Source organism: Lotus japonicus, chromosome 3 (assembly GCF_012489685.1).
Source record: "Lotus japonicus ecotype B-129 chromosome 3, LjGifu_v1.2".
Classification (NCBI taxonomy): domain Eukaryota; kingdom Viridiplantae; phylum Streptophyta; class Magnoliopsida; order Fabales; family Fabaceae; genus Lotus; species Lotus japonicus.
The window spans coordinates 37,449,678-37,519,474 of NC_080043.1; the positions used below are offsets into that span (position 1 = coordinate 37,449,678).

At 36.6% G+C, this 69,797-nt stretch overlaps 7 protein-coding genes across 19 annotated transcripts; 4 read left to right on the top strand and 3 right to left on the bottom strand.

Moving 5' to 3' along the window:
- Window positions 1–4,350: 4,350 nt before the first annotated feature.
- Window positions 4,351–14,322, top strand: LOC130709560 (uncharacterized). Of its 3 annotated transcripts, none has more exons than XM_057558948.1 (19): window positions 4,351–4,614; window positions 4,693–4,781; window positions 4,870–4,979; window positions 5,096–5,153; window positions 5,827–5,915; window positions 6,185–6,251; window positions 6,338–6,400; window positions 6,575–6,745; window positions 6,844–6,937; window positions 7,038–7,117; window positions 7,211–7,286; window positions 7,432–7,475; window positions 8,615–8,682; window positions 9,111–9,196; window positions 9,287–9,444; window positions 9,553–11,145; window positions 12,666–12,872; window positions 12,954–13,110; window positions 13,606–13,792. In XM_057558948.1, exons 1-19 carry the CDS (start codon window positions 4,503–4,505, stop codon window positions 13,614–13,616), a joined length of 3,333 nt encoding a protein of 1,110 aa, XP_057414931.1. In that variant the 5' UTR covers window positions 4,351–4,502; the 3' UTR covers window positions 13,617–13,792. The 3 variants fall into 3 exon arrangements, with proteins under 3 accessions (XP_057414931.1, XP_057414930.1, XP_057414932.1); XM_057558947.1 differs by lacking the exon at window positions 13,606–13,792 and adding an exon at window positions 13,810–14,322 and having other exon boundaries at window positions 4,354–4,614; XM_057558949.1 differs by lacking the exons at window positions 4,351–4,614; window positions 4,693–4,781; window positions 4,870–4,979; window positions 5,096–5,153; window positions 13,606–13,792 and adding an exon at window positions 13,810–14,322 and having other exon boundaries at window positions 5,846–5,915; window positions 6,086–6,251.
- Window positions 14,323–15,481: 1,159 nt separating this feature from the next.
- On the top strand, window positions 15,482–17,709 carry LOC130709561 (uncharacterized). Its single transcript, XM_057558950.1, has 3 exons — window positions 15,482–16,290; window positions 16,421–16,494; window positions 17,126–17,709. The coding sequence occupies exons 1-3, from the start codon at window positions 16,231–16,233 to the stop codon at window positions 17,241–17,243; spliced, it is 252 nt and encodes an 83-aa protein (XP_057414933.1). The 5' UTR covers window positions 15,482–16,230; the 3' UTR covers window positions 17,244–17,709.
- Window positions 17,710–21,988: 4,279 nt separating this feature from the next.
- LOC130709562 (polycomb group protein FERTILIZATION-INDEPENDENT ENDOSPERM) lies at window positions 21,989–26,984 on the bottom strand. The gene is made up of 13 exons (XM_057558951.1): window positions 26,728–26,984; window positions 26,570–26,635; window positions 25,832–25,954; window positions 25,520–25,600; window positions 25,347–25,439; window positions 25,156–25,231; window positions 24,218–24,297; window positions 24,079–24,150; window positions 23,652–23,711; window positions 23,379–23,475; window positions 22,795–22,858; window positions 22,656–22,715; window positions 21,989–22,385 (listed from the first exon to the last, which is right to left on the bottom strand). The coding sequence occupies exons 1-13, from the start codon at window positions 26,905–26,907 to the stop codon at window positions 22,316–22,318; spliced, it is 1,122 nt and encodes a 373-aa protein (XP_057414934.1). The 5' UTR covers window positions 26,908–26,984; the 3' UTR covers window positions 21,989–22,315.
- A 2,771-nt stretch (window positions 26,985–29,755) lies between these two features.
- LOC130709564 (protein CHLORORESPIRATORY REDUCTION 41, chloroplastic-like) lies at window positions 29,756–30,601 on the top strand. The gene has a single exon (XM_057558963.1). The coding sequence runs from the start codon at window positions 29,791–29,793 to the stop codon at window positions 30,442–30,444; it is 654 nt and encodes a 217-aa protein (XP_057414946.1). The 5' UTR covers window positions 29,756–29,790; the 3' UTR covers window positions 30,445–30,601.
- A 534-nt stretch (window positions 30,602–31,135) lies between these two features.
- Window positions 31,136–41,731, bottom strand: LOC130709563 (pentatricopeptide repeat-containing protein At4g21880, mitochondrial-like). 11 transcript variants are annotated; one of them, XM_057558960.1, is made up of 16 exons: window positions 41,593–41,731; window positions 41,000–41,213; window positions 40,790–40,837; window positions 39,986–40,597; window positions 39,225–39,404; window positions 38,637–38,701; window positions 37,709–37,816; window positions 35,502–35,615; window positions 34,604–34,699; window positions 34,351–34,449; window positions 33,632–33,751; window positions 33,107–33,211; window positions 32,017–32,181; window positions 31,810–31,937; window positions 31,642–31,720; window positions 31,136–31,524 (listed from the first exon to the last, which is right to left on the bottom strand). In XM_057558960.1, the coding sequence occupies exons 2-16, from the start codon at window positions 41,157–41,159 to the stop codon at window positions 31,372–31,374; spliced, it is 2,232 nt and encodes a 743-aa protein (XP_057414943.1). In that variant the 5' UTR covers window positions 41,160–41,213; window positions 41,593–41,731; the 3' UTR covers window positions 31,136–31,371. The 11 variants fall into 11 exon arrangements, with proteins under 11 accessions (XP_057414943.1, XP_057414938.1, XP_057414941.1 ...); XM_057558955.1 differs by having other exon boundaries at window positions 41,583–41,731; XM_057558958.1 differs by having other exon boundaries at window positions 41,000–41,216; window positions 41,583–41,731.
- A 7,737-nt stretch (window positions 41,732–49,468) lies between these two features.
- On the top strand, window positions 49,469–50,561 carry LOC130748772 (uncharacterized). The gene is made up of 2 exons (XM_057602017.1): window positions 49,469–49,896; window positions 49,985–50,561. The coding sequence occupies exons 1-2, from the start codon at window positions 49,717–49,719 to the stop codon at window positions 50,285–50,287; spliced, it is 483 nt and encodes a 160-aa protein (XP_057458000.1). The 5' UTR covers window positions 49,469–49,716; the 3' UTR covers window positions 50,288–50,561.
- Window positions 50,562–62,490: 11,929 nt separating this feature from the next.
- On the bottom strand, window positions 62,491–63,509 carry LOC130742348 (protein NDR1-like). Its single transcript, XM_057594454.1, has one exon. The coding sequence runs from the start codon at window positions 63,316–63,318 to the stop codon at window positions 62,659–62,661; it is 660 nt and encodes a 219-aa protein (XP_057450437.1). The 5' UTR covers window positions 63,319–63,509; the 3' UTR covers window positions 62,491–62,658.
- Between the last annotated feature and the right edge of the window lie 6,288 nt (window positions 63,510–69,797).

Genomic DNA, 69,797 nt, shown 5'->3' on the forward strand with positions numbered 1-69,797 from the left:
CGTGGCATTGACGAATCATGCACTCTAATTATATTCGTTGGGATTTAGAGGAGTTGAAGTTGATAAACATCGTTATGTGTTTTAATGAGTAGATGTTGATAAATATTGTTATGTGCTTTGATGATTGAATTGTACTAGAGATTTGATAACATGCTATGTTTAAACCTTAGGGTAGACAATGCAGAACTTTTATGTGTATATACAACATATATATATACCCTTTTATACTCTACTTGTTGTATCGTATTCTCTATACTGTCTTTCGTAAGTTGACCCTTGCACGTGCTACCTGTGTTTGGGGGGCTATGTATGCCCTTTTTGTCAGATGCCGTTGACGGACTGTTTCGTGATGCTTCGTCGTACGGGGAAGACCCGGAGCGAAATGACTACTACTGAGCCTTCGACATGGACCCGGACTTCATGCATGACCAGATGAGAGTCGATGATGGAAGTATAGGGGATGGGTGTTTAGAGTCTACTAAGGTTGGGTGTTAGTGTCATAGCTCTGACTTATTCTTACTTTTGAGGGCTTGTGTTGCTGACACTTGACCTATCCTTTTGGGATTGTACATTTTGCCTACGGGCGTTACACTTTTCTACTTTCCGTCACTGGAGGTTACTCGTGACGAGGTTTGCTACTTACAGCGGGGGCTGCATTTATATTATATATTAGTTCTGTTATCTTTCGTTGAGAGTTTATTTCTTTAAGTCTTTGGTTCTGTTATCAAAAAAAAAAATTCACGTTTTCCGCTTTAAGTTTCTTTTTGGTTACTAAAGTGACGCCACCGAAATCGGGGTGTTACATTGCCATGCCCATCTTGGCTCCGTCAACAGTCTGCAGCACACCGAAAATCTTCTCTATTTCCTCGATCCAGAGATCCGCTTTGTCCGGGTCAGTACCACCCGAAAACTTAGGTGGATCCTGTCTCCTGAAATCATTCGGCCATTTGTTATGATCCAGAGTCATTTCCCTCTGACGCTGGTGTTGATCACGTGCTTCCTCTGCAACACGCATCTGAGCGTTGTCGTTCGCTTGATTAGTCATTGCCTGCGCCATAGTGGCCATCATCTCAGCTAGCTGGTTCGTGTTCACCATTGTCTGTTACCCCAAGCAAACAGTTAGTCCTAATCATACGATAGCATTAGACATCTATTCCATATGATCAAGTAACAATGCAAACAATTAGAGCGAAAATCGCTCTGCAGACAATCAAGGTTTTACTATTTGTAGAGTCACACATCTTTGCACAGAAGTCCTATTCCCCAAAGACTCCCGAAAGACTCAGCTAAGCACTGATATTGGGATGAGTGACCTCCTAGGAAGTTTTCTCGGGAAGTGCACAAGTGAGGACAAAGCGCGCTGAAAAGACTCGTGTTGTTACAGTGGGGTCAGTCGCCAAGTCAGGATGTTACAGTGGAGGCGGAGACGGAGGAGGTGATGGAGCTGATTGCTCCTGTTGAGCCTCCTCGCGGCGTGCCCGCACCACTCGCTCCTGACTCGAACGCGACACGGAGGCGATACGCGCCTCCGCTCCGGCGAGTCGCGACGTCGCCGACGACGTGTTTCCATCAAAACCTGCTTAGAGAACGCTGAAATCTAGAAATTCGTCGGAAAGCAAGGAATTCACCAAAAATTGGAGTTTCCTTTCACTGTGCAATCAATCCACGTGATCCGGGAGTAGAAAGTTTACGGTTCCCCATAGACGGCGCCGAATGTTCTTGCCTTGAACATGGAGATAGGGTATAGTACCTACAGTAGAGAGATTGCACTAAGAGAAAGAATCTAGAGAGAGAGTAACCGCTCAAGAAAGAGAAAATAACTGAATCTCAAGTGTATATTGATCAAATGAGCCAAGAGTCCTTTACAAATGGTAACTGCACCCTATTTATAGTGTGGTAGCTGGGCCTAATGAGTGTAACAACCCTTGTTGGGCCGGTTGGGCCTCGTTAGGGGAGGCCCAATTCTCAGGCTGGGCGACCGCCACTTGGCGGGTAACCCCTGGGCGTAGGCCCCTAGGGGGCTCGCCTAGCCCAGTCTCCTTAAATAGTTGTTCTTCTGCAGGCCTTGATCTTCAATGGGATGAACGAACAAAGAGTCCATTAACTAAATCTAGAACAATTCTTGTTGTCAAAGATTTGATCTCAAACATATTTTTTCCACAAAAACAAAAGCAGCAACAAATCTCTCTTCAGAAGATTTGTTCACATAATAAAACAATCACCTCATACTAAATCTGGGACAAATATTTTTAACCAGTAACAAATCTTATCAAATAAGATTTGAACACAAAAAGATATAATCTTCTAAAATTTAAACCAAATCAAATATTCTTCAGCAGTTTAGATTACACTGGATATATTTCCAAATATACACCCGGAAGCCTATTCAACAACCCTAGCTTGTTGATCACCTCAATCAGTCCCAAGCTTCTAGAAAACATGTGCAACACACAACAGCTACGCAAGGACAAATGTTCCACACAGATGCTCCAACATTTGGTCGCACATCTTGACAGATAAAACATCTTAGTTAAAATGTAGACAACTAAGAAAATAGGAACAACACTCATTTTTATATTTTATTATCTTAGCTACCTTTTATGATTGGTGTTTCTTCTCTACTCTAGTTATATTGCGACGTAATTAACCGTCCTGTACATCTTTGTGGTTAATTACATTATTGTAGAGGGGTTAATTTAACTGAACTAAGAAGGAATCAAGTATGAGTATTAAACTGGCCTACGTTTGATCATGAATATCTCTTAGGTAACCTCTCTTGTGTTTCATGTCATTTATTTTATCACGCTTGCAATGATGGCTTGCTTTTGGGTAGTGAATTCAGGAAAGACAAATAACAATAACTTGAGGGTGAGTTCATTTTTTAAGAGGCATAGTTGGCTTTCAGAGGAATTATAAATAGAATATATAAATTGGGGGGAAGAGGATTTAATTCAATTACTATTTGTTCGCATTTTTGGTCGACTCAGACAAATAGAACCTAAGGATTATTCAGGGATTGGATTCTCAGTTCTCTGGTGAAAATCTTTAAGCGTTGTCATGAGTTTTGTTAAGAATGTGAGTACAAACTTAGAAAAGCGTAAAATCAAAGTAAAAATGAAGATGAAAAAGATAAAAATAAGAGCAAAATGAAAACAAATTGAAAGGAAAAAAGGAAGAAAATTGCATGAAAAGTAAATATTACAAATTGAAAAGGAAAATAGGTTTCACAAACATACTCTTTGTGTTCTTGTATCATTGTTTGTCTCGTCATAATTTGAATTGGGAGTTACATACGAGTTCACATTGCTTATTCTCCAGGCTCTGTCTTTGAAATCTTAAGCATCTCATAGAGGATATTGTTTCCTTCCCCCACCTGTATTTTGATTACTCAATCTACCTAGCTGTGATCTATGGAATGGATATTGTGTGCTCAAAGTCAAGTTCATGGATTGAAAATGCACAGGATAAGAAGTTTTCTCGTGGTTCCACTCAACCTTTTTATGAAGTTTGATTAATTTCAGTGTGAAATTGCATCTGCATGAATTACTCTGTCTCTATGAGGTCAAATTTAATTTGTAGCAAATTATGATCATGCAATAGATTTCATCCCCAATTGTTACATGTTTGTCTTTGATGGTTTCTGAATTTCTGTTATCATTTGAATGACTGCCTCTTTTGATTTCTTGCGATGTGTGGTGGGAGAGGGTGTGGGTTAGGTTTAAGGGTTATTGAGTTCGCTAGGTTTTTAGATGAAGATGATGAAGAAGATATTTGAAGAAGATGAATATTCATTATGTTCTTAATTTTTCATTTTCATTCTAATTTTAATTTTAATTTTTTTATTTTACCCAGGAACCGTTAAATACTAGATGGTGGGCGGAAAACCAAACTGCAAACGACACTTACGTGGAGATGAGAAATGCTAATAATTTTTATTAAAAACTAAAATCACACAAATGAAAATAATGAAGGACGAAAAGTGTGGCTTTAAGTCAAATATCTATGTAAAAAGAACATGCTCACACAAGAAGAAGCAACATCATTTCAATGAATTTTCAAAAAAATAAAACATCATTTCAATGAAACATGCAAACCAAAAATAGAAAAACACACTTGGGAAAATGCCTTCCCAACCAAAACAATTACCTGAATATATTTTCATGCCAACCCTTTATGAATGGGAATACTGTTAAAATATAGTTTTGTGTCAGAAGACATTCCAGATCATCATAGGATACCATTATACCATAGAAAATAAAAAGACAAACCTTCACATACTCTAGCACGTGCCGCACGTGCTCTCTCTCTCGCACTCGCCGCAATCGACATGCCATTTTCCCTCTTTACCCCCATCCCTCTCATCACAGCACAATGAGTAGATGGTTGCACTGCACAAGAAGAAACAACAAAGATCTCTATTCTCCACCTTCTTCATCTTCGCCTTCAGCTCAGAGCACAAACCCGACCCGATTCCTTGATCCGAACCCGATCCATTCCGTTAAATGGAGTCCATACTGGGTCGGGCTCTGGAGTACACTCTCAAGTACTGGCTCAAATCCTTCACCCGTGAACAGTTCAAGCTTCAAGGCCACACCGTTCACCTCTCCAATTTAGGTATAAAACCTCCAAATCCAAATTCAAATCCATTTTTCCGAATTCAATTTCCATTTCTCTGACTTCGATGATTCTCAGATATCGACGGCGACGCCTTGCATTCCAGCGTCGGATTGCCGCCGGCGCTCAACGTCGCCTCCGCCAGAGTTGGCAAACTCGAGATAACGGTTGAGTTTCATTCAGTTACTCGCTAACTAACTTGCTTTTTTCATCGAACTGTGTTAGCGATTGTTTGATTTTTGTTGCTTTTTTCAGCTTCCGTCGGTGAGTAATGTGCAAACGGAGCCGATTGTTGTGGAAATTGATAGACTCGATCTGGTTCTGGAGGAGAATTCGGAGTCTGATGAATCTCCAAGTCAAAACAGGTCAACATGGAAATGAAATTTGTGATGCTTGAAATGATGATTACTTACTGCATTTGCTTTAGTTTAAATTTGATGTTGCTGCTTTTTTTGTTGGTTGTGCTGTTATATATGTGCAGTTCTTCTACGCCGTCGGCGGCCGCGGCTAAAGGAAGCGGTTATGGTTTTGCTGATAAGGTTTGAGTTTGAATACTGTGTTTTCTTTCTTAGCCTGAGTTGATGTACTTGAATATGAATGATGATGTTAAAGTGGTCATTTTGTTACACGGTGACTTGAATATCTATAGATTGATTTTGTAGTCAGATTTCATAATGTGAAAGGGGTTACGGTTGGGAGATTTGAATTTGAACAGTTTTCGTCTTGCCAGTGTAGTTGTGGGGAGAATTTTCGGTGACATGAATGAAGTTATAGGCAAACAAACATAATGTGTTGACTATTGGGAGAGGTTATTAAATATTAGACAATTATCGAGGAGAGTAGGATGATAAGGGTTTAGTGGAAGATTATCGGATCACATGTCCCTTTTCTTGTTCTTCCAATTTAAAAGTAAGACCTCAGCCAAAAAGAAAAACTGACGGCTGACGAGAGAATGTTAATATTTCGAATAGAAAGAATTTTGTTCAGTGATTTGTCATTTTTTAATTGGAGGAAATAGGGGACGGTACAAACTAGAGGCAGGTTATTTAAGTCCTAATGAAAGGTTCGTTTACTGCAATGCCTTTCAGTCTACCACATTACTTTCTTTTAGGTTTGGTAGTTCCTACTTCCTAGCAAATGTCAATCACCTGTCTATATAACAAAATATCTTACTTGAATTTTACTGGTTCATACTGACTGGCCAATCAACAGATTGCAGATGGCATGACTATACAAATACATACGGTTAATCTATTACTTGAAACCCGTGGTAGTTCTCGTCGCCAAGGGGGAGCAGCATGGTAAGTTCTTTTCACTAGTGCTCTGAATTAAAAATGTTATTCACTAAAGTTTTGGTCTGCCAGAACTGTCTAGTCTTAAGGATCTCCATAAATTGAAATTAGTATCATGTTCTCTACGGGGGTTGATGCAGTATCTAAAAATAGATTGTGGTTATTTTGGGTATCTTTAGGCATAAACCTGATGGCTGATGAATTTTACATTACTTTCGGCTCAAAGATTTATCTCTAACCGGTACGTAAGCATCTCCATTCACTGTTTCTGGGTGCAGGGCACCACCTATGGCATCTATTACTGTACGCAACCTTTTGCTGTATACCACAAATGAAAACTGGCAGGTGTTACTTTGAAACTCAGATTTACAATATTTTCTAACTATAGATGTTGAGTGTAGCATTATATTGAAGAAAATTTCCCTTATCAGGTTGTTAATCTTAAGGAAGCACGGGAATTCTCCAGTAACAAGAAGTACATATATGTCTTCAAAGTATATCTTCCCCCTTCACTAGCTTAAATATATGTGCTGTATTGGTATCATTATCTTTTCTTCATATTTCTCTTCTATATTATTGCTCTTTTTTTGTAAGAAGATTCTTTCAGAAATTATTTTCTGTTCTCTGTATTACCATCTCATAATTCTCACTTTTCTCGTCCTGTCCAGAAATTGGAATGGCAATCTTTGTCTATTGATCTTTTGCCTCATCCTGACACGTTCACAGATCCCACATTTGACCATTCTCAAGATGGATCAAACCTGAGGGATGATGATGGTGCAAAACGAGTATTCTTTGGAGGAGAACGTTTTATAGAAGGAATATCGGGAGAAGCATATGTAATGAATTCAGTTCCTCCAATTTATTTTATAAATATTGTTTCATTACAGAATATTATAAGTCATGAAATATAGGTTGGATGTATAATTTTTAACAGATAACAATTCAGAGAACTGAGTTGAACAGTCCTCTCGGACTTGAGGTTCAATTGCACATAAATGAAGCTGTTTGCCCTGCATTAAGTGAACCAGGTAAGCAAAAGTGCAAATTTTGTGTTTCTTGTATCCTTATTGAGTTGATAGATAAAATGGTATGGATGTGAAATGAATCTAATGTAACATATATGAGCAGGACTACGTGCATTTCTCCGCTGTATGACAGGAGTATATGTTTGTCTAAACCGAGGTGATGTTGATTTCAAGGCTCAGCAGGTTACATATTGTTCCTTTGAGTTTACCAATGCTTACTAGTTTATCATGTTTTGTTATGAATTTATGTGTCTGTCTGTGATTGAATCTTGACAGCTATCCACTGAAGTGGCTGGGCGCTCTCTTGTCTCAATTGTAGTAGATCATATATTTCTTTGCATTAAAGATACTGGTTAGTCTTTAGCCCCATACATACTTTTATTTTTTAATATATATTGACCTATATCCTCTTTAATTATTAGTAAATATCCTAGGGCTAATAGTTTTGTGTACAAGATTGATTTCAAAATGATCCTACATTTGGCATTAACTTGCAGAGTTCCAGCTTGAGCTTTTGATGCAGTCCCTCTTTTTTTCTCGCGTAAGTTTTTCAATTTTATACTTCTGACATCATCTGAAGTTCTTGCACTCGTTCTTTTTTCTTGGGTGTTTGTCCCTATTGCTCTCTGTATTGGTGTTGGTGACACTACATTAGCCTTATCTAATAGTTAGAATAGGATTCAAAATGAGTACAGAACCTTACATTTTTTAAGTTGGTAGATTCTCGTCTTAGATTGTTTGGGCCTATGTGAAGAAGACCTATAGAAGCACGGATGAGAAAGGGTGATCAAATGGACTCCTATAAGATTTTTTTTCGGGAGAGGGGGGGGGGGGGGGGGGGGCTACGATGCCTTTCACATGTAGTTCTTTTGCCATCGAGTAATATATCATTTAAGGGAAATGATCAAGGGCATGACAAGAAACCTGACGAACCCATAACAACCTTTAGATCATGATCTTATTCTATTTTGTTTTAATTTTTATTTAATTCGAAAGTGTAAAACTGCAACTGCCGTTGAAGTCGTCTATGTCCTGCACAAGGGTAATCGTGCAAAATAGCATAGCTCTTCATTTAAAACCCTACTGCAATACTTGCACTTTTGCCATTAATGAGAACAACCTGTTCTGTGTCTTAACTTGTTTCGAGAACACAAAATGAAAAAAGAAAACAAAAACAGCTCAAAGATGTCACTGTTTTCTTGTTCGAAAAAATAGAAAACAGGAACAAGTTTAAAGAACAAGTAAATAGAAAACATCAATTCAAGCAAGTTGATCTTTTAAAAAAACAAAAAGACCGTTTCTTAAAATTAATGTCAAACAAACCCTTAGTTATCAACTTTTATACAGATTAATCAGAGCAACAAGGATTGAGCTCTGAATCACATGGTTATAAGAGGTTTTGATACTATGCCATGAACGAACCTTTCAAAAAGTTGAAGTCATTGGACGAAGATACCTGAATGGTTTTATATGTAAGATACAATAAAAGCCAAAAGATGGAAAGCTTCTTCTTGTTCCCTTGGATTATTCATGTAATAGGTGTTAGATGTCATTGACTATACACATCTTATCACCTCTCAATTTCATATTACTATGTTGGTAATGGTAATCTTTGGCTGTGCAACGTTATCAGGCTTTCATTGACTGTAGAGCTATACTGTTTGTTGACTGTCCTTACAGGCCAGTCTTTCTGAAGGAGATAATGACAAGAACTTGACCAGGATTACAATTGGTGGATTAATTTTAAGGTTTGTGTGTCTGAACCCAGTTTGAAACCACTATTAATAAAATTTTGTGAGCTGTGTGTGTGTGTATGGTGGTGGTGTTTGGGTCAATTTATTATTTATTATGTTATGTGTTCATAGGATTTGAATGGAAACAGGGAACTAACTGATCTGAATACATTGACAATGGGTTAAGATGGTAGGATGAAGTAGGGCAGCCAATACTTTTGTGGTATCTATCTTGGGTTAGATTTGGAGAAGTTAATGCAAATGAAAATGGGAAAGGAAAACAATAAGAATTTCTTTGTTTTTTCTAGGAATAGAAATAAGACCAGCATCTATGATCATTTTCGTGCTCTTGATAGTTGAAACAACACAAATTATTATTATTATTATTATTATTATTTGACTTGCCCAAAACTAAATTGTATTTTGTGTTTATGGGAATGCAGGGACACCTTTTCTTGCCCTCCATGTGCCTTAGTGCAACCATCATTGCAAGCTGTCACAGGAAATACTTTTCATGTGCCAGAATTTGGTATTAGCACATAATTTTGAAAAGACGTTATCAGTTAGGCAAGGCATATATTGTTTGTTTAATTATGTTATCTATCCTTTCTTTTGGCAGCCAAAAGCTTTTGCCCTCCAATATATCCTTTACAAGAGCAGCAATGGCAGTTGACTGAGGGAACCCCTCTAATATGCCTCCATGCTCTTCAGACCATGCCTTCTCCACTCCCACCATCCTTTGCTTCTCAAACTGTTATTGACTGCCAGCCTCTTATGGTATTTGCAGTTTCTTTCAATAAATGACCTGGCATAGTCTTATAGCGCATCTATTTTTGTTTATATTTTTGGCAATCATATTATTTCATGATCTTTCTATATTTTCAGATTCATCTGCAGGAAGAATCATGTCTGAGGATATCCTCTTTGTTAGCTGATGGAATAGTTGTCAGCCCTGGTGACATTTTACCAGATTTCTCATTGAAATCTTTTATTTTCTCTCTCAAGGGACTGGATGTTACTGTTCCTTTTACTGACATGGACAATACAGCCCAGACCTCCTTTGCTGGAGCAAAGCTTAATATCGAAAACCTGTTCTTTTTAGACTCACCCACATTGAAACTAAGAATGCTGAACCTTGAGAAGGATCCTGCTTGCTTCTGTCTTTGGGAAGGTCAACCGATTGATGCTAGCCAGAAGAAGTGGACTGCCAGAGCATCCCAGCTTACTTTGTCTCTGGAAGCATCTACCGGTATATCCAGACATCAAAATTCCCATGGACAGACTGCACAATTGTGGAGATGTGTTGACCTGAAAGATACTTGCATTGAAGTAGCTATGGCAACTGCAGATGGCAGTCCATTGTTAGAAGTTCCTCCTCCAGGGGGTATTGTCAGGGTTGGAGTTGCTTGCGAACAGTATTTGTCCAACACTTCTGTGGAACAGTTATTTTTTGTCCTAGATCTCTACGCTCATTTTGGGAGAATTAGTGAAAAGATAGCAATGGCTGGAAAAAGGAAACAATTGGAGGACATTAGGGGCAAATCATTTAATGGAAAGCTGGTGGATAAGGTTCCTAGTGACACTGCTGTGAGTTTAGCAGTGAAATACCTCCAACTTCGATTTCTGGAGTCTTCTCCAGTGAATGTTGAGGGTATGCCTTTAGTGCAATTCGTTGGAGATGATCTGTTAACTAGTGTCAAACATAGAACCCTTGGTGGGGCTATTGTTGTTTCATCTACTTTACGTTGGGAGAGTGTTGAGATATGTTGTGTGGATGCTGAGGGGCACTTGTCATATGAAAATGGCTCATTCTTGAGTTCTAGCAAAAATGCTCCCTCTCCAATTGATGATGGATATCCTCAACTAAGAGCTGTTTTCTGGGTGCACAAGAATGAGAAACATATATTGAATGCGAACGCTCATCCAGTCCCGTTTCTGGACATAAACATGGGTCATGTCATACCATTACATGAACAAGACATGGAGTCTCATAGTTTGAATGTCTCAGCTTCTGTATCTGGGGTTCGTCTTGCTGGAGGAATGAACTATGCTGAAGCCCTCCTGCATAAGTTTGGAATACTTGGGCCTGATGGAGCCCCTGGGGCTGGTCTTTGTAAAGGCTTGGAAAATTTACAAAAAGGACCATTATCAAAACTATTTAAGACAACTCCTCTAAGTGGTGATGATTCAGAAGATGGTATGAAAGCAGTGGGAGAAACCAGTTTCCCACACTTGAAGAAGCCAGATGACGTGGATGTAACTATAGAATTGAGAGGCTGGTTGTTTGCTCTTGAAGGTTCGCAAGATATGGCTCAAAGGTGGTGGTTCTCTAGCCTTGAAGATGAAGACAGAGAAGAGAGGTCTTGGCACACATCTTTCTCTGGTTTGCGAGTAAATGCAAAAAGCAACCCAGAAAATGTTTCAGATGGAAAAGCACAATTGCGCAGAATACAGCAGAGTCCAGTAGAGCTGGTTACGGTAAAGAAGCAATTCTTTCTGATTTTTCAAGATTTAATGTTTATTGTATAAAATTTTTACTTTCTGCTTTCAAGAATGAAGTTAAATTTTTTTGTTGAAACTAAAAAATAGAGAAAACAAGTTCAATGCTTACTAAAAAATTAGTTTGGCATTCTCAGACATCATATCCTGCAGGAGTTGCAAAACATGAAATGCCACATTGATACTTCCAAAATTCAATCTATCATCCATGATACGATTTGTGCAGCATGTGTCAGGAAATCTGGCAAACCAATAGAACTAGACTGATTTTTCTTTTTTGGAATTGATCTGTAGACGTGCTACACATTTTTCTGTTGACTAGTAAATATTCACGTGTTTTAACATAAATAACTCATTTGTGGAAATTAACCAAACTTCTGGTTGAAAACATGAGCAGACTCTTGTTTTTGATAAAGGGCAATTTGCACTAACCGCCCCTGAGTTTATCATTATTGTCCTAACCTCCGCTCTATTATTTAAGTAGACACTAACCACCCTTATTTTATTGGGGACATTGCACTGACCTCCCCTGACCTTTATCATTATTGCAATAACCTCCCCTAAGATTTATCACTATAACACTCAGCATCCCTCTATTGTTCTAAATAGTGTATGAAGGAGGAGAGGTCAGTGCAATTTGTCATTTGATAAATCATCGTGTAGAACTTAGTTTTCATGGTTAAAGTTGATCCTTTATCTGTATATAATTTACTTTTTGTTATCTTTTGTGAACTACCTTTCCTAATTCGTTTTTCCTTTCAGCTAATATGGCTTTCATTTTGATTTTGTTATATTTAGAATTTGGTAATTACAATTTGTAAAATATACATAAATGCAGGTTTTCGGTGTTTGATTTGTATTACATGAAAGAACTAAATGGCCATACAATAAAATTTAATGTTTTAAATTGGATCTTTGGGGAATGGTCCTAAGATGTACAGTGCCTTCAATTAGCTAAATTAGCATCTGCATAATGATTTATCTAATAGCTTACCCTTGGACAACCTTTGACTGATGGAATCTGCCGTTTGCTGCTGGTTATTCATTATTGTAAAAGTTAGAAGGAAGATTTTCTTACTCGGATTAAAAGGACAAACATGAGGGTAGAAGGCTTTCTTATCATATTTGTTATAATGATTATGTGTGTAAACCACGCATAATATTAATGATCAAAGCACAGCAAGTATATACTTACCCTGGAAATGTTATAACCTATCTTGCCTTGGAAATGTTATAACCTGTTAGTGGTTTTTTGAACACCTAGGTCAAGAGTTCAATTCCTAGGAAACGCGCACTTGGGAACACCTTTTGCCTTCACCACACCCGGGTCGAAATTGCAAGAGCAATTCAACACCTAAAAAAGTTTAAACTTTAAAAATGATAGTTAAACTAATTATCATTATTAATTGGTTTTATTTGTGTGTTTTATTCTTGTTCTTATCGTTAAATATGTGTAACTCTCCTATCATACACCTTGCCTGATGCGCCTGTGCATGCAGGTTGGAGTTCAAGGGCTACAAATCATGAAGCCTCATACCCAAAAAGACACACCTTCAGCAATGCCAATTGCAAATGGGGTTAAAGAATTTACTGACACAGTTGGAGGAATTGGTCTTGAAGCTCGCTTGATATTATGTGAGGAGAACTTTGATGATGAAATGACTAATTGGGAAGTGGAAAACCTAAAATTCTCTGTTAAACAGCCGGTAATGAGAATTTTATATTTAAGTATGGAGCATTGTCTCTTTGATAAGAAGGTTTCATGATATGATGATTTTACCATGCAGATTGAGGCTGTTGTAACCAGGGATGAGCTTCAGCACCTCACTTCTTTGTGCAAATCTGAACTCGATTCAATTGGCCGGATAACTGCTGGAATTATACGATTGTTGAAGCTTGAAGGTTCTGTTGGTCAGTCTGTAATAGATCAACTCGGCAACCTAGGTATGTTCTCAAAGTTTCTTATGCATTGATTTAATTTTCATTAGACAAAAAATCTTATTCTTCTAGGTTCTATACTTCTATTTATGGAAACCTTGAATCTTACCTGTAGTTAGGATGTGGAATTGCTTTTATCTTTAGAAGGTCAGAAGGTGTAGGGCAGAAAATGGATTTGAGATTTGAGGTCTTAGCATTCTTAACTAGTGTGGCATATAGATTAAAGAGAGGCAGTGCACAAGACTAGTAGCCACAAGGGTCCTACCTATTAGTCTTAGTTTTCAAAAAACAATTTTTAGGAAAAGTATAATGCTTCAAAACAAGGTGTCTTGACTCCAAGTGGCTGCTAATTTGATGACTACCTCAGCTGGATCCCACATATGACACTGCTTAAAAATAGCCTGTATTAACCCTGAAAGATGAGAACTTAATTCCAAAAGTATTGTTGAATACTATCTTGATTGTTCCACTTGAACTAATTTATGAAAATGGTGAATTCAGACTTCAATTAACAGACAAGCAAGCACCATATATGGAGTAATGGAGATAAGTAAATTCTAATTTTCTGCAGATTCTCATGAACTCTAATTTTGAGCTCATCAGAACACCTACCAATCTTCCTACAAGTTTGCTATTTCTAGCAGTTTTATTTTCTTGTTCTCTGAACAGTTATCATCTTCTAATAATGGTAATGATAACTTGCAGGAAGCGAAGGCATTGACAGGATTTTCTCTTCTGAAAAGGTTAGTAGAGACGGTAGTGTGGGTAGTAGAGGACTTTCTCCATTCGCATACCAGATAAACGAAGAACCGAACAAAACTACAGAACAAACTTTCACTTTGCTTGAGGAAGCAGTTTCAGATTCACAGGCTAAACTTAATGATTTAATCAATGATATCGGTACTTCAGCAGAGTCTTCTTCATCTCAACGCCTTACCCTCATCACCCTGAGTCAAAAGATAGGGACTATGCAGGACTTATTGACGCAATTACGGAATCAACTTTAACGTCCTTCCGTCATTTTTGCTGTATAAATATAATCAAATGATTTTTGAACACAGGTTTCAAATTTTGTGCATATATATATATATAGCATACAAGTCCTTGTTGAGTATTGTACAAGTTAGGCAAATCAAGCCTCCTATTTGGTGTAACAGAAAATTTTGATCCCTTGAGCAAAAATTGCAATAGAGTTGTGAAGTCTCATATTCTTTGGCAGTTTAATGACGCAAAAAGAAGAAAATCCAGATTCCTTCCTGCCATATAATTAGACGCCGAAGGGGATATAATCTATACTAGATACAAAACAGAAGCCGGTTTGGAAGACAAAAATCCAACGTGTCTTGCTTAGACCAACTCTCCACGTGTCAAGGTTTCAGGCAACTATCTTGGGCAGACGTTATAGGTAGTAAGTTTAAAAGATCAAATAGCTGGACCCGTTATCTCTTAAGTAGGGTAGATAGGTCGGTATCGTTTTCTCTTGGGGAGGGCACATAGTTGCTTCTGTCACTCTATAAGCATTGCTCCAGTGTCAATTTTTAACGCAATGTGTTATCAGCCCATGTTTCTGATAATTTTGCACTGGCTGAACCACATAATTGATGGCTGTCCATCCCCGTATTCGCTGGATCCTTTGGCGGGATGAATGTTCGAATTTCCGGTCTATAAATTGAACACCAAACATGCATATCAACCACAACCATCCACAAACAACCCATTTCCGGTTTATAAAGTCCTTCCCCGTTTTCTCCGATTCAGTGTGGCAAAAATCACAGAACTGCTAACAATAATCTGTTGTAATTGGGAATTCTGAGTCTATAAATCGAGCAGAAAAATGGATAGTTGCCACACTGAATCGCGTTTCCGATCTCCGTTTGATGGTCATGGGTATCGTCTTCTCTCGCCGCCACGCACACCAAGTCTCGCCGTCATTTGGTGAATTGCCGGGGAGCTGCGTCGCTTTGATCCTCCTCAGATCTGCCAGCTAGCGACCTTGAATCACTGCTTCCTCCGCCGATTTTGTCTGGGAATCCAAGCTCCCCGCCAATTACCGTGCGATTGTCAGGGAAATCTTCACCGATTTTCCCTCCGATTCGAGCAAAAGAGCCACTTACGCCGCTCTTAATCCAAGGTAATTAGTTAATGGTTTGGTTGATTAATTATTTGATTAAATCATTTTTTAGAGGAAGAATTAATGTTTGAATATATGGGTTTTTTTTATTGCAGAAAGTTTGGTTGGATAAAAGCACGGGAAAAATTTGTATGTGCTTATCATTCAAGGGACTATCCATAACCGGGATTGATGATCGGAGATATTGGAAGGATATCCACACTGAAGAATCCAGGTGGGTGACCTTCTTCACATCCATTTTCTCATCACTTATCTTGAAGATGATTATTTTTTGGTAGGATTAGATAAGATTTTGTTCCAAAAAGAGTCACTCATGACGTATATCTTGAGATTTAAGACATTTTAGTTAGGATCATGAGCAAATCCATTTGGTGTCAGATGAAAAAGATCTATTAAAAGATCTTGCTCCGCATAAAATGCAGGAATCAAAAAGTATATATGTATGTATCAAGATAAAACAGGTTGAGAATTTTGCATAGATATTGGAAAGATTTCAAGTTGACAATGCATTACAAGTAGTTTAGGACCTGAGCATTTAATGATCTAAGAGGACCTTGGAAGATTTATTTGAGGTCAGACAGATTCTTTTGAACCTCATCTAACTCATCAAATCTAGGCAAATACCCGCAAAATTTCCTAAAATACTGCCTCGTGCTTCTTCAGTTTGGTATTGTGTTGACTTTTTACCTCAATCAGGATAATGAAGAAGAAATTTTTTTTATAGTTTCCTTCAAGAAGACGTGGGAAGAGGAAGCATACAATGAGATTCATATCAAGCAAAGCTCTTGAACTACACATCATGCATGACAAATTGACAATAATAAGTGGTTTGTAGACAGACAGATATAATTCCAATTATTCTATTCTATTTCCAACTACAGAGATCAGAACAACAGAGAGAAAAGAGCTTGAAGCCGGAAGACGATGAACTGCGAAAGCAGATTTGTTAGGCTTAGCATCAATGCAGCGTCTAATAGCGAAGAAAGTATCGAGAAATGGAGGCTGCAGAAAGACTCTGTTGCTTGCTTGGCTACTTAGTTGCTGAAAGGGCTGTGGTGAGTTTCAAATGAATATTATTTCTGCATTGTGTTTCCTTTCAGTTGATGTGAGAGTGACGTTAATATATTGTTTATCATTCATCCATGTATGATGCATAACCAAGTTTTTTATTGACATCCTCTGCAGCTGCAAAGTTTAAAAAAGTGTCCTGGAAACTGCTTGCAGGCTCTGAAAGCTATTCCACGGAGTTTGAGAATGATGTGAGTTGTAAATTGTGATGCCAAAGTTCATTTCTCTCATCAGTTTCTAGCATCATCTGTTGTTGTGTAATGAATATCTTTTATTTGGGTACTGAATTATGTGCTTATATTTCAGTTGTTTCTTACTTAAAGAATCACAAATGTTTTCTTTCGCATATTTAACTTCTCTTTTATATTGATATTTTTTTTTCTTTCCATTTCAAACTAAAGATATAATTGAATGTTGTGGCTGAGGAGGCGGCCCCACCCATGCCTCACCATACTGAGTTTGAATTTGACATAATTTTATTTGAAATTTGAAATCTTGGTAGACATCTGAGTTCACAGTAAATTCATTGAGCTTGCTTACATTAGGTTATTTTGCTTTATGATAAAATGTTTTAGTGTGTTAATACAAAACAGTGAAGTCAACACACAAATGAATAAATAAAATTTGAAAGCTAGGAAAATACGAAAGAAATTCCTATGAAGTTTCTTAGTGGGCTATATAGGCTGTCTATCTGGTGATCTTTTACTGTGATGTGCAAAGACAAGTGTGCTATGAAAACAAATAGAGATATTTGAGATGGAATATTTGAAGGATAATATTGATCTTCTTCATCTTATAATTCCATTGCTTCTGTATTTTTAGGTATGTACATAGTTACCAAAGCTATTTGTGGAACCATGCAGCAAGTACAAGGGTGCAAAAATATGGTAATGTGATCTTCAATAGTTTTCTAGATCTGCTTGCTTTGTGTGGCAATTAACTTCTAATGAACTTACATCTCCTTACATCCTTACTTCATTCAATACACTCTCCTTACCTTGAATTATTATTATGGTAGTTGAAGCCAAAATATTCATTTATTCAGTTGAATTTGATTCTACCACGTGCAAGAACTGAACAAGTAGTTTTAGGAGACTTAGTATATTGTAAAGAAAATTCTTCTGGAAATGTTAGAGAGCACATTGGACCTGAATGTGACGAAGACTACAGTGGTGGGCATGATTCTAATAATGAAGATGAGGTCTCTACAGATGTTCATGAAGAAATAAATAGTAATGTCAAGGTTAGTCTGATCATTTTGGCCCGGAAAGCTAATATACTCAACCAATGTTGCTGCTTTAGGAGTATGTCCTCTTCATATGATGTTTCTTAGAGAGAAGATGGTCTGGACATGTGTTGAGAAGATCTATATGGTTTATAGAAGCACCAATAAAGATGGTAGACTAAATGGATATCCAATATTTGGAGGTAAAGGGAGATAGGGAAAACTAGAAGTCAAACCATTAAGAGAGATTTATATTTAAATGAAGTATCATTGGACTTGATTCATGACAGGACATTAAGTAATCTTTCAGGCTCTCGGGATTGGTAGGGGTTGGAGGGCCTTCTGCACGTCACATGGATTGAAGGCAGGAGATGTGTTGACTTTTTCTTTACCAGTGAAAAATTTGCTGTTATTAATGTTTTAATCCACCTTAAGCCGTGATAGAATGGCATGCATGTTTTTCTTTCACGACCTGGATTGTATTTCTTGCTTTCTATCATGTATTGGACAAGTGGTGCTATTTTAATTAAGTTGCGATGGCATGTGTTGGACAATTTCCTTTATCATCTGGTTTGTTGTCCATAATTTCACAATAATGAGTTGTGATAAAGGAAACATGTTGTTTGAAAAAAAATCTGGTAACATACTCACCGTGCAAAGCACGAGTTTAGATACTAGTTATGACTACAATTTCGGTGACTCATTTTGGCATTACATTGACAGATGATGACTTTACAAACCAAGTGTCTGCGTGTATCAGTGCTATTAAAAATTTGATTTGAAGTGAATTGAAAGTGAAATGATTTATATTTAGGCATATTTAAGGAAAAAGTGATCTCCCTAGGACAAAATGTTGTAAAATTTAGTTATAAAATTTCATAATAGATTATGTTTATTGTAGAACATATTATTTCTAGCTTCTCCAAAATTAATTTTGGAGCTAAAAACAATTCTGCAATATAATTCTCCAACATTCGTATACAATGAATATAATTTATACTAGTATTGATCTCGCGTCATACACGGATAGAATAAAAGTACTCTGTCGGCATACATCAGACATTTTCATTTTTCCTCTCTCATTTTTCTTTTTTAAATATGTATATATGTATATTGTAACACCCCACTTTTCGTTATTATGTTATTTATTATTTTATCTTAATTATTATTATGCTATATGGTATTTTGATAATTTATGCGATTTAATTAGATGATTATGTGATTATGTGATTTAATTAGATGATAAGGTCATCAAGTGATTTTATTAGATAATTAAGTTATTATGTGATATAGAGAAATAAGGGTTTTAGGTTTTAAGTGAGTAGTTGGGAGTGGGGCCCATTGTAAGATTATTTAAGGGTTATGAGAGAATTAAAAAGAGATAAATCAGAAAAGGTGGAGAAAACCTAGAATTTGATCTTCAAGAAGAAAAGGGTCAAGGAGGCTTTGTACCGATGTCATAGAAAGTAAGGGTTTGAATTTACCTTGTATAATTATAGTATAACAGAGGTTGAGTTTAACATGAAGGAACCTCCAACTTCTTTCAAAATTCAGAACTGAGAGACTGTGTTGAGTGTTAACATGTGGTGCTCAAAATTGATTTTGAGCGAAATTGAGGTTCCGGGGAAAATTGGGTTCTGTTCTGTTTTGCCCGCAGATACCCTAACAGTCTATGTTGTAGAGAGCATAACTCTCTCTACAGAATTCCAAATTGAGTGAAACCAATTTTGTATGAAATCTAACTCATAGGGCTATGTTAGGTAATATTTTCATAATTTTTCGATTGCTGGTTCAATACCAGAATCATTTGCAAGTTCATTCTGTTTCTGCCCGCAGATACCCTAGCAGCCTGTATTGTAGAGAGCATAACTCTCTCTAAAGAATTCCGAATTGAGTGAAACTAATTTTATATGAAAGCTAACTCATAGGATTATATTGGGTAATATTTTTATAATTTTTGGATATCTGGTTCAATACCAGAATTATCTGCAAGTTCACTCTATTTCTGCTCGCTGACACCCTAACAGCCTGTGCTGTAGAGAGCATAACTCTCTCTACAGAATTCCAAATTTAATGAAACCAATTTTGTATGAAAGCTAACGTATAAGGCTATGTTTGGTAAAATTTTCATAATTTTTGGAGTGCTCGTTTAGTACCAGATTTATCTGCAAGTTTGCTATGTTCCTGCTTATTTCTGTGATTGATTCTGGAACTGCTGGTAATTGATATGAGACATTTGATGATTTTGTGTTGCTAGTTTGTCGGTGGAATAGTGAATGATTTGATAATTATATTGAAGTGTTATTTTGTGCAATTTTGGTGTGATTTTTCGTTATGGAATTTGGTGAGAAAATATGTTATATATTTGGGGCTGGAGTGGTCTCAAATTGTATGTTTTAATTTATGAGTTTTTGCACGAAATACACTTCATTTAGTCAAGAGGCAACGTGTCGGTTTTCATCGGAAAACTGAGGTTTGTCCCAGAACTGGAGTGGTTCTGGAAGTCTGGAGTGGACTTCATTGGTGGTTAACTGTCTGGAGTGAACGCGGTGATACCGCTAAGGTTAACAATTGGTACCACATGCATACATTAGAGTCTCACACACTAAGTTTCACGTTTTCAGTGGTTTTATGTGTTTTGTGAATTATTTTGCTGTTGTGGTAAAGTCCCATTATTATTCTTCTTAAAACTTATAATTTTCTGAAACAATAAGAATTATGAAACTGTCTTGAGAGCAAATATTATAATCACTCAGATTTTAAAGAAAATGCGAAGAGTTTATAAAGCAAAATCTGAATTGTTTACTTGCTCTTTGTTATGCTATATTTTATACAATGTAAGTTCTTACCCTTCTGTTGGAATGATGTTCTATGCGACATCGCTCAGGTACTGGAGGTAGAGATGTGGCTCATGAGGAGTAGCTTCGGAGAGTCTTAGCTTATGTTAATATTATTATTATTATTATTATAAAATAAGTGTCTTGCTCTGTAATGTAACACTGGGTAGATATTTTACGTTACTTTTACACTTCTGTCGAGAGGATTTTATAACCTCTACTTATGGAAGTTGTTGAATAATTTTCTAAATTATGGTGATGTCGTACTGTTGATGACCGAAGTGCCTATGAAATTCAGTTTTGAGTATGATGAATTTTATTGGAATATCAAGGAAGATAAACCTATTTAAATAAGTGATTTTATGCATCTTAGGATATCTGGCTGGTTTAGAAATTTTATTGGCAGAAATAATTCATTCTTTGGAAAGCATATGAACTTATAAATTTTCAAACACAATCAGTGTTAATTTTAATGAGTTTTCGTGAAGAAGTGTAATACTCCCTTAATATGTTTCTAAACTCTGATAAACGTTTTTAAATAAAACAATGGGAAAAAAGGGGGTGTTACATATATCACCTATTTAAGGTTTTTTCTTCTTCTAATCCTAGGTATATTCTAAGTTCCTTTTTTATAATTTGTTATGCTTTTTTTTTTGGTAAATACAAAAAAATGAGTTAATTTTCAAATCAATCCTTTAAAACTATTTGATATTCATGTTTTTTAATTTTGTTATAAAAAAATAACCATAATCATTAAAAAAACCTTTTTACCAGCATACATCTTAATGATAAAAAACTCACAATTGACTTTTATTAATTATTCTTATTTCATGAAAGACCATTAAATCTCAAATTAATACAGTAGTTATTTTTAAAAAATGTCACAATAGAGTTTTGTTAATTATTCTAATATCATTAATATTTAAAAAATGTCACAATAGAGTTTTGTTAATTATTCTAATATCATTAATAACTATTAAATGTAATATTAATACATTAATTGTTTTCAAAAAATGATATTATTTAATATTTAAATTGCTAAAAAATTGAAAAATATAAATATGACATCATCTACCTACTAATTACAGTATGAGAAAACTTATGAAGAAATGGATAGAATGAGGAGGGTGACACTTGTCGGAGTTGCCACTTTTTAGTTTCAAAAATAGTATATAGTATATGATTCACATTGTGAACAGTTTTGACATATACATCCAATCATATCTTAACATTTAGAATTTTTCGTTTTAAACTAATTACGATATAGCAAAATAGTAAACTTCAATATTTCGGTAAAAATAATTGCACTGTCATGCATATTGTTATTAAACTCCATAAGACCATAACCATTTAGAGATAATTTGACCAATGAAATTGTTAGTTCCTATTTAACTGTGAATTTTGAAGAAATTTTTTTTATTCCTATTTAACTGTCCACTTAGCATTTCAAGAGATCATTAAATTATGTTTTTACAACAAATGTCCTTGTCAGTACAATAAATGAGGAGAGATAACATATACTTTAAAAGGTAAAATAGAAAAATAATCCTTACTTTTTCTAAAAATCAACAAAATTAATCACACCTTTAATATGTGTGCCTCCACTCAAAGTGGACAGTTAAATAGGAACGGAGGGAGTAACATTAAGTAAGTGAAACAAGCACCCACTAATCCTCGGGTGGGGTGCGTTTGACATAAAAAATAAGCGATGTGTTACTAAATTTAAAAACACATCCATGGTGAACGCAATAAACTTGGTTCACACTTCACATCTATCAAGTAACACATCCATCTCATGTGAACATTTTCACTGAAAAAAAATTTCAATACATAAACGGTGAACGCAATAAACTTGGTTACTCAAGTTAATCAATAGTTAATCCGATAAACCCTAAATGCATCATGTTCAACCACATCTTGCACATCAAACTGGTATTAGCTTGTGATAGTTTAGTCCGAGGAGTTTGTGACAGCATCCCAGCGCCATATTGTCCCATCTTCACAGCAACACAAAATAGTACTACATCATAACAAAGGATTACAGTTAAAAAAAAATCACACAATGCATCAAAATTGTGAACAGAAAAGTAAAAAAAGATTCAACTTATATGTGTAAAGAGTTTAATACAGATATTCAATCATATCTTACCAGGTTTCCTTTTCTGTATTTACTTTTTAAAATCATTATGATATGGTAAAGCAGTGAATCCGGATTGAATATCCGTGTAAAACTTGTTTACAGTGTCAGTGCATAGTTATTGAACTTAAATAAAAATATAAAGAAAATTACCTTCCATCATAGGACATAGCTGTCTGCCTGATTACAGATTTTGATTGAAGATGAGACAACCTGAAGAAAGTGACTTGAGATTGAGCACAAAAAATTGATAAAAATAAAAATTCCAATGATTAGAACTTGATAAACTAACCTTGAAACAAGAACAGGAGGACTTGACTGCAATTCCCAAACAAAAATCTTCCCTTCCCTGTTGCCTGGCAGACGCAGAAAAAACAAAAGGAAGTGGAAACTCAGTAAAAGGTTGAAGTTGAAAACTTGCCAACAAAAGTAGTTAAAGCTGTCAGAAATATGTAAGGAACAAAATGTGTAATACACTGGTCTTGTCACAGCAGAACTACAGCTGTAAGGAAATAACAACAAAGACAACAGCAACAACAATAACAACATCAATAACAACATCATCATCAACAACAACAACATCAACAAAAACAAAAACAACAACAATAACAACATCAACAACAACAGAAAGAAGCCTTAACCCATGAAGTGATGTCAGCTATATAGATCACACTACGCTATTGAGCTCGATCAAAAACCAAATTATGAGAGATATTATTGATAATGATATCATTTTTAACAATATCTTCCCAAGTTCTTTTTGGCCTCCTCTACCACTTTTCATAGGAGTAAATACCATGTTATCAACCCTTCTCACTGGTGCCTTCAAAGGTCTTCTTTCAAACTTTATAAAAAATTGAAATGAGTTATTCTTACCTATTGCAACTTCCTTGAAATGGAAATCACAAGAAAACTTGATGAACCAGATGTCACACTCTGCAACAGGGTATCTCTGAAGGACGTCCACTACACCCTAAAAACCCAGGAAAGGAAAAAAACAGAGAAAAAAATGAAGCTGATGAAAACTTGCACATTAAAACAGAACTTGAAAAAAGAGTTATAAACTTATCAAATTTGCACAAACTTAAAACATCAGGGGCCAAAAGTGTTTTTTAGCAAAAAAAAAAAAAGATAATAATTCTAACCAACCTCCCCTGGAGTTTGTTCCTTCACTTTAGGTTCCCACAAGAGAATTTCATTGTCAACACTCTGAAAAGGTAACATAAACCACCACTTTAGGAATTGATACATAACTTAGGAAATCAGAGAAAATTCAAAACACTAATTGCTCATTGGGGTACTGGCCAAAAAAGACTTTCAAACTTTTACTCTCCCAATTGTTAAAGATCTTTTTTTAATAAAATAAGAAAAGTATATTTAAAGGCTATAGAGAAAAGGAAAACATGACCTCCTACATAGACTAAGCAACATGGAAAAATATAAGTTTATGTTACAAATAGAAGTGGTGAAAGTTAAATCAATTTCAACTAGGGAGCAAATTTTTCCCCCTTACATCAAACCTAACTTCTAATTTCCACCAGAAAGTAGACAGATGCTGGAAAGAGCAACCACTCACCTTTGAGAGGACAAAATCACCCAACCATCTAGTACAGTCAACGTAATTTGTATGAACTGTAGCATTGAATATCTGAAATTACATACTAATTCAATTAGAAAAGATCCATCATATGTACCTAAAATAAATTATTACTTACAGGAAACTGCACATATTTTGTAGGAAACTTAGAAGGAAGATCTGTCCACGTGAATGATTTTTCTACATAGCTCGAGAACTCTGCAGCAACATAAAGAACATGATGGATAGCAATGAAAAGGACAAGAATCAAGAATAAAATTGGTACACTACCAACCTGTTTGGATGCAAACCAAAGAGCACTTATTGTAGCTTATAAGTGCATTTTTAGAAGATAAGCTCTAATAAATCTGTATCCAAATAGGCTCAATATAATAGATGAGATATTTTATGCACACATCAAGTACATTCTGGTTTTTATGCACAGGGCACTATACTGCATGGTGGGACCCAACTTAAAATCATCAACTCAACTACCCATTTGCATTGATCCAGTGCATAAACAGAATGGGGCATCACAACCCCACAAGAATGTTCCAAGAAATTTTTTAAAAAATTGTTACTTGCAGCTTCCATGTTATCATGAAACAAATATAAAAGACCCTTTGCTCACCCAAAACGACCCTCTACTCACCCAAAAAAAAAAGTATAATTCCTGTAAACAAAGTCCAGAAGTTAAGTTGTTGAATCCAAACAGGAAAGAGTTATAAACTTATCAAATTCTCATCCGTCTTTCAATTTAAAGCCTTTACCTCTTAAACTAAATTTAACATTGGTTGCAACTACGTAGTGTCGGTGATGCACTATTTTACAAATGTTTATTTTCTGAATCTGATAATCAAACCAAGTCAAAGCAAACCAAAACAGTCATAACTACTTTTGGGGGGGAAAACTTAATATATAATCTTCCCTGGTTTACTTTTCATCTTTGTTAGCCTATGGTATCATCCATTACATTATGGGAAATACAGTGAACCTCAACTAGATGATACCAGAATAAACAAAAGCAACAATACAATAACACCAGTAGTCCAGTACATATAAAACGAAATACCTTACCCTTCATAGACCATATCTTTACAGTATTATCCATGCCACAACTGGCAATTTTATTCATATCAGACGGATGAAAATCCTACAATAAGAAAAAAAAAGTCGGTCAGATGAATCTCTAAAAATCGAAACTTCTATTATTGACTTGGTAATTAATCAATAAAAAGGCGAGATACGTTAGATGCAAATGCACTTACAACACTTAAGACTTCATTACGATGTCCTCCAGCTCCAGCAAATATCAAAATGCACACTCCAGTATGAACATTCCATAACCGGACAGATTCATCCTGGTCAACCTCAGATGTCATTGAGTGAAAAAATAAGTGATTCTTTAGTTAGTGAAATAACAAAGAGAGGCACTATTTACTTTGCTTGCAGATATCACAAGTGATGGCTTCAACGTTTGAGTCCTGATTTCATTTACGGAGTCCCCATGGCCAACAAAACTCTGGAAAGAGAAGGGTATCATGTCAGGGAGCCGCAGGAATTACATGCCTAACGTCAACATTATTGAATTAAACAGATAAATAATTTAAGGCATTCAGTTTGCAACAGTTCCCACAAAATTCTGAAGTCCAAACAATCAACCAAACAAAAAATAAAAAATAATAATAATCTCATTCTTATGCTTCAAAAATACTGATCTACAAAACTTTTACTCTTGTTACTACCAAAATACCTTGTGTATCTTCTCACTGCCAGTATCAATGACTCGGATTATACCATTGATTCCTCCAGCAACAACAAATGGGTTACCATCAACACTGCATGCCCAGCTTACAGTGTAAAAAGATTCATCCTTCTGGTCTACAAAAAAATCAGATTAAAATTGGTGCAGTATAATAATAACATAGGGGATTCCTAAGGAACTCCCACTTATATTTTATAACATGTCCATTAGTAACCTACTCTCCAAAAGAATAGCTAAAGATTCAAATTTCTTCTAAATAAACAAGTGGGGTGTGTAATTTGCTAATGTATTTTCACTTGTTTTTTAGAAGAATCACAGTAGCAACCTACAAGTACATTTAGGCCCTGTTTGGGAGAGCTTATCTGATAGCATAAGCACTTGTGCAAGTGTTTGGGAGAGCTTATGCAGACAACTTATGACCTATCATAAGCTGTTTTGAGCTTATTTTCATAAGCTACTCAAGATAGCTTATGAAAAAGAGCTTATGCTTATATATACTTATTTTCAATTTATTTTAATAAACTTTTTAAAATAGCTTATGAATAAGCGCGCTTATGAGGCTTATGACCATATCGCTTAGTTAAGCTGTTTTCCCAAACGGGGCCTTAATCCTTGTATAAAACAAGTGATAGTAGATAACAACAACAACAATAACAACAACAACAACAACCCTCAAAGCTATGGTTAGAAACATCAAATAAAAAAAAGGGTATAGTGTGGACTCACATCTTCATCTACATAAGACTGCAGAACAGCAATAACACCTCCTTCAAGACATTGATAAATGGTAACCTGAAGAATTAACAAGATAAAGCATTAAAGATTGAAACTTTGGAGTGCAAAGAAAAATGGGTTGTGGAAAAAAGAGAGAAAAGAGTACGAACCCTATTGCCACCAACAGTGGCGAAAACGTTGACGTAGCGGGAGTCGATGAAGTTGAAAACGACGGCGTATAGAGGACGCTTCCCCTCTTGGAGGCGATTGGTGACTTTATAGTCTCTTTTCTTCGGAGCAAGCGGGTTACCAGTCACTGGTTCACATCCCAAAGCTGATAACTTCGACATTGCCAAACCCACTTCTCTTCTCCAATGGCTTCTGCTTCTCTTCAAGTGTGAGAACTTGTTTGTTTGGGTTTTTTGATACTTTTTTAAATTCAATTATAAGATTATAAGATTAGTTTAAAATGATTGTTACAATAATTATGTGATATAGATGGTTAATTCTTGTTTTTTTTTATTTTATAATGTCGCACGTCACTTCGACCAATGATCCATATACACGCGTCAATCTTTCTACATGTAACGAAAAATAAAATATCCATGCGTCAAATTTGAGTTATTTCTATTTTTGCTCGTTCTCTTTCATTTCGAGCTCATGCCTTAATTTCAAGTTTCTTCTACTCTTCACCCATGTTTTTTCATTTTTCGCTCATGTCAAGTACTTTTTTTTTATGGAAGAATAAGATTAAAGAAGAAACTATGTTTAAGATATCATTGACAACTAGAAAACTTCTAATAAAACCCCAAGCATTGGGGTGGAATTGAGAAACAACAACACTAAATATCTTAGTACATCCGTATTTAAAGGAACTAAATTCCTAGCCAAGTAAGGTAATAGGTGCAAAAGAAAAAACCTTCAGCCTGCTTGGAACATATTCGATCATCGCCTCTAAGGACAACCAAAGTATAATTTGTGGATAATTCCCCACCTGTCGTTAATTTGACTGATCGTTTTAGTTCTTCTTGTGAACCTTGAGGAAATTAGATGCACATAACTAAATTTATTTCGATAAAGCTCGGATGGTTGGAAAGAAATGAATCTCGAAGTCTTATATATAAAACGCACCGAGTTGGGAGGGGGCCTACTGTTCTATGCAAAGATTCGACCAACCGATCAAATATCGAAAGACCCAAAGTGAGAGAGTTACTTTGGATTGAGATTCGACCAAAGACTAAAGACAATCAAGGCCCTAACACGATAACAATGATCCAGATCAGACAAAAGGAAGATCAAGCTTTGATTAGTCTAACCATCGGACTAAACCATTATATTTAAGTTATTATGTTGTGTGGTCATTCAGTTATGACATGTAGGAAAACAGTTACACCAAGCAGCTGAATAAAAAAGAACAACCACATGTATAAAATATGAATCCTAGCATTGTAAACCAAATAGAGTCATTTTTGTTCTCATATTGATCTTCTTAAACTCATATATTCTCTAGTCTGACTTGAGCGTCACAATGTCTTTTGCAGGTACCTCACTCGTCGTACATCATCATGATCCACCTTTACACCACGAGTCCATACAGTTAATCACCATAAGGTCTACTCGACGAGCACCTTGCTTCTCAAAATCTTGGGTCCAGGGAAGGTTATCATCTTAGTGAAGGGAGTGTATGTTTTAAAATAAGAAGGGAGGAAAATATAATTAAAGCTTCTATTAGGGAAGGCGAAAGCAATTTATTCTAAATTATATGTAATCAAGCAAAGATGTGGTCGAATGAGGAAACTAAAAGAAAGTGAAATAAAAAGGCATAGGGGCTACAAACGCACGGATGACAATATAACCCAAACCCGTAGGTACCCGCACGAACCCGAATCGATTTACGGGTAAAACTCGATATGACTGAGTTTGGTATTGGTGAAACCCGCACCAGAACCCGAACAATATTTATATATATACATATATGGTGACCCCTAATGTGGACCACTTTTAAAGTGGTCTAATTTTAGACCACTTTTTTTAACCTGCTATGACAGGTCAACACATCTTTTTTTAAAGAAATTTAATATATGACAAATTTTTAATGATTTTTTCTTAAAAAAAATAATGTGTTGACCTGCTATACCCGGTCAAAGTAGGTGGTGTAAAATTACACCACCTAAAAATGGTGCATATTAGGTTCTCCCTACATATATATGTATAATTACAAAACTACCCTTATATATCATGTTAACAATTTGGTTATATTTGTACAACAAGATACTATATTTAAAAAAATATAAAACAGTTTTTTCACAAAAAAATAATATATATAAGTGGCGTTTTGTTTTGCAAAAAAAGTCTATGCGTCAAGTTAGGTTAGGACATGGGTTGAGGCTACAACGGGTTTGGGTTGGATATGAGAGTTCGGATTTGGGTTTGAAAAGGCAAAATCTGAACCCGACCCGACACGACAAGTTGTCATCCCTATACAAACGCCACCACCAGCGTACAGGGAACTCTAGTGTTGTCATTGTGGCTTTCATAGTAGAAAACGTGGGGTGCTGGGTTGTGCCAAAGACGAAAGTTGCATTAAGAAAAATATGGAGAGATTGTGAATGTCATTTGGTTTCATCCTTAAGAGTGAGAAGATTGGGAGATTGATAAAGATGGTGAAAAGAAGCATATAACATATTTTGACACGTCAGATTAAAATTTGATGTGGAAAATTTTATAATTGAAATAAGAATAAGTTCTGTTCAAAAAAAAAAAAAAGTTGGCGGCCGAACATTTTGCGTTTCTCAATTAATATATTATAAATAAATTTTTTGAACATTTTCTCTATACAATTTTTGTGTCGGTTCTTGGAATTTTTGTTCTAGAATTCTAATGCACATAATAACATGTTACCATCATGTCCTTACTAATTAAATTTGTTGCCACCAAAACCAACCCACATCCGTATTGAGAAAATAATAGAAGAGAGAAAAAAGTAGTAGTTATAAAGAGTGATCAATGATGTGTTAGGAAAAAAAAAAAAGGTAAAAGTGGGAAAGAAGAGAGATTGAAGTGTGAATGTGTCAATACCCTTCTTCATTACTTGATATTTTGAGATATGTTATTTGCTTATTGAAATATTAATAAACTGTATTATCTGGAAAGTGATAGTTATTCATATATATAAACAACCCAACCATGAAAGAGAAAAGCCTTATCTTTACTCACTTTGCTTCCAAACTGACATGGCTTCCACATTCCTCTCATATCCTGCACTTCCTCATCTACCCAATCTCTATCCAGCAAAAACATCACCAAGCCCATCTGAGCTTTTCAGCATTAACACTCATCCCAGAAAGCACTTCTCCATAAGATGCACTGCTTCAAATGCCACACCCCCTGAGCCAGAACTTCAAACCCCAGATCCTACTACAAGAACAGTTAACAGTCCAGAGACATTTCCAATTGAGAAGAGAAGGAGATCAGAGATAATTAGAGAAAGAAGTTCAAGAACTGGTCTTGTTCAATCTGAGCCACCAAACTTTGAAATTGGTTGGAAGAGGACCAAAGAGATTAGTCATGAAAAGCCAATTGGGTATGTCATAGCTGACTTTTTGGAGAAGCTGGAGACTCTGATGGGGAAGGAATTTGGGTCAGCAGAACTGTTGGCAAAGGTGGGGGAAGTTGTTGCTGAAAGGGCAAGAGAGGAGGCAGAGGTTTTGAGAGATGAAGGGAAAGTGGAGGAGAGAATGGTGACAGAGCTGTTTAGAGTGTTGAAGTTGATGGAAATGGACTTGGCCATGGTGAAGGCTGCTGTGAAGGATGAAACATTGAATGAGAGGCTTCAGCAGGCCAAGGCAAGGTGCAGGCAAGCCATACTTGTTGCTTACTCCTTTTGAACTCTTCATGGGAATGTGACATGGTTACAATGTAATTAGAAGTTGAAATTGCTGCTGAATATTTTGAAGTGCTTGATTGATATTTCAATAATCATCAGGTTTTTTCTTTTACCTATGAGAAACAGTATAATATCCACACACAAGTAATTTATTTTCAGGCTTTTGTATAGCATCTTATGAGATTCTTGCTTTGTTGATTATAATAAACTAAAAGAGACCATTAAAGCATTACTCATAATTGAATAGAACTTCAGACCTCAGTTGTCTATTTTGCAATTTGCATGGCATTCCATTTCTTGAGGATATCTCTCGGAACCCTAAGGTGTTCCTCCCTTTTACTAATAATGGATCGTGCCATTTTGAAACTGTGAAGATAATGGTAAAATAAGACCAACCCCAGCTCCAAGTGCAGCCACAAAATGATAAATATCATGGAGTTTGAGATAGCGAAAGTACGGAAAAAATCAGAGAGTACTTTTGCTGATTGATGTTTTTACTGTGTTCAAATCTGCTTCTCTTTATTGGGTGTTTATGTAGGGATCCTCTCAAAGATACTTTAACATGTTTGGCTCAGCTTCTTTGCATCAGAATCAATAACGACTCTAAAAAGCTATGACATAAACTTTTCTCTAAAATTGATTGTAGTTGGAAAGATTTTCAAACTTGATATTGCATCACTTAGTTCTTGCACTTTTCTTTGCATCAGAATCAATATTGCATTGATATTGTCATGAGAACATATTAAATATAATCATTTAGTACAAATATCATACTTTTTCCTTGTGAGCAAAACATTGTGAGGGCAATTCTAAAACTGCACTCTGTGAAAATTGGTTATAAAATTTGTTAGAGGGGTCAATTTGTATGTACATCAGCACCTATTAGTAACAAATTTGATGAGGAGCACTACATATACATTAAGGAGCCTCATTCAGAATCAATGGCGTCAGCAGGAGCACAAAATAGAGAATCATAACATTTCTGTGAAGGCAAAGTGCCAATTTTATCCCTGATTTCTGAAAGCAAATTGAGACAAGTGTTCAGATGATTCGGATCTGACCGTTCAATTAGCGAAAATACCTGTATAAATTCAGTGAAAATTGTTGTCAACATGTCAAGTAGGCTAATTGAACAAACATCATGAAGGTGGAAGCAGTTTGAATATACGAAGTACATAAAAAGGAGCCCAGAGCCAACCTTATCAAAGAGAACCTCCATAAATTTTTCATCACTTTCGAGCTTTTCCTTGAGGAGCTTACACAAGTCAATAGCAGAACTGACCCAGAACAAAATGATCATAAGGAAATTTCCGAATACATTTTAAGTGCAAAGAAATTCAATAAAAGAAGGGGGAGAAAAACTAACCTTAAATGTTCATTCCAAATACAGTACAAGATGATTCTGCAGCAAGCATCATTCCAATGGTCTGTACCTTTCAATTCCTCAAGTAGCAGTAGCAACCTATCCAACTCTCCGTCGGAACGAATGTGCTCCTATGAATGGCCGTTTGGTTGATTGTGAATGGTTGTGAATTAAAAATTATAAAAATTACTCATGTATTGAAAACCTTACAATGAGACTCATAACATCTTTTGGCTCTAGAGTGTGTCCAGCTTGCTTGATTTCATCGTAAATAAGAAAAGCCTCAAACAATTGCCCATGTGATGCAAGAACTGAGACAAGAACACTCTTGATTTGGTTCAAGCTTCTCATTGGTATCAATGGGTCTACGATTACCTGCAACGTGAAGGGTTAATGAGATCCCCATAAAAGGTTGCTCAGTGCTGTAAGCAAATAATAGATGGTATGCATATTATATATTTCAAAAGATTGGTATAAGAAACCTATTATTTTAATGAGTCCAGAAGTCACTGAAATTACAGTATCAAGGAGCTCAAGAAAAAGAGGAAATTGCACTAGGTAAAGCAAACAGAAGTTATATAGGCTGAAAGCATTTACAGTGAATAATCAATTGAGGATGTAGATAACATATCCATGCTCGTATTCACTATTCATACTATTGAAGCCAATTTAGCTTCATAAGAGTAGATTGTTATGACTCAAGAATGAGTATATTTAGGTCTCACATTTAATACAGAAAGACAGGAGAAACATAGAGAAACTCGGGTAAAAAAGTAAAAGATTCTCTCTCCAAGAAGACTGGTCATTTAAGAATAACCATGAATAGTACGAGTGGCCATTTAACATGAGGGGATCTACATCCTTCAAAAATAGATAATGAGGATATATAGGAAGTAGGAGGGCAGACGCTTTCTTGAAACTGCATTTGGCACCTTGAAAATTTTATTGAAAAGTATATTTTGCAGCTTGAAAAAGATAGAAGAGTAGGTATTGTTGTTGGCTAAATCAGAAAAGGTAAAGTCCACAACACTGATCTCCATACTTCAGTTCTTGAAGAATATTTTAAAACAATCCGTATAGTTCAGAACGTACATATGCTAATAGATTTATAATATCAATTTGGTAAGCAAAAAGCTTACAACCCAAGTAATTGTTTAAACATGAGATAGATCCACATGCAGTTATTCATCCATTTTATCGTTCAAATAGTTACTCTATAAAAAAGACGCATGTTAATCCAGCCATATTTTTTAAACCAAGAGATTCTAGTTCAAGGCAGCAGCATTTGCTGCATCCATACCTGTTTTGCTTTCTCCAACTGTCCACACGAAGCGTAAGCATTTATGAGTGCCGTGAAAATTTGCTTTGTAGCTCTCATTCCAGAATGCTTCAGTTCTTCATAATACTATAAGAATGATATTGAAACAAAATTTTAATCTTTCAACACATCCGCAGACAGCAAATCTTTCTTACATACTTCAGTTTATCAATGTTAGCATAAATAAACAAAAGGGGGATAGCCATATGCTGATAGCCAGAAAGCATGATAACATTGAAAAAATTCACCTGGGAGCTCTTTAAATGAACTAGAACCAAAGTAGAGAAAATATCAACAAAACAATGCAGTTTCTCTTGAATGTGATCAATAGAACTTAGTTTTTGCAATGTAATCTTAAAGTCTATGAAAACATTGGAAAGAATATAACAAATAACAAAATCCTATGGACACAAACATGTAGATAATGATGAAAAAATAACCAAGATGAAATAGATGAGTTTATTCAATTCAGATTATATGTGAGAAACTATTATCCAGACAACATACCTTTACTATATCTTCTTCAGTTTCAGAGTTGGAAATCAGATGGCTGTAAGTCTGTGAATCAGGTTTTATATCAGCACATTGCATTTGTTCAAAGACCCTCACCCCATCACTAATGTTTCTCTGCAAAATTTCAGCAAAAGAATGAGCAAAGGAATGTTTTATATGATGTCAATGAAATGTTGATTTAAATACATCTTTAAATGGTCAAAATATTTGAGACTTGAGATATAACTATTATCAGTAACAAATTATTAACAGAAACCATCAGAATGCTTTTGCATTGCAAGATTATATTGAGGGCCATGGATTACCCAGATAACCTTGCCTAATCTGAAAAATAAAATGCCCACAAGTGGCTATAAATTTCTAGACAGGGCAAGATTGGTGAAACTCCCTTAGCCCAAAAAAGTCTAGGAGATAGGAATAACCTCGTCCAGGGATTTGCATCACATCTATAATCTACATCAAAATAAAAAGAGCCATGAACCATAAATATCACCACCGAAAATTGCTCCAAAACTCCATCTACATGTTTAACTAGTGCGGATATGAGAAAACTCCATCTAGGCTTTTATGTTCTGACCGTTTAGTCAGAACCAGTGAAAAATCAGCAGAAATCACATTTTAAGTTTTAAGCAAACCATTCCAATCTCATAGGAGAAATAGTAAAAAATCTATACAAGAGAATGCAGAGGCATTCTCGATAATAGAGACATCACCTCTCGAAAACATTCTGCCATTATGGCATTGTACATGCCTGTTGTCGGCACCATATTCATTCCCTTCAAATCATCAAGCATCTTGTATGCACCTTCAAACTGCATTGTGAGACCACATAAAAAGAATAAATTTGATGAAGGGTTAACATTAACAATGACTCACCAAATTAATACCATTATAGATATCTAGCAAGATGCTAAAAAAATTAGTAGACTGAATAAAAGCTTGTAGATGAAATTAGTAGAGACTCACATCTTTCATCTTCATGAACAAATCTATCATACGTCTGAACGTTTCATCATTTGATTCCAGATTGTAGTGACGTATGGTAGAGAAGACCCGATGGACCTTTTAAAGAATATCCCAAAGAGGAAAATAAACATGAAATATCAGAACAATAAACTTTGCTAGATGATACAGAAGGTTTCAAACAATTAACAGTGTGTCCATTTCAGTATAAACTCTCATGAAATGTTTAATTAAAAGCCTGTCTACTTGTCTTTTATGTTTGCAATATCACAAAAGAAATTGAATCATACAAATGCAATCAGGAAAATAAATTCTTAGTTTCTTGATGAATAACAGGTCTCTATTGCCCCCTACAAAAATTATGTCACTTTTATTACGAAGGTATAGGCAGGTGCATATGTGACAAGGCTTGAATTATAGACAAAAGTCATCCAAAAGATGAGAGGTCAATTCTAAGCAACCTGATTACATTAGAAAATACAGCCAGAAAAATAAATTTATGCAATGGGGCACTAAATAATGCTGTAGAAGGAACCGTATATTCCTTTCCTTGCAACTGAGCATTTAGCTAGTTAAAGACAACTATTCTTGGACCTTCATCTAATATTTTAAGCTTTAAGAATATTTTATCCCTTGACATGGTGTCAACCCTTAGTGACCATGAGGTTAGGATTTAAAAATGTCAAATTAAATTTCAGTACAAGTTAATAATGGGCCTATGCTTCACCTCACAGTAAGGCCATAAGCTTTCAAGTCAAACAGATTATTGGCACACAACAAACACAAACTACTTCAAGTTCATATTAAAGATTTAAAGGCCAAAAGTTAATGATATATTTGTGGTGACAAGTTATGACCAATGAAAATACAAGGGAGTAATTGTCTGGAAGATTGGTCATACCAAATTATATTCAGATGTTTCATCACAAATTTGTAATATGGAGTGTAACACCTCAGTTGATAATGCCAAGCCGGCTTCACACATTTCATCAACTATATCGAGAGCGACATGCACCTGCATTACAAACAATAAGGAAAATGCTTGTTGGTACGAATAGTGATTCAAAAATCTAGTATGAATGTTTAGTTACCCAAGAAATTCATCAATTTTTTTTACCTTTTATTTCCCACCTTGTGTTTTTGTTTTAATCCCTTATCAAACTCATTCATACCATTTGTCTAATGCTAAATAGAATTTCTCCAAACAAGAAATCATCTTAAATGCAATCTCCAAGCATTTCTTGGAGTAACCGGAAGATCCCCTAATTTTTTTTAATGATCTCTAAGAAATAAAAATAACTTAAACATTACAAGTATGTCTATTGAACATTGAAGCCCATTGCTATCTCTTAGCAACAAATTTCTCTCTTCTCCTATCATCCATCCACTTTAGCCATCTTTCTCTTCTAAGTGTTAGTGGCTTCTGACTGTTGGATGCTTAAGACTAGTAAATGATCCATAGAGAAGTAATTAACATTTTGCAGGTACACTATTTGTGAGAATGGTATGAATGCGTAAGGGTTGACAGATACACAGTGTTTGTTTGTTTTTATATTGCACACACTTTGAAAAACATCCAATGTGAAAGCAACAATTTTGTCCCATTCGCATTCAACATCCTTTCAGGGCAGAAGAACATAAAAACATAGTAGTTGGTGGAAGCAGAGCAATGAAAAATTCAATGCAAACCAAGAAGCAATTTCTGCAAACAGGAATGGTTTCAGTTTTTTACATAGCTCGTGGGATGATGTTTCAAAATGAAGAGAAATCCAAATGAAAGTTAAATTGAGTAAAAATATTAACCTAGGTGGTACTCACTAAGCTAAGCTGCACAAAAGGTTTTGAAAAAAGCAGACACCCCATTGAAACAGAGTAATCTGGGACATTTTTGGGAAAACAGGAATGCTTACTCAATGGAGTTGCAAATATAAGGACAAGTTGAGTTTTACTAATGACAGGCAGGGATGGTGTAAGTGCCATGTGCTGTTAATATTCTTTTTCTTTTATGTCTTTACAGATAGTTAAGTCTTAAAATATAAGGAGTTACAGAAACCTTCTTAGTGGCTGTAGGAATGTTAAAACATCATTCTGTAGATAGTAAATCTAAAATGACCAGCCTCTCAAGAAACAAAATAAAGGTATCAACATCAAGGATAAAGATCCCATGTACATGGCAGGCTTGAAGGAAAAAATGTCAATTATAACAAACAATTTGACAAAAAACATATTAAAAAAGCTTTGTTAGAAGTATTATTGTATTGTTGTTATTGTAGTGCCTGCAATTCCCTTCCCCCCTTTGAGTTAATAATGAGTTATGATTGGCCGCTTGGCACAGTCAATTAGAAGCTAACCCTTCTAGAGTTATAATCGGTCCATTGTAACAGTAACTAAGATGAAATAACAGAGCAATCAGATTTCATTTTGCTCTAAATTTTCTCCACCTTAGATTTCTAATATGGTATCAAGAGCTTCTTGATCCAAACCACGGCTACCAACACACCACAGTTGCCATATCCAGCTTCCTGATCCACTTTCAAATGATTTGTAGACTAAGGAGGCCAAGTATCAATGAGCAGAGTGTAGATGTTTGAAAACATCTCTTTTTTATTTTAGATTTTTCTTATGAATAGCAATCCTGGGGTAAGTTTCAGATATCACTGGATGGGGCATTCGATAAGATCTTGAATTCTTTTCATCAATGAGAAAAGGAATAATGCCAGTTACAGCAGGGGAAAGAACCAGCAATGTCATTATGTGGCCAAAAAAGAAAAAAAAAGGAACTTAAGAAATTAAATGCATCTGGAAACATGTGTTTATTCTATTAAATAAGAATATATAATTAACAATGTAAGAGAAAGTAAAAGCATGGATGACATATTATAATTAATGTCTACAAATTAAACGTACACAAACTTTTGGAAATGGTTCAAACTTCAAACTATTTTCTTTAGCAAATGGTATGATGGATGAACCTTCATTGCCCTGTTGTGTTCTGGAGGGGACAGTTTTCTTATTTTTCATTATCCTTCGGCATTTCTGTTTCTTCTTATAGACAAGGTTCTGGAAGTCACTTGGTGATTATGAAAATGCTAAAAGAGAATAATGTACCTTGAACAATGCACAGCTATGTAAAATGAGCTTCTCGTATGACGAGGAAGAAGGTGAAATTTCTAGCATTTGGTGTAAATCCTTGAATTTTGTTATGACATCCTCAACCTTCAAGAAGAAAGCAATAAATGAGAGGAAACACACTGACACAGGTTATTTTTTGTCCGTTAGTATGCCAAAGAACTTTTATGAATTAAGACACCTATTGACATCTCTTGATTGAGGTCAAATGTTCACATGAAATCATGAAACTATGCACATTTAAGCACACAAACACAATTTTGTAAGACCTTGCTTCAGTTAAGAAGGATTAAGTAGTTTTAGCTCAAAATATACCAGCAAAAGTTATTCAGCTTTGAATGCTTCCAACTTAAATCTATACACAAGTCATTTTGAAGAACCTTATGCTAACGACCAAATCTGCTCTAGGTTTACATAGAATGAAATCAAAATTCAAAAGAATAACAAGAACAAAAGGGAAAAGATAAAGAACTGAAGTAGATGATGAGCAACAACAACTGATTCAATATAAATATAAAAGTTATGTGTTCTAACCACAACAGAGGTGTGAGTTGCAAACATTATTTAGATAGAACTGGATCATGCAGTTCTAAGACATGCTTGTAGCTTTAAAACTACCTCAGTACACTAGAGATGATAAAACCTACAAGTTCCTCTGTTTTGTTCAACCTTTATTCAGAATTCAAAATCAACTATTAGGAACTATAACTCAAGCATTCTGATATAAACTAGAAAACTTTGTTTCTTACAACATCAATCAAGAGTCAAGAGACTAAAGTCTGAAGTAGCATAAAAATGTGAAACTGATGATATAGTTCTAGGATGAGACAAACTGCATAGTGCAAAGTGCTTAATGGTATCATGTCCTCAAGGAAATTATGAGCTCCATGCGTGAGAATTTTCTTACCAATAAATTTGGAATGCTAACAGCATAACTAGCAATGAAGTTTGTAATATTATCGGCTTCATAATCTGAAAAATGTAAGAAAATCTCCGTGAAATATATGAGAACAAATTTATCGAGAAAACCAACTCTTAATCCCTATGTACAATCATCAAACTACTTTAGATACACATAAGTACAACATGAAATAAAAAATAAAAAAGGCCTAATTCAATACATTTTCGAGTGCTATAAAGTTCCCAACACTTCCAGGTCCAGAAATGATCGGAGTCAGACCCACTGAGGATCTATTATAGGCTGCCTTACCTTGCACTAGCAAGAGGCTGATTCCACAACTCGAACTTGAGACCTCCTAGTCACACGAAGGCAACGTAAATCGTTGCACCAAGACTCCCCTTCAGTCAATACATTTACAATTTCTACTCCTAATTTATGTCGACTAATAAGTACTATAAAACATTACAGTAACAAATTTTGAGAGATATGAAAGCTCATATAGCACATGCAACATGTTTGTTTCTTTTCCAAACAGAACTTAGTACCATGTCTAACATCACACACACAGGTGATAAGAAGAAAAAACAATCATACTACTAGTTTTGAAGTCCAAAAGGAGCTTCTCCGCAACCGGTTCCAATAGTAGCCTTCCTAATGCCTGAAATATCTTTGCTACAGATTCGGCAGATGAAAGCTTTTTTATGTCTATGATTTCCAACAGTTCCAAAATCTTCTCCTTCCGGTCACTCTCACAAAGGGCCAACAAATAGCTTTCTGCAACATAAGTTGAATCAAGTTAGTTTCTAAAGTGTTACATGGAACAATTTTTCTTATTATTGGACATCGTCGTGCAGAAAAAGCATCATTGAACAACTTTTTCTTATTACTGGACATCATCGTGCAGAAAAAGCATCATTCTGTTCATATTTGTTTCCTTACAAGATAGCAGATGCACTGATTAGGAAACATGCATACTTGGCATGAATACCTCAGAAGTTCAGATAATGAATAGCATGTGTACTTGGAATATAATTTGCATAAATACTGATCTCTCACACGTTTCTAACAGAGCACAGATGTAAACTCAAATGTTAATTTGAACATGTTAATTTCAATACAAATATAATAGCATAAATATTCATCATAAGTATTTAAACTTTGTGGGCCAAACAGCTCAAATGATGCAAAAAAGTCATAAAATACATCATTGGCTGTGTAATGCAAAAGCGCAGATGAAACTCTTATCATTTGTTACTGTTAAAATCCGAATCTAGAAGTTTGAACATAGTTTCAGTGGAACAAATTATGAGAAAATAATTCATGTGGGAAAAGAAAAAGAAAAAAGATTCACCCACCTCGCAAATTAGAAGGGTCCTGACCATCATTCTCTGCAATATAGTTATAGATACCCTGAATCTTTTCTTCATTATTAACTCTTAACCACAGCATCAATTCATAGTAACCCAGTCTTGTAACAGAACTGGGATTCTCTTCTTTGATAACATGGCAGAAAAATTGAAACTCTTCAACCATATGCATGTCAATTACATACAAAAGAAGTGGGCGATATGTTTGCTCCTCTAGCTTTAAACCTTGTTCCGTCATTGATTTAAAAAGTTGAAAAACCTTGCCCATTTCTTCTATTGCAATGTCTTCATCATCAGCTCCCCTAGCCTTGTCTATGCATATTTCTACCAATGCATTGTATCCTTTCAAGCCCGGTACTCGTCCCACTTTACCAAACAACTCAATAGCAGCCTCTGTTCCTAGTTTCAAAGCACATATTTTAATTAACTTCTGAAAACGGCTTTCTTGTGCAAATTCAAACTCAAATTTTCTTTTCCTTTCACGAGCATGGTCTCTCCGCCGCAACAATATATTGTTCTGAGATACATTTGACAACCATGACATATTTTGCACTCTTTCAGACTCATTGGCACCATCAGGTCCCTCGAGCGACTGACCGCCTGCAAAAGGTAAAACGATACACCAATTTAAATTAAAAGTAAAAGCATCTCAGAAAGTAAAGATTCATAGGAGATGATGCAATAGTTCACCTAAGAATGAAATGAAAAATGATTCTGAGAACTTAGTTTTCTTCATTATCATACACAAAGCAGGTAATATACATTCTCAGAGAACTTTTAACAAACACTTACCGTAGAAAATAGATGAAATCTGCTTAAACACCGCATCTGATGACTCGCCTGCACCAAAATATCCCAACAAAAAAATTGAAACTTTAATACTCAATTTGACTAACAATACAGGAAAAAAGTGTAATGAGTCCGATTCTAGAACACCCAGAAGCCATTTCGGTCATATACTTGTAGTCAATACAGTGAAAAGGGAAAGTGTTTTTGAGGTACCTGAATCAGAGGGTCGCTCAAGCTTGAGACTTGAGAGCGTAGAGATTTCATGGAGTCTGGAAGAAGAAGAAGATTGAGGGTTGGAAGTACCGCGGTTAATGGCTAAACGTGAACGTAACCCAGTGCATAGATTTCTAAGGTAGGAGTAGCGCATTTGCATTTACAATGGAATGGAACCACGCAACATTCAAAATTTATTTGGAGGAAGTGGAATCTGCTGATGATGGAAGTGAAACTACAAAAATCAACGAAGTTGCTGGCACTCTGTAATGAAAACTATTTCATAAAAGTGTAACATGAACTTTTTAGGGTTTATTTTTTGGTAACACCAAATATAGACCACAAAATTACACCAATGCATTTTACAAGTTCCTCAGGTTATTTTGTCATTTTTTATGGTAAATAAAATAGTTATAATGATTGAAAAAATGAAGTTAATATAATGATTTGAAGAGCAAATAGCAACTAAAAGCCAATTTGATACTAAAATGATATTCTTACCCCCCTGCTTAGTCACCCCTGGCTTTTTAGAATTTCTCAACAACAAAGAAATTGAAGCAAAGTTTCAGTAGTGCAGTCCCACCTTCTGTTACCTGGCTACATATGTTTGATTCCTTGTGTGAGGAGGTGTTTTGGGTGTAAGCGACGCCCCTGGATTCTTTCAGTTTCTCCTCCTCTGTTTTTCACGGTCCCTTCTTTCTCCTTTTTTTTTTCCTAAATGATGCGTTGTTGTCTGTTAGGATGTGTGTGTGTAAACTAGTTTGAGTGTGTAGGTGTGGTTTTTGATGGGCCGAGAAGCCCAATCTGTTTAGTGATCTAGTTTGTTTATTTCAAATTTGTTATGCATCTAGTGTGTGTATTTTTTGACCAAAAAAAAAAAGTGTGTGTATTTGTGTTTAGTTTATTTATTTTCATTGAGTTGATTTAGTTTTTTATTAAATATTCTTATTTATTCTGTAAATATGTGTTTAGATTATGTCCTTTTTTTGAGATTATGTCCTTCTAATATATGTTGTCTTAAATATAAAAAATCCAAAAAATATGCTTTCATCTATTATTAAAATTTTAAAATCCAAAAGATAAACCAAACAATAATATTTTCTCTGATAAATTAATATTAGTAATGGAGTAGCATTTTTGCCCATCAAGAACTCTGACGTAGACTCGTTTTTGTTTTTGTTTTGAGAGTTTAAATTTCCCTTTAAAAATTGGTGGTGACTCTATACTTTGTACCATTTTCTATTCTTTACTATATTATTTATTTATTTTTCGAAGCATCAAAAAAAAATTATTTATTTATTTATTTAATCTTTTGTTGTCCCGTCACGACCCTGATTGCGACATCTATCTATACAATAGCTAAATAATAAACTAATTCAAATTGAAAAATGAAATCCTAGTTGACTAGTTCAAGTTGTTACATGTTTACACCAAATACTTATGTTTTTCTTTTGCACATTCTTTATTTGATAAGAATTGAAATTTTCATACAAATTATATTCCTTTAGATTCTAGTCCCCCCTTCTGAAATTCCTGCCTCCGCCCCTGAACATAAGGTAAATGAACATGGTCCAAAAGTGCAATGAAGTACATTGGATTTGTTTTAATTGATGAGGAAACCAACCTAGTCCAGCACCAAAAAACAATGGGCGACGTAGAGGTCATTGTGGCAGAGGAAGACAACGACGAGAACAAGCAAATATTGTTACAGCGACTATCTATAAACTTATTGAGCTGCCTTGCCCCCTGTACTGCAAATTGCAATGCAAACAACAATGATAATGGTATTCGTTTCAGGAAGAGAGAGGATTAGGGCCGTGTGAGACAGAGGAAAAAATAAAATTAATAAATGGGATAATTAGAACCCAACCAAAATTAAAATCAAATATTATGGTTAGAGTAAATTTTTTTGGTGAATAGGTTAGAGTGACACTTTGAAGTTTGGGTAAACAACAAACATTTTAGAATGTTGAAGAATGTTAAAACAACAATCTTTGTAGAATAGATGGAGTATCAAACAAGTCATGAATATGGATATGATATTTTCATGTGAAATTAACATATAGATATTACTTTCAAAAGAACAAATAGGTATTAAGTTGAAAATGTTACTTAAATTTTATTTCATTTCACGTATATCTTTCTTAAGTGCTCTATTATATAAAATAAAATTTATACTGTGTAGTTTAAAAGAGTGGTAAATAATTACATAGTTTTCAAGTACTCTATTATATATAAAACTAGTGGAATTATACGTGCAAGGCACGAGTGACTTTTGTTATATTCTAGTTTTTAGTTTCTTTTGAAATAATCAATTTTTAAAAAAAATTATTTTAAAGTGAAAAACAATTTTGCATTTATAAATAAGTATAAATTAATTAATTTTGCATCACGTACTCTTGTTAAGCTATTAGTAGAATTATAAAAATGTAAATCTAAATGTTGTGTGACACTATATTTTTTTTTACCTTTGAGTAAATACATCTTAACAATTGTTTTAAATATATATGTTTTGAACATTGTGTGTTTTTTTTTTGTAGACGGTGCATCTAGGGGCAATCCTGGTATCAGTGGGATAGGTGGAGTGATTAGGAATTCCGATAAGAAATTTATGGGATACTTTGCAATGGGAATTGGTTATGGATGGGCCTATGAAGCAGAGGTAAAAGCAATATTACAGGGACTACTATTCTGTCAGCAGTTCCTATTCAGGAATGTCATTTTAGAAAGTGATGCTAAAATTGCTATAGGCTGGGTAATATCCAAAGATAAAAGGCCCTGGAAGCTGATGAATGAACTGAACCAAATCGACCTATTGATGACTGAGATTAATTGCTTGGGAATTCGTCATACCTACAGAGAAGGTAATATAATTGCAGATTATTTAGCAAACAAGGGTTGCGAAATTCAGGATCCCATATGGGAGCTTGTAGAGGACAGGAGGGGCGCGAATGTGGAAAGCATCTAGCTTTGTCTTTGTTTTACATAGGATTGTTTTCCCTTGTATCCTGGATGTTCCTTTTTGATTTTGTGGAAGTTGTGTTAGGGCAATGTTGGCTCTAATGCTGCGTTCCTTTCTACCTTGTACTATGATCCTTTTATTAATATTAATCTTCATCTTTCAAAAAAAAACATTGTGTGTTTTTTTTAAGAAGTACAATGTGTTTTAATCTACCGTCACCTTTTTTTCTTATTTCATTATGATATAATTTAATTTTTTAAAAAATTTAAAAAATAATTTTAGACAATTATTGAACTCAAAATCTTATTATAATTTCGTTCCCTGCACACTGTTTCTTCTTTCTGCTCAACACTGATCAAATGCTTCTTCTGCTATAATATCGAGTTATATTAAAACTTTAAAATATTTCCATATGTGGGTGCGCGTGTGACGTGCGTGTGTGTATTTTCTATGTGCGCGTGTGGTTAATGGCTAAGCCCTATTGCAAGCAAGTCAAGGTAGTTACTCAACTGGTTAAGTCCAGTTTGCAGCTCACTTTGCAGCTCGAGTTATTTTATAAATGCAATTTTTACTTCCCGTGAAAGTTTTGAACATGTCCATGATGTTAGATAATGTTCCTCAAGAGTATATTTAAATCATGTATGAGTAATGTATCAAGCCGAGCAGTTAGCATATGCGGTCTCTCGAAGGAGAGCTTCACTTATTTAATTTCTTTAGAAGAGAAGAGAAAGATGGGTAAGACCTTACAAGCATGAGGGTAGCAGTTCAGGAGGTTAGAGTTCCAAAGACTTGGAACTAGACCTGGACCTTCACTTGTAGCTTCTGAGGATTTCTTTCCTACATATTGCACTTTTTGTACGAATATGTTTTTTCAAAATATATGTTTTTTTATATATTCTTTTTTTTGTACGGATATGTTTTTTTTACATATGATGGGTTTTAAAATGTTGAAACAAATATAAATAAAATATTCATAAATATTGCACTTTTTATATATGATGAGTTTTTGTTCAATATTTAGTTTTAAGATGGGTTTTAAAATGTTGACACAAATATTAATAAAATATTCATATATATTAAAAAAATATGTAACGTGAATGCTATTTTTTTTAAAATATGTAACGTAATTGTCACAAATAAATATAAATAAAATATTCACATATATTGTAATTTTTTATATATGATGGGTTTTTGTTCAATATTTGGTTTTAAGATGAGTTTTAAATTTGTATATTTTTTTTGGGATGATATTGCGGTGTCACGTGGCAATACATTCTAGAAAAAAAAACCTTCTTTTATTTTAAATATATAGGTTTTGAACATTGTGTTTTTTTTTTTAAGAAGTACAATGTGTTTTAATCTACCGTCACCTTTTTTCTTATTTCATTATGATATAATTAAATTTTTAAAAATTATTTTTAATCAACTTTTGAACTCAAAATCTTATTATAATTTCGTTGCCCGCACACTGTTTCTTCTTTGTGCTCAACACTGATCAAATGATTCTTCTGCTAGAATATCGAGTTATATTAAAACTTTAAATTATTTTCCAGATTTGTGTGCGCATGCGGCAGGCGTGTGTATGTATTTTCTATGTGCGCGTGTGGTTAAGTGGCTTAGCCCTATTGCAAGCAAGTTGTAAGACCCTGAAATAAATAACTAGCTTATTTATTTAATTTCATTATATTAATTAATTAAGTGTTTATATTCTATTAATTTAAAGTTATTTTCCTGACTTGATTTTAATTACGAATCAAGGAAATTATTTAAATGATAATAATTATTATGGTCATTTTTCTTATAATTTATTCTGGCTTAGATGCATAAAATGACGACGTCATTTTTTCTCTAACTGTCTCACAATTATTTGTTAGCTCAGTTTGTGCTCATTTTCTTGTCCCTGCGTCGTTTTATTTTGCTCAAAGTGATTCAAAATTATATTTTATTATTTCATAGAGTTCCTCATAATTTTTGGGATAATAATATATCACATTTATACTTTTCTCTTAACTTTATGACTTAAATCCTTCAGTGTCTAAATCAATTCGTACCAGTTTTACAAAGTATCTTAATACATCACCCCTCAAAATTTGACACGTGGCCCTTTGGAGAGCCACAAGCCACACACATTTTCACAGGATTGATACACCAATTTAGCTTTCAATTCATTTATTCATTACATTTTCAACTTTAGCATCCTCTTCACCAGTAGCGGAACCAGAAATTTTGGGAAGCCTAGGCAAATTTTTGGACATTGTCGCAATTTTTTTTAGGTTTTTCTTGAGCAAATAACTAGTTAGAGAAAAAATCAACCGATAATTACAACCCTAGTAATTATATTTATATCTATAAGATGATACCAAAATATGACTAATTAATTAAAAAAATGAAAGACCCATCAGATACACTTTTTAATAGTGCCATGAAAGGCCCAACGAAAAAAAGAAAAAGGCAGCAGACCAGCCAACAAATTCAGAAAAAAACAATAAAAGAAAGAGTAAAAAAAACGAAAAGGTGGGCCAAAGGCCCGTGACATGATCAGATGGGTCATTTTAGGGTTATGAATTCACACCCCTTTTCTTAATAAGTTTGTTTTTTTCTATTTTCCACACACTTTCTCTCTCTCTCTGCTGTTACTGTTTCTTTTTCACGTTCCTTTTTCTTCTTTTTTTCTTTACCTTTCTCTGAAACCCTAGTTGCTACCTAGCCTGCGCCGCCAGCCTCCTCTTCGCGTCGCTGGCCTCCTCTCCTCGCGTGGGCACTGGAATGGCGACACCACAACACCCAGGGCCGCAGCCATGGCCGCGTGCAGCCAGGTGCCAGCAGCTTCTCGCCTTCTCAATCTCACTCACTCAGTCCAATCACTCGCTCCCTTTTCAGGCACCGCCGCCGGCCGCTCCCCCTCTTCCCTCACCCACAACGACACATCCAAGCCAGATTAAGGTTCAATTTGAAGTGAGCAATTGATCAATTTGAAGCCGTGAAGGGAGCAATTTTCCCTTTTCCAATCGATCAATTTGAAGCTAAGAAGGGAGCAATCGAGTGGAATAGATCAAGCATTCAAGCCAGATTAGGGTTCCGTTAGTTGGTTATTTTCCCCTTTCTTTTTCTGAAATTTGTATAGGAAATTGTTTTTATGAAATAGTCCCTCAGGTTTGCCCTTACCTTTGAATTTTGCCCTTTTTTTCTTTTTTTTTTTTGGGCCCCAAAAGATAAACTCGTCCAAAGAAAAAAAAATCCCCAGAGCTCGGGCATAGGCCCTAGCTAGCTAGGCGGTGAATCCGCCCCTGCTCTTCACGTTGCTTTCTTTCTTCTGCAACACAACCATTCCTTCTTTTCTTTTCTTTGTCTTTTTTCCTCACTACCTCTCGACTCCCTGTTCCAAGAGATCTCTCTCTCTCATTTCTTTCCCCCATCATCGAATATACACATACATACACAAAATATATCTACTTATCTCCACCACTTCTTCTTGCCACAAGTACTGAAGGAAGCAACATCAAATTCCATTTTCATCTCTACGTAGCCTCACCATAACTTCTCATTCAACACCATCATCAATTCATCTTCTTGTCCAGCACAACACCACTCCTCACCATCTTTATCTTCTCATTTTATGGTAAAACTTATCCTCTTTTCTTTGATAGTATTTTTAGTTAATTAAATTTATCCTTTTAGTTTCCACACATAGTGTTTTCATTAAAGTTATGACTATGGAAATGATTTATTGAACCATGGTTTTTGTTTCTAAAAAGGTTGAGTTCTTGTCTTTGTAAAAATTTCAATTAGAGCTTTTTCGGAAGTGCTTTTACAAATGTTATTCCCCATCACCGGATCTATGGATTTCACTGATTAGTTTTCTAAAATGTAGTTTTTTTTTAGTTAAGTGATTTTGGGGTTTTAAGGATTTTAATTTTTAAGCCTTGATTAGTATGTCTTTATATTTGATTTCTAAAGTTATTTGGGGTTGAGATGAATCAAAATGGTTTGAAATAATGTTTTGGTGCTGAGAACATGTTGGAAATTGCAAAATCACGTTCTGTTACAAATTCCGTCACAAACATCAGTATTCCGTCACAAACATCAGTTTTCCGTCACTAACAGGAACCTGCAGGGGACAATTTCCGGTTTCGGTTCTCCAACTTGAAAATTGCATAACTCTCTCATCTCTCATCCGTTTTAGGTATATGACCACTTTTTAGAAAGCCCCAAGAGTCTACTTTGATATAAAATATATATTTGAAACTATTTTTACCGCTGATTGGCTGAAGAAAATATATATTTCAAATGTACTATGTTTTGCTAATCTCTTTACAAAGGTTGTTGTGATTGAGTAGAGTTCCCTGTTAATGTATTTAATTTTCTAAAAAGTTGAGGACTTGTTTGTCAAATGGACTTTTGAAGAACCTTTCTTTAAATCTTACAAATATCTTCGGTTTGGACTTTAGTCCTTAAAATATAAAGCATGTGCATTTGGCCTAAGTGAGCTAGAAAGTTTAGGCAAACTTGTTTTGAAACTTTAGATGTGACCTTAGAGGCTAAGGTTTAGTGGTAAAATTAAATTCAAATAGCATGTTTTCTCTTTTATATGTGGTAATTGCATGGAGTTAACTATTTATGTTTGCTACTTGTTGTTTGGGCACTTAACGCTATTAGGCGATGGAGAATCTTCGATGGAGTTTAACCTTTGTGCGAGTTGGAGATGAGGACTTGAAGAACTGTGGAAGACTCGAAGAATAGAGTCGGGTGTAAGGCTAGAGCCTTGGGATAGACAGCTTACCATGATTGGTTAAAGCTTGCATAATGTTTTTAGGAATTTATGTTTGAGGTTTTGGGTAGTTCCGGTGCATTGCTTTCCTGCGGTTCCCCGATGTGGAAATCGTAGGGAGTATGTCGGACTTATGGAGTCATTGCATAATAGATTCTTTGCTGAATCTTTTTATACTTGTTAGGTTCTGTAGGTTGTGTGCTTTCGTCTTTATCCTCAGGTACATGCCTTGTTCAAGGCTTGATGTAAATATATTTACAGTTGAGAGTAGGCATGACAAGTTTTGAAAATACTTCGAAAAGAAAATACTCGCTTTTATAAATCCTTTTGGAAAACATTGCATATTTATTTTAGCAGGTTACTATGGTGACCTCTGAAACTCGGGGCGTTACACAAGTCAAGGTAGTTACTCAACTGGTTAAGTCTAGTTTGCAGCTCGAGTTATTTTATAAAGGCTTAATACATCAGAAGGCCCCTGTAATTGTAAAGGGAATCAAATCCAGGGCCTAGAAAATTTTTGCATCAAATTGGGTCCCTAGAAATTTTTTTTAATTCAATTAAGGCCAAAGTGTGCCAGCTCTCAATTTTATCCCAGTCAGCATTTCCACGTGGCTTTTATTATTATTTTTTAATTTAAAAAATAATTAAAAATTATTTTTAATTCCATCTCAGTTAAGTAATCAGAAAAAAAAAATTAAAAAACTTAATAAATAACCTAATCTAATAATCTAACTAATAAACTAATCTAACCTAATCTAATCCCAAATCTAATAATCTAACCTAATCTAATCTGACAATCTAACCTAAAACAAAGCATCAAATTGAACCCAATCCCAAATTCCCAATTGAACCCTAACTGAGGAGAACGAAGAACACGATTGAGAGACAGCTCCACGAACGAGAGAGTTGCAGGAGGGAGGAAGGAGCTGAGCGAAGGGTGAAGAACGACAAGAAGAGAAGCGAACGAAGCTTGTTGGGTCGACTGAGATGAATTCTCAGAACCACGAAGCATCGAAGAACCCAAGGCTCAGTGGTCGTTCATCCACATCTTGTCCTTCACCCTCACTTTCATGCAAGACCTGTGGCTGTGGGAAAGAGGTAATTCTCTACCGATCCAATTCCAAGAATAACCCAGGAAAGCTATTTTGGAGGTGCCCTGATTGGAAGGTAATTTCTTCTCTACTGATTCATGTATAATTATTCATCTGATTGGCTGTGGTTCTGCTTGTAATGTTTGATTTTTCAATTGTTCCAGGAGAAAGGGACTTGTGGTTTTTTCGAATGGGATAAAGGTGTTGCTGCTGAAGATGGTATGCAGGGTTCTTCAAATCTGAATGAAGACATAAATGACATTATGGAAAAAAGGATTGCTAGTTTGAGGGAAGATGTTAAGGAAATAGTGCACAGGGCAATTATTAAGTTATGTGAAGACATGAATGAGAAGGACAACAAAATTGAGATGATGAAGATGAAGCTGGAAACAGAGGGATTGAAGATTAATGTGCTCTTGTTCTTTTTAGGCATTACTTTGGCTGTAGCAGTGTCAAAGTTTTTCTAGGAATGGGGTGTGGTGGATTTAGGGCTTAGGTTCTTATGTGTTGTCCAAGTTGAACTTCTTTTGTCTGCATTGTATGGCTTTTGTATTTTGCCAGGATTGAATTGAATGCAAAAGGTCCTATGTAATGAATGCAACATCCAGCATGATTAAATGCAATGTGTTCTGGTTGTTTTGAACATAAAGTATGGTCTTCAATTTTGTTATGTTTTCCCCTGCAATGTTCCATAACTCATGCACACAATAAAGTATACTTGCTGCCCTGTTTTGGCAGTATATGCACATGATGCATAATTGTAAAGTAAATGCTTAATAAACAAAAGCCAAATTGTTATAGAAAACACAACCTCAAAACATGTGAGTCTTGAACATAGCAAATGTGAGCCATAAAGCTAATACAAAAGTAATGGAGCCAAAGTAATGTCATCCAAGCATTTCATTACAATAGTTGGTGATGTGGTCCCATGTTCCACTAAATAACTATATCTAACATAACTATTACAAAAAAAGACAGATATGAGCATCTTTTGTTGTCCTGCAGCATCATGTGCTCCTCTTTTTCTTCAGATCCATCTTCTCCTTTTGATAACTCTCTTCTTTCCTTGGTCTCCTGGAATCCAATGACCAATCTCATTGTCTGGCCCTCTCTTTTTTCCCCTTTGATTAGGAGCAGCAACAACAGGTTTCTTGGGTTGTGTTGCAGGCTTTGAGGGCTGAGCAGCAGGCTTGGAGGGCTTAGTAGCAGGCTTTTTGGTGGGCTGAGCAGCAGGCTTTGAGGGCTGGACAGCAGGCTTCTTTGGTTGTGATGCAGATCTAGCAGCAGGTTCTCCTTCATGTCTTGCCCTAGCAGTTGCAGCTGGAGATGGTGGAGGTGGTTGTGGTGCTTGATGTCTAGCTCTGGCAGCTGCAGCTGGAGATGCTGGAGGTGGTGGTGGTGCTTGATGTCTAGCTCTGGCAGCTGCAGCTGGAGATGGTGGAGGTTGTGGTGCTTGATTTGTAGCTATGGTGTTGGGTCCAGGTGGGCCAGCATCCTGCCTGCAGGTAGCATTCGAAACGGGGCGCTGTCTGCTACGCTATAAGAAATAACGTTGCGCCCTCACTAACACCAATTGGTTTTGGCGTAGTGGTAAGCGCGTGATCCAACAAGTGGTATCAGAGCCAGGTCCCGTGTTCGAATCCCACGGAAGGCATGCTGTGCAGCTAGTTTGGCTGGCAGGTGCTGGGGGGGCGGATTGTTGGGTCCAGGTGGGCCAGCATCCTGCCTGCAGGTAGCATTCGAAACGGGGCGCTGTCTGCTACGCTATAAGAAATAACGTTGCGCCCTCACTAACACCAATTGGTTTTGGCGTAGTGGTAAGCGCGTGATCCTACATATGGCAGCTGCAGCAGGCTGAGATGGTGTTGGTTGTTTTTTGGCTTTTCCAGTGGCAGGTGGTGGAGCTTGTTTTTTTGCCCTTGAATCAGGTTGCACTAGCAGTGGAGGTGGTGGAGCTTCTTGAGTTGATGGAGCAGAAGCAGACACATCTTGTGATGTAATAGAGCCAAAGACCTGTACAGAAACAAAGACCATACTTAGACATTTTTACACAACAAAAGCACAATCAGATGCAACATGGCTTAATTTTATTACCTGTGAGAGATCCTCTCTTTGTGGTTCATTCTCTTCTTCAATGTGCTCATCATCAAGTGGTGGAGATGACGGAGGCAAAGGGCACTTCCTCTGGTTGTGTCCTTTTTGGTGGCACCTACCACATGTGTAAGAACTGCCTCCCCTTTTTAATTTGGTTGGATTCTTCTTATCTGGTTCATCAGGTTCCCTTCTCCTTAATTTTTTGGGCCTTCCTGGCCCTCTTTTAATCTAAGGAGGAAGGATGTCATCTTGACTCATCTTTGGCCATTTATTCTCACCATTAATTGGGGAAATCATGTGCCCATAGCAAATTTCATAAGTTGCTATAAGGTAATATTGATGCACATAATTCTCAGGCTTAAGACCCTTATCATTGAAGCAAGCCACAACATGTCTACAGGGAATTCCATTTAATTCCCAATAGTTGCAGGTACATGATTGCTTATCTATATCAACTATAAACTGGTCTTCAAAACCAGCATGCTCAACTTGGAATAGACCTTGAGCAACCCAAGTTGCTACCCAATTACCACTATACTTTATCTCTCTATCTAGCCTCTTCCTAGGTTTAGGCATCACATTACCCTTCCATTTTTTACTTTTTTCTCTCAAAGTAGCAAATCTGGTCATTAAATACTTCCTAATCCATTCAAATATTGTGATAAGGGGTTTGTCCCTAGCAACTAAAATGGTACAGTTGAAAGCCTCAGCCAAATTATTCATGGTTACATCACATTTAGGGAAATAAGAAAAAGCATGCCTGCACCAATGTATCGTAGGGATTGCCATCAGCCACCAGTAAGCAGCTTCATTGATTTTTTTGATTTCTTGCATTTTCTCCTCCCACAGCTCCTTATATGTTGCTTTGGATGCCCACATCAGCAGGTCTCTAACCTCAGTTCCTCCACCAAACTTCTGCTTGAAGTTTGCGTACAAATGTCTCACACAATAGCGGTGCTCTATACCAGGAAAGTCCTCAGCAAACACTTGTAGCCACCCCTAGCCAACACAATCAAATTGTAATGTAAGTTAAGTAAGGCATGATGACTCGGGTTTATATGATGTTTTTAGGGTTTTTCTTTGCTAGTTTTGAGTCTTTTTCTTATGTCTCATGTAGTGTTTCATGCATTCTCATGCATTTTAACTTTTATTTGTGCATTTGCATTAGTTTAGTAATCTTGTAGTTTTATAAGGGCTTTAGTTGCATTTTAGTATAATTTGAGTCTTTTGTTAATTGTCATTAGTTTTGAGTCCCTTGTGCAATTAAATGGTTGGTATTCTTGATATTTTTCCTTGAGCTTTGATGAGAGTAATCAGGTCTGAAACTGAAGAAGAAGGAAGGTCAAGAAGCTTGGTGAAGTGAAGGGAGGCTTTAAGAGGCATAAAGAGGAGTTAAAATGAAGATCAAGGGACTTTCCAGCGAGTCTGAGCGCCTAGGCATGCTCCATTGGCGCCTAGGCGCCAATTGCCCTGTTCCAGAAATTGGAATTGGCGCCTAGGCGCTCTGAATTGGCGCTCAGGCGCTCTGGAATTGGCGCTCAGGCGCTCTGAATTGGCGCCTGAGCGCCCAGAACAGCCCATCCTCGTTTATTTTTGCCTATAAATAGGATTTTAGTCATTTTCTTTTGTAATCTTGGATACTACTTTCATTTTTACATAAACTCAGAGGTAGAGGAGCATCTAGGAGAGTGAGAGAAGGCTTCCAAGCTTGTAATTCAGGTTCTTAGCCAAGCATGGCTCTTGCCATGCTTGGCTAATCTCTCTTCTTTTGCTTTGGATTTCTTGTAAGACTTTTTATATTTGAGTTATAATCTTAAGTTCTTTCCCACATGTTCTTCTTCTTCCCTTGAATCCCATATTCTGAATTTCAATCTAAGCTTGTATGCATGCTTGCTTTTTGCTTTTCTATAATCAGAACGGAAGTTTGTTATAGATTAGGGAACCGATTTGGGATTACCCCTTCTATACTTGCTACTAGGAATAGAGGAAGGGTTGGGGTTTGATGGCCTGAATTTGCATGATCTAAAACCTCATATAAATGACTAAGTACACAAGGAATTGGGCTTAGCTTTTAGTATGAGAGAATTGCTTATGTGAGGAATCAATAAGTGAGTAACTAGGCTATATCATCAAGGAGAGATCTATGAGAACACGTGCTTAGAATGATGTACTTGAATTGACTAGTTGAACAAGAACCCAAAGCATGTTATTTTCTGAATTGTCTTTTTATTTTTCTTTTTACTTAGTACTACTTCGTCATTTGTTTGCCTCAATAAAACAACCCTTCAAACTCAAAGCTTGAACCGAATCTATTCACTCACAATCCCTGTGGTTCGATATTTAAAACCGGGTGGATTCCGTACACTTGCGGATTGACCAACAAGGCAGCACAATCAGATAAGAGAAGTAAATATAGGCTGTAAATATAATATGTTAATTTAGGTTACCTTTTGCTTATCACTGATGAACACCCATTTTTTCTCACCATTATCCCCAATATCCCGCATCAAATGGTTCAAAAACCATCTCCAAGATTCTTTGCACTCAGCTTCAACCACTGCAAATGCCAGTGGGAAGTATTGATCATTTGGGTCCCTTCCCACAGCAATGAGAAGGATGCCACCATATTTGGTTTTGAGGTGACATCCATCAATCCCAATAAATGGTCTGCAAGCGAGCTTAAAAGCAAATTTGCATCCCTCCAAACACATATAAAAACAACCAAATCTAGGCTGAAGTGTGGTGGGATTATATCTCAGAATGATAGCTGCTGTGTTTTCATGATTCACCCTCATGAGCTCAGCTGCATAAGATGTTATCAAGGTGAACTGCTTTAGGGCATCTCCCTCAACAGCCTCCTTAGCAATTTTTCTTGCATTCCAAGCAGTCCCCCAACTGACACCAACACTGTACCTTGTCCTCATCTCATGAATAATCTCCTTGACTTGCATTACCCCATTAGAGTTCCTCATTCTGTCCTCAATGACCTTTGCAATCCACTTAGCTGTTGCTGCCCTATTATTGAATGTTCTTCCACATGTGTGATCAGGATTAAGTGTCTTAATCCTGTATGTTGAAGTCCCTTTTATATTGGCACAGTATGCAATGAACCTACATTCTTCTTGTTTGCAAGCAAACCTCACCCTATTCTTGTCATTCTTCTTGTATATCACAGCCTTCCCATTCATCACAGAGTGTGCAAGGATAGCTTTCTTAAACTCTTCTGTAGAAGCAAACTCCATTCCCAGTCTGAACTTATAGTCTTTGTCAAAGTCCTCTTGCCTGAACCTCTGGTATCTGACCCTGGAACCATTATCTTCCTCATCACAAGAATAATCACTCAGAAGGTCATCACTCTCATACTCCATATCAATGTTATGTTGGGCTGCAACCTCAGAGGGAATGAAACCAACATTATTATCACTTTCATCACCATCTTGAACACCATTGTTGGGCCCACTGTTTCTGTTCACATCATCTCTTCCATCACCATCCTGTTGTACATCAAATGGTTCATCCACATCATCAAACCCATCATTGGCCAGGTTTTTACAGATTTCATCCTCACTATCTATGTTGCTAGCACCGCTCCATTCAATGTCACTGTCACTAGAGTATACTATCCTAATGTCATCAGAATCACTGTCAGCAAGACATTTTCCCTTTGCTTCTTTAGTGGCAGGATTCACTTCCACTTCAGGCACAGTAAGAGGAGCTTCCTGAGTCATAGGAATCACTCCCACTTCAGTCACTTCCACTTCAGGCACTTCCACTTCAGGCACTGCAACAGTAGGAGCTTCCTGAGTCATAGGAATCACTTCCACTTCAGTCCCTTCCACAAACACAGCATCTTCATCATCCAACACAGCATCTTCTTTTTGCATCTCATTCCTAACAACTTCAGGCAATTCCACAGTATGTTCCAGGTATATATCAACCACCCCCCCAGTATCCATTGCATACCTAGCAACTTCCATAGCATCCTTATCATCAAGTATCTTCTTCAAGCCCTTTGCTAAATTCACTTCTGAGGACCACCACAATTTGTACTCATCATCAGGATATCCCAGAAGTCCCTTCACAGTAGATTTGATGGAAAAGTAACAGAATAAATCAACATCCCCATCAATTTCAATGGACTCTCCCCCAACATATCTCAAAGTTATGCCTCTGAAATGACCCTTATGGTGGATTCTGGTTTTGATCAAACCTTCTGCCATTCATGCAAAAGAAAACCTAACTTGTAAGTATTCAAACTCATAGCAAGTAAGCAAGTAGTCAAACCCATAACAACTAAGCAAGTATTCAAACCAATAACAACTAAGCAAGTATTCATCCCCAACAAAGAACAAGTAAGCAACCATTCATCCCCAACAAGAAGTAAGAACATCCCAGACAGCATTTTAATACGCAAATCAACAACTATATTCGTAATACCTGGTTCGACCTTTCTAAATACAGCACCAGCTTCTTCGAGTTTGTTGATCTTCACCTTCTTCTTCGCTCTCTCGGTTGGAGTTCGTTTTCTTTGCCTTCTTCGATCGTGATGGTGGTGGTTGTTCTTCGATGTTATCAAGGTGTTCTTCGCTCTCTCTCTCAGTCGTGTTCTTCGCTCTCTCTCTCAATCGTGTTAGGGTTCAATTGGGAATTTGGGATTGGGTTCAATTTGATGCTTTGTTTTAGGTTAGATTATTAGATTAGATTAGGTTAGATTATTAGATTTGGGATTAGATTAGGTTAGATTAGTTTATTAGTTAGATTATTAGATTAGGTTATTTATTAAGTTTTTTAATTTTTTTTTCTGATTACTTAACTGAGATGGAATTAAAAATAAATTTTAATTATTTTTTAAATTAAAAAATAATAATAAAAGCCACGTGGAAATGCTGACTGGGATAAAATTGAGAGCTGGCACACTTTGGCCTTAATTGAATTAAAAATTTTTTTCTAGGGACCCAATTTGATGCAAAAATTTTCTAGGCCCTGGATTTGATTCCCTTTACAATTACAGGGGTCTTCTGATGTATTAAGCCTTTTATAAATGCAATTTCTACTTCCCATGAAAGTTCTGAACATGTCCATGATGTTAGAAAATGTTCCTCAAAAGTAAATTAAAATCATGTATGAGTAATGTATCAAGCCGAGCAGTTAGCATATGCGTTCTCTCCAAGGAGAGCTTCACTTATTAGATTTCTTGAGAAGAGAAGAGAAAGGTGGGTAAGACCTGACAAGCATGAGGGTAGCAGTTCAGGAGGTCAGAGTTCCAAAGACTTGGACCTGGACAGCTTCTAAGGATTTGTTCTCTACATATTGCACTTTTTGTACGAATATGTTTTTTGAAAATTATGTTTTTTTTATATATTCTTTTTTTTTTCACGGATATGTTTTTTTACATATGATGGGTTTTAAAATGTTGAAACAAATATAAATAAAATATTCACAAATAAATATATATAAAATATTAATAGGGGCGAGGTCGGAGAGGCCCTAGGAGACGTTTATGTCGTTGTATGCGTGGTTTTGAGTTGATCATTTGATTCTTTCGATGAGTTGTCCCATCATCCAAGAGATGGATGGTTAGATCAATGTTATGCTCCTCCTGCCCTGTCTCTACTTTGCGCCTAGTTTGCCTCCTCGGGTTTAATTCTTTTTCGCGAGCAAGGGGTCTTTTTACGCGAGAAATGTGTCTAGGGTATGGGCCCAACCTTTTCCTGATGTTTCAGGCCTATTTTGTCTTAGTGTTGAATCTTTGATCTCTATGAGGCCTTGCCTTAAATGCTCTTTTACCTCGGAGTTACATCTGGCCTTGGCCACACGACTATGAGTTGGTTATCAGGGTTGTGTTTTGCCCTAAACTGTAAACCCTCGGCTACATTGTGTGGTGCATAGCCATCGAAACAATAGTTGCTTAGCTCTAGCTTTCATTAGTGATGACTTGAGGTATAAGATGTGTCAATTGAGGCGCAGGATGTTGAACCAAACATCGAAACAATAGTTCTCTAGCTCTGGCCTTCACTTTGAGTGATGACCTGAGGTATAAGATATCTCGATTGAGGCACGAGATGTTGATCCGAACACCGAGACATATGCAATGTCAATGCTAATGTAAAATTTAATTACCGTGACATCCAATAATTGAATGATACATGACATTCAATAATTGAATGTTACATAATTAAAAACAACAATTATGTTCTTTTTTATTTTAATGAAATGAAAAGTTTATTTTCCTTGATAATTAACACTAACAAGTTCCTGCATAATTGGTAGATCGAAAAGTTTCCTTAAACATTTACTCAAAAATTCAATTCCTGAGCGAATAGAGAGAATTTATGCACTTAGCTAAGCTCTAACTCTCAAAAAATTTTGGCGTGTCATGTGAGATACTTGATAATGCCAAAGAAAGATTAATAATTAAGAAATATATACAAATCAAGTTTAAACGTGTAATTCCTAATTAACAAAGAAAAAGCTAAAACGTGTAAATCTATATGTAGATGGATACAATGCAATACAATCATACAACAACGACTAAGAAACAAAGAAAAGTCACGGTCAACTTCAAGTAAACGCAGGAGCGTGAAGCACGAGTAAGACCGCGACCAAAAATGGCAGAAGCGCACGATAGCATCCACGGAGCTTGGACGCGCCGGACTCGATCCTCGCCTGATGGCTTTACGGTGCACTTTAACACCGGTAAGACCTTACAAGCACGAGGGTAGCAATTCAGGAGGTCAGAGTTCCAAAGACTTGGACCTGGACAGCTTCTAAGGATTTCTTCCCTACATATTGCACTTTTTGTACGAATAGGTTTTTTGAAAATATATGTTTTTTTATACATTCTTTTTTTTTTCACGGATATGTTTTTTTTTACATATGATGGGTTTTAAAATGTTGAAACAAATATAAATAAAATATTCACAAATAAATATAAATACAATATTCACAAATATTGCACTTTTTATATATGATGGGTTTTTGTTCAATATTTAGTTTGAAGATGACTTTTAAAATGTTGAAACAAATATAAATAAAATATTCACAAATATTAAAAAAATATGTAACGTGAATGCTGTTTTTTTTTTTAAATATGTAACGTAATTTTCACAAATAAATATAAATAAAATATTCACAAATATTGCAATTTTTTATATATGATGGGTTTTTGTTCAATATTTAGTTTTAAGATGACTTTTAAATTTGTATATTTTTTTTGGGATGATATGGGGGTGCCACGTGACAATACATTCTAGAAAAAAACGTTCTTTTAATATATTATATAGATAGATATAGATTTTGATTTAGATATAGATATCTTTATTGTTGTTAAGAGTCAATTGATAGATTTGTTTGTCTACAGTTATGTAGTGGTAAAAATAATAATTGAAACAAGTACGCATGTAATACTGAATTTATTGTAATAAATTGCATAATTTATTCATAAATCACTTAATTCATTCTAAAAAATTGGAAAATTATTTCTCTGTGTATCGCACCTAGTTGGAAGCATTTAGGGCTTCACATACAGAGGGCGAAGCTACATCCATTTCTTAGTTTTTTTTGTTAAAATCAAATAAGAGACAAAAACAATCTAGACAACTTAGTGTAGCTGGTCACTGTCATTAGTTGTAACTTTGCATCACTTTTAAAAGTGGTGCATATTAGGCAGACCCTTATTTTTAATAATATGAAAATAAAACTATTTATCAAAATAAAATTGTTTTAAAACAGTTTAAAATGTGGAGAGAGAAAAACTAGTTCTTTGCAATGAAATATTATTCCATTACAAAATCATTGGCAAAAGTTGCATGCCAAACAAATGAGATGGGTTTAGCATCAGAGCGTTAAATAGATAATTTTTCCGTCGCAAGCTTTGTAACAAATTTACATAATGACAACTTTACTGCAAAATGTTAAATTGTGGCTAAATCATTCTCTATTAACAATCACTCTTTTTCCATTTTTTAAACCATTATCGTAATAAATTATCACTACAAGAAAGCCATAATTTTTTAGAGAGAGAAAATACCCAATAGTAGCATCCTCCGATTTTTGCAAGGATGAGAGTACTTGTCTACCTAAACTCAAAAGATTTTGACATTTTCTATTTTCTAAATCTTTTGTATCTAGGTTTGGTATCACCTCCTAAATCTATGTAAGAGTCATCGCTAACCATGTCTTTACTCAAAATACTCATTGTTTATCACATATTGTCCTCCCATATATAGTTGGTGTCACAAAAGTTTACATTATTGGACCAACATTATGATCTTCGCCGCATACATCCTCTTCGCCATATTTCCCCTCTAAACCAACTATACCCTCTTCGCCCTCATTGAAGGTCATTTTTACCCCATTCCTCATCCCATTAGTAGTTTTCGTTATCTTAAATCATGTCAAATATGGGTTTGGAAGGTACACTTTTTACCATAAACTTCCATTTTTTTTCACTTTGAGGGTTAACAATTGCATGTTTAGGGTCAACAAGTTGTGCAATGTCATTACTTGGTCGTGGATTTTTGAAACTTGGTTGTGTAGGAATGTAAAACTCATCATCAAGACCCTTGCATCTATCTTCCTCACTATCATCAAACTGTACACCCTGCATATTTTATCATTATTGATCACTCTTCCTCTTTATCACAATTGTCTCAATTTTCATCCCTGGTCTCCTCAATGAATGTCAGTGTAGGGACAACAATTTATGCACGGCTAATATCATGTTCTACATACACATCCACTGCACTTCCTTTATTCCATGCATAATTTGTTGTTTCAATAACATGTATCGAATAAAATTCCCCTTAAGCATCCTCGAAACATGGCTCTAGTTTTCCACCATCACATTACCTTTGTATCCAAACACTTCCTTCGTAATTCCTATAGCTTCAAAGTATGACCACTTGTTCACATTAGCTACAATCACAACATGAATCTCTCGACCTACATACCTCAATGTTGGTTCAGAAATAAATCAATCGATGTGATGAAATTGGATAGAAAATGTCACGTTTATAGTAAATAACACTCTACTTAGGGAGACATGAAAATGGCACAACAAGTCCCCCCCCCCCCTCTCGAATATTTGGTGGTGGACTAGAGGGGCTCGCCGCATGGAATTCGGGACCCGATCCGAAGGCTGTTGAGTTTATCATGCAACGCCTCGCTGAAGGGGAGTTCAAACCTGTTGAGAGGGGTGGGCCATCTCCTCGTTGGTTTGGATTTCTTGGCTATCCTCTGTCTCAGATCAGCTACTTATTACTCCTCCTTTTGTCTCACCCATACGTGGATGCAGATGTATTTTCCAGTTCCGATAGACAACGCTAGTGATCAGATGGAATCTAATCAATCACCTAAATATGTGTTAGTGATTTCGCGAACTGGTGAACGCCTCAATGCTTGTCTTCATGAACTTGGTCGATCTTCATGGACTTAGTTCTTCTTTGGGTTCTCTTCCTCCGTTGAGTTGTATTTCCATCATGGTGTTTCTTTTTCAGTCACGACATAAATCCAAGTTCTCCTCCTTCGTGCACCGTGGACTTGTCGGGGATGGTACATGTGAAGACACTCTAACGCTCAAGACACTATCTAAAGGACGAGAGTATGAGAAAATTGGCTAGAGAGTTATGTTGGCTTCCTCTTGGGGGTATTAATAAGGGTGAGGTCGGAGAGGCCCTAGGAGACGTTTATGTCGTTGTATGCGTGGTTTTGAGTTGATCGTTGGATTCTTTTGATGAGTTGTCCCATCATCCAAGAGATGGATGGTTAGATCAACGTTATGCTCCTCCTGCCCTGTCTCTACTTTGCGCCTAGTTCGCCTCCTCGGGTTTAATTCTTTTCGTGAGCAAGGAGTCTTTTAGGCGAGAAATGTGTCTAGGGTATGGGCCTAACCTTTTCCTGATGTTTCGGGCCTATTTTGTCTTAGTGTTGAATCTTGGATCTCTATGAGGCCTTGCCTTAAATGCTCTTTTACCTCGGAGTTACATCTGGCCTTGGCCACACGACTATGAGTTGGTTATCAGGGTTGTGTTTTGCCCTAAACCCTAAACCCTCGGCCACATTGTGTGGTGCTTAGCCATCGAAACAAAAGTTGCTTAGCTCTAGCTTTCATTAGTGATGATCTGAGGTATAAGATGTGTCAATTGAGGCGCAGGATGTTGAACCAAACATCGAAACAATAGTTCTCTAGCTCTCGCCTTCACTATGAGTGATGACCTGAGGTATAAGATATCTCGATTGAGGCACGAGATGTTGATCCGAACACCGAGACATATGCGATGTCAATGCTAATGTAAAATTTAATTACCGTGACATCCAATAATTGAATGTTACATGACATTCAATAATTGAATGTTACATAATTAAAAACAACAATTATGTGTTTTTTATTTTAATGAAAAGAAAAGTTTATTTTCCTTGATAATTAACACTAACAAGTTCCTGCATAATTGGTAGATCGAAAAGTTTCCTTAAACATTTACTCAAAGATTCAATTGGTGAGCGAATAGAGAGAATTTATGCACTTAGCTAAGCTCTAACTCTCAAATTTTTTTGGCGTGTCATGTGAGATACTTGATAATGCCAAAGAAAGATTAATAATTAAGAATATATACAAATCGTGTAATTCCTAATTAACCAAAAAAATAAGAAGCTAAAACGTGTAAATCTATATGTAGATGGATGCAGTACAATACATACAATCATACAACAACGATTAAGAAACAAAGAAAAGTCACGGTCAACTTCAAGTGAACGCAGGAGCGTGAAGCACGAGTAAGACCGCGACCAAAAATGGCAGAAGCGCACGATAGCATCCACGGAGCTTGGATGCGCCGGACTCGATCCTAGCCTGAGAATCGCCGAGCCTGATGGCTTTACGGTGCACTTTCACACCGGAATCACCAATTTCCACATTTGCCCCTCCCCACAACAAGTCCCTCTTCTTCGTGTACCACAGCGAGATCTTGTACTTCACCGCCGTATCAAACTCCACGCGGAAGTACATCTTCCCGTCGACCTTCGCCGTGAGGTTTCCGGCGGCGGCGTTGAGGGATCCGGGCTTGCGGGCCTTCTTCTCGTGGCCCTGGTAGAATCCCCCGACGGTGGCGTTGCCGATGGGGCGGGTGGTGTTGTGGTCGACGAAGATGGCGAAGCGGAGGCGAACGGCGTCGTATTTGATGCCCTTGTCCTTGTTGGGGTTGACGAGCTTGAGGGTGAAGTTGAGAGTGGAGTTTGTTGTGAAAGGGGAATTTAGGGTTTTGTTGAGGGCAGGAATGTAAATGTAGTCGATGTAGCATTTGGGTTCGTCGACTCGGAGGCTCAGCCATATGAATAGGGCGGCGAGGCCCATGGTTGTTATGAAGCCCAAACAGCGGGAGCAGCAGTTGTCGGATTCCGCCGTCATCTACGGTGGTCGGAGGAAACACGGAGAGCAGTGACAGAAATTGTTTGAGTACTTCTAATTTTGCTGTTTGTTTTGTTTTGTTTGTTCCTTGTTCTGAAATCTGTGTTTTATTTCTGGTTTTGGGGTGTGAAATGGGAAGTTTCCAAGATGGAGATTCGAAGTTCAGGTCATTATACACTCGTACGCGGACACTAAAGACTTAAACAGCCTCTTAGTAGTTGCAAATCCAAAAGTAATGTAACTAAAAAACAGTATGAGCCAATTAGAAAGCCACGAAACAAAGCATTAACAATTAGAACTTTCAAAGAAAAAGTCAAACAACCAACTTATAAATCATGGTGTGATTATTTGATGCTTTGTTGATGTTCTTAGCTTTAGTGGTTATTGGTTTACAAACAGATTTCAAAGTAGATAGTTGTGTGGGTCGATTCAAAAATTAACGTAACGATTCTCTAGTGAAATGATTATTTGAGGAAGAGACCGTGTCTGTGTGTGTTCATCAATGTAGGTTCTTGAGACACTCTAAAAAACTCTTAGTGATCATTATTGAGAAGTTATGAACGAGATAAGTCTACAAAACTAAGGTAACTGTTCCGGTCAAGAACTCCGGTCAGGGCTAAGCAATTAGAAAGCAATCACAAGATATGACAAAGTACTAAATGAGTAAAAAAGTGTTGGCCCCCCACAGCTTGGGCGGTGTCCTCTTTATATATTATGAGGTTTTGACCCGTCCGGGTCATGGGTCGCCTGACCCATTAATACAAAATCGGTAAGCCCATAAGACTACAAAGGATGTAAGCCTAATAACAGTACACAAGCCCACAAGACACCTAATCTTAAAAGCCTTTTAGAGATGTAGTGTGTCTTTCAAGTAAGCCCACAATACAATACTCAAAGCCTCTTAAAGTACAAAGATAAAACACTAATTTTGGGTAACTGTTACATGTAAGAAAAAAAACTTATAATAGACAAAAAAAAGCTTCGCCCTTATCATCATTGGTACCCCTCCTTGTCAATTGCTGAGGCTTTCTTGCTTGCTTTCTTCTCTAAGATTCTGACTAAAGTCTTTGCCTGTCGCTTCAGTGTCATATCCCTGTCATAATCACACACAAGATATGCAAATATTTTGAAACTTGAGACAAGCAGCTACACCTCATAATGAAACGGCGCCTAAAAATTCCCAAAAACCCATTTCCACTCAACATTAAAAACCCATTAACTCTAACTTCCCCAAATGGTGTAACACCCCGATTTCCAGGTGTCACTTTAGTAACTCAAAAATAAACTTTACGCGGAAAACTGATATTTTTTTTCTTTTTAAATAAGTGATAGAAAAATAAAGACATAATCCAGCGAACTAAACTAACCGATGTACAACATATATAAACATGTACAGCCTCAGCTGCACTCCCACGTCACGCGCACTCGCTGTGACTCCAAAGTAGTGTGCCCGTAGGCAAATATGTACAGATCCATAAGTGTGAGTAAAAGTCATAAATACAATCCTCCAAGAGTAAGTCAGCCTCAAAATGGCCTAAGTAAAGACCCCTATAGTCCGACTGACTCACTGTGATCCCTCAGTAAGAGAACCACACAAAAAGCCATGCGTCGGGAACCTACCCTGTCCCAAAAGCAAAACGAATCAGAGCTCTACACAAAATATGACACTGCCTAACCTACCCTCCCAGTACCGCTCAAAGCTCCTCCTCCTCCTCCTCGTCGCTCGGCAAGTAGCTGTCGACGTCAGTGACGGAGTCAGAGTCCACCGTGATCATCTCGGTATCCAAGTCCACGACCTCCTTCCTAACTGTCCTGCGAACAACCCTAGTCGAGCCCATCTCAACATCTACCTCCTCAGTAAGGACATCCTCCTCCACCACCCGAACCAGGGGTTCCACACGGTAGCCGCGCTGTGGAGTAAACGGAAAACGGCGAGAGGCAGATGGAACAACAAGCTCCCTCTTCGGCTCCACGAGCCTCGAGGACGATGCCAAGTCGGTAGGATCGACAGCAGTAGCAGGAAGTGGCGCGACAGGTGCATCAACATCAGCCTCGATCTCGGATGGGTCCTCGTCATCGGATGAAGATGAAGGTGGTGCAGGTGGTCCTCGACCGTTGCCTGGTCCACAGCGAACTGAAGGCGGCAAGTTGAAGCTCAGCTCCATACGTCGTAGAACTCCCCTCGTCAGACGTCCACGCTCGTCAGTACGGTCCTCCATGACCCTTCCCCGGTACGTCGCCCGATGATCCACAACATCGATCAACCAAGCGGTGGGGGCATGTCTGTCCACCAACACAAACCTGATCCCCCCCGAGGGAGAGACCATCGAAAACCAGTCCGCCATCGACACCTGGAAGTAGGCCGACCGCCCAAACACAAACATGAAACCAAAGCCAAGGCGCTAGGGTCAACTCACGGAATAAAGTAATTTATACATACAACATGTGATTGGGATATAGATATATATGTTTATATATATATATATAAATATATATATATATATATATATATATATAAATAATCCTAGCATGTTATCGGCTCTAACAATGCTTCGATAACTCAAATAGCATACAATTCTAGTCAGGGTGAATGTATGCGTGAAATGCAATTCAATATGATCTGGATAGTTCAATTGGGATGGGCACCACGAGTCTGCCCGACACAGGCCTAGTGTCGAAAACTCTGCTCGGGTGTCGCTTACAAACCCATGCATAGTCGGATCAGCCCCAACCACCCTAGGTCGTGCCACTCTGCCCGCTATGCCGAAGATACATCCATGTGTTCTTCGATGAAGGCTGTCCCAACCTTCGTGAAGCCTTCCCAACTTCACCGAGGCCCAATCTTTCGATCGTACAAACCTCGAATGTATGCATGATGCAATATGGTTAGCCAAACATCGAATCGTCCTCCCAACGCAGGTGTTTAGCTTAATTCTCAAATTCAAAACCCAAGAGTTTAATGCCGACCCTACAACATAACCCCAACAACAAGAGTACCCAAGTACTCGGTGACTTTCACTCGTCACTGTGGCTCACCCCCGTGATGTCCACCAATTCTCCAGAACCCACGACAAAGTCGACTTTTCCCCGTCTTTCGCAATCATTTTTCCATTTAGATTCCCTATGGTTTATTCGTTAATGAAAACATTTCAAATTGAATTAGTCAAGTTATGAGTTTAATTCTCGAAGTCTAAGTTTCCTAAAGTCTCTAGTTTCCAAAATTCTATTTTCTTTCTAAGTTTGCCGAAAATCCATCAAACGTAAATCCCGGGGAAAGTCTAAGTATACCAACGAATGGCTAAGTCTCAAACCCCGTGTTTGGACTTGCCGAGGGTTGTTTATCCAACCCGAAAGATCAAAGGAATCAATTCAGTGATTCTTCGCTCCGAAATCGCGTCAATACGCACAGTTCAATACAACATCAATATCATAAGTTATGAAAACGACATAACAATAAATCATCATCATAACCAATATCAAAATCATACATAAGTCGAATTTATCGACGCCTATCATGCAATCTTAGATAATAGGTAAGTTGCCCTAACCTCGAGTTGTTCCAGCCTCGCGGTGTAGGTTCTCCTCACACAGTTGCTCCGTAGATCCCAAAGTTCCTTCAACTGAACCTCGGAGAAAACAAAGCAGAAATCCATACAAAATCGATTAGCTCGATCACACACAACTAATTAACGATAGACAAAGCATTTAAAGCTTCAGAGTACAACAATCGAACACGAGAGGACGAGTTATCGAAAAATGAAACCCCCCTAAACATGCTCACGACCCTAAGAGAAAAAAGGGTTCCTGCACTTTTTCTTCGATCTAAATTAATTCCTAGGTAGTTTTTGTAAGATCAAGTTTTGATCTAGTAGTACAACTCTATGTTTTGATGATTACAAGTTAACCTTTTGATATGAACAATTGTGGTACTCTAACGTGTTTTTATGAGTGTGCTATTTACAGGCTCTGACCTCAACTCAATCTCACACAAATCAGAAGCACTGTGTATAAAGAGCGACCCAAGCAACGCTTTCGCATTCACCATGTTCAGTATGAACAGTGGAAAAGCTTCAGAAGTTCTGAAGTTATACAAACTCTGATGTGGACTCAGTCACTAGAAGTTCTGAAGATCCAGAAAGTCTGATAACCAAGAAACACTGAAGGCTCAGATATTCTGATGGTGTAGAAGACTCTGAAGATCCAGAAGCTGATTAGTGAAATTCTGATGTCCAGAAGCAAGATACTCTGAAGACCATGTACTTCCCTCTGAGTTCAGAATCAGAAGAAACAATGGTCAGAGGATCTGGGCTTTCCCTCTGACTCTGATCAACCGGCTTCACAAGTTCCAACATGAAGCTTTCTCCTGATCAGAAGTCTCCTAGGTTTAAAGGTCAAGTCGCTATCCAAGTACAAAAGCAATTGTACCTTCCTGACGACCTACCTAACAGTCTCAGACACAGCAGAAGCTGGATTTTCCAGAACTGCCCTCCAACGGTAGCATTTCCCATGCAACGCTCAACCCTAATCCTTGGAGTATATAAAGAGGCTGAAGACTGAAAGAAGCGGCTAGAAGCATTCACATACGCGCAAGACAAATTCAAATTCTTCTAAGCTTTCTTTCATCTGAAATTCATTGAGTTTACTATTAGCTTTTTAGAAGCAAATCTCTTGTAAACAATTCTTTGATAAACAGTTTGTTTAGTTCCTTTAGGAGATCAAGGTTGATCGGATCCTAGAGAAGACTAAGAGAGTGAATCTTAGTGTGAGCTAAGTCAGTGTAATTGTTAGTCACTTGTAGGTTTCAAGTGCAGTTGTAACTCTTACCTGATAAGTGGATTGCCTTCATTCTAAGAAGGAAGAAATCACCTTAACGGGTGGACTGGAGTAGCTTGAGTGATTTATCAAGTGAACCAGGATAAAATCCTTGTGTGCTTTTCTATCTCTTATCTTTAGCACTTAAGTTCTCGAAAGATTTGTCAAAGTCTTTAAGGTGGAAGCTTTATCTTAAAAACGTTATTCAAACCCCCCATTTCTACCGTTTTTCATACCTTCAATTGGTATCAGAGCGCAAGTTCTGATTACCACACCTAACAGTGTTCAGTGATCCGGGCCGGTGTGAAAAACAATGGCTGCCACCACCAGTGAAACTCAAAGAGATGGTTACAATGCAAAGCCTCCTATGTTCGACGGTCAAAGGTTCGAATATTGGAAAGATAGACTGGAAAGTTTCTTTTTGGGTTTCGATGCAGATCTCTGGGATATTATTGTGGATGGCTACGAGCGTCCAGTTGATGCAGATGGCAAGAAGATCCCAAGGTCAGAGATGACTGCAGATCAAAAGAAGCTGTACTCACAACATCACAAAGCAAGAGCAATTCTTCTAAGTGCTATTTCCTATGAAGAGTACCAGAAGATTACAGATCGTGAGTTTGCGAAAGGCATTTTCGAATCTCTGAAGATGTCTCATGAAGGAAACAAGAAAGTCAAAGAATCAAAGGCATTGTCTTTGATCCAAAAGTATGAATCCTTCATCATGGAGCCAAATGAGTCCATTGAAGAAATGTTCTCCAGATTTCAGTTGCTTGTAGCTGGCATACGACCTCTCAACAAGAGCTACACAACAAAAGATCATGTCATAAGGGTCATCAGGTATCTTCCTGAAAGTTGGATGCCTTTAGTGACTTCAATAGAGCTCACGAGAGATGTTGAGAATATGAGTTTAGAAGAACTCATCAGCATTTTGAAATGCCATGAGCTGAAGCGCTCAGAGATGCAAGATCTGAGGAAAAAGTCCATAGCCTTGAAATCTAAATCTGAAAAGGCTAAGGCTGAGAAGTCAAAAGCTCTTCAAGCTGAAGAAGAGGAATCTGAAGAAGCATCAGAAGATTCTGATGAAGATGAGTTGACTCTGATCTCCAAGAGACTCAATCGCATCTGGAAGCACAGGCAGAGCAAATACAAAGGCTCTGGAAAGGCAAAAGGAAAGTCTGAATCCTCAGGTCAGAAGAAGTCCTCACTTAAGGAAGTCACATGCTTTGAGTGCAAAGAATCAGGGCACTACAAAAGTGACTGTCCAAAGTTGAAGAAGGACAAGAAGCCAAAGAAGCACTTCAAGACAAAGAAGAGTCTGATGGTGACATTTGATGAATCAGAGTCAGAGGATGTTGACTCTGATGGTGAAGTCCAAGGACTCATGGCTATTGTCAAAGACAAGGAAGCAGAGTCAAAGGGAGCTGTTGACTCTGACTCAGAATCAGAAGGAGATCCTAACTCAGACGATGAAAATTAGGTATTCGCTTCTTTCTCTACCTCTGAACTGAAACATGCATTGTCTGATATCATGGATAAGTATAACTCCTTATTGTCTAAGCATAAGAAGCTGAAAAAGGACTTATCTTCTATTTCCAAGACTCCTTCTGAACATGAGAAAATTATTTCTGATTTGAAAAATGATAATCATGCTTTGATCAATTCTAACT

What these genes read in the sequence shown, in the direction of transcription:
- LOC130748772 (XM_057602017.1), top strand. Translation starts at nt 49,717, where the DNA reads ATGAATTCTCAGAACCACGAAGCATCGAAGAACCCAAGGCTCAGTGGT. An exon ending in GGAGGTGCCCTGATTGGAAG is followed by an intron (nt 49,897 to 49,984) that starts GTAATTTCTTCT and finishes CAATTGTTCCAG; the next exon opens with GAGAAAGGGACTTGTGGTTT.
- LOC130709563 (XM_057558960.1), bottom strand. Translation starts at nt 41,159, where the DNA reads ATGCAAATGCGCTACTCCTACCTTAGAAATCTATGCACTGGGTTACGT. An exon ending in TGAGCGACCCTCTGATTCAG is followed by an intron (nt 40,838 to 40,999) that starts GTACCTCAAAAA and finishes ATTTTGGTGCAG; the next exon opens with GCGAGTCATCAGATGCGGTG. An exon ending in TGTTCATGAAGATGAAAGAT is followed by an intron (nt 34,450 to 34,603) that starts GTGAGTCTCTAC and finishes CTCACAATGCAG; the next exon opens with TTTGAAGGTGCATACAAGAT.
- LOC130709560 (XM_057558947.1), top strand. Translation starts at nt 4,503, where the DNA reads ATGGAGTCCATACTGGGTCGGGCTCTGGAGTACACTCTCAAGTACTGG. An exon ending in GTTATGGTTTTGCTGATAAG is followed by an intron (nt 5,154 to 5,826) that starts GTTTGAGTTTGA and finishes GCCAATCAACAG; the next exon opens with ATTGCAGATGGCATGACTAT. An exon ending in TTTTCATGTGCCAGAATTTG is followed by an intron (nt 9,197 to 9,286) that starts GTATTAGCACAT and finishes TTCTTTTGGCAG; the next exon opens with CCAAAAGCTTTTGCCCTCCA.
- LOC130709562 (XM_057558951.1), bottom strand. Translation starts at nt 26,907, where the DNA reads ATGTCGAAGTTATCAGCTTTGGGATGTGAACCAGTGACTGGTAACCCG. An exon ending in AGTCTTATGTAGATGAAGAT is followed by an intron (nt 25,955 to 26,569) that starts GTGAGTCCACAC and finishes TTTGTAGACCAG; the next exon opens with AAGGATGAATCTTTTTACAC. An exon ending in GTAATGAAGTCTTAAGTGTT is followed by an intron (nt 25,232 to 25,346) that starts GTAAGTGCATTT and finishes TTCTTATTGTAG; the next exon opens with GATTTTCATCCGTCTGATAT.
- LOC130709564 (XM_057558963.1), top strand. Translation starts at nt 29,791, where the DNA reads ATGGCTTCCACATTCCTCTCATATCCTGCACTTCCTCATCTACCCAAT.
- LOC130709561 (XM_057558950.1), top strand. Translation starts at nt 16,231, where the DNA reads ATGGAGGCTGCAGAAAGACTCTGTTGCTTGCTTGGCTACTTAGTTGCT. An exon ending in TAGTTGCTGAAAGGGCTGTG is followed by an intron (nt 16,291 to 16,420) that starts GTGAGTTTCAAA and finishes CATCCTCTGCAG; the next exon opens with CTGCAAAGTTTAAAAAAGTG. An exon ending in CCACGGAGTTTGAGAATGAT is followed by an intron (nt 16,495 to 17,125) that starts GTGAGTTGTAAA and finishes CTGTATTTTTAG; the next exon opens with GTATGTACATAGTTACCAAA.
- LOC130742348 (XM_057594454.1), bottom strand. Translation starts at nt 63,318, where the DNA reads ATGACGGCGGAATCCGACAACTGCTGCTCCCGCTGTTTGGGCTTCATA.